Source organism: Echeneis naucrates, chromosome 22, assembly GCF_900963305.1.
Source record: "Echeneis naucrates chromosome 22, fEcheNa1.1, whole genome shotgun sequence".
NCBI lineage: Eukaryota > Metazoa > Chordata > Actinopteri > Carangiformes > Echeneidae > Echeneis > Echeneis naucrates.
This window is the reverse complement of record NC_042532.1, coordinates 1,527,775-1,599,863: the sequence shown is the minus strand read 5'-3', so window position 1 is coordinate 1,599,863 and position 72,089 is coordinate 1,527,775. Positions and strand designations below refer to the sequence as shown.

Below are 72,089 nucleotides of genomic sequence, written 5' to 3'. Positions count from 1 at the left end.
CATAGTTCCTTACTGTCCTAGCAGGCCACTCCGCTCTCTAGATGGAGGTTTACTTGTGGTTCCTAGAGTCTCCAAGAGTAAATCTGGAGGCAGATCGTTCAGTTATCAGGCTCCTCTTCTATGGAACCAACTTCCAGCATCGGTCCGGGGGGCGGACTCTTTAGTAACTTTCAAGACCAGGCTTAAAACTTTCCTGTATGACAGAGCGTACAGTTAAAAAGTCCTCTACTCTTTAGGTATGCTGCTATAGGCCTAGGCTGCTGGGGGAAGGACTGAGCTTCTCTCTCTCTCTCTCTCTCTCTCTCTCTCGCTCTCTGTCTCTCCCTGTCACCCTCTCTCCCTCTTTCTCTCTAACTCCCTCCTTGCATGCGCTGATAAAAACCATCCTTCTTAAAAAAAAAAAAAAAAAAAAAAAAACAGTTTCACCCAGTTCTAAGCATTTATACTGCATTTACTAACCATGTTCTGCCAAAGTCTCTGTCTCTCCCAGTTCCTCTCCTCTCTCTCCCTGTCCTCATCCTGCAGGTGGTGACTCATCTCCATCCCATGTTCCTGCAACACCTGCTGGTCCCATATAGCATGAATTCTGTATTACAGCTCAACTCCATGAACTTCATGCAACAACATGTTCCTGCCTACACCCCCACCCTCCAATCCCTGCCTGCCTGTCTCTCTCTCTCTCTCTCTCTCTCTCTCAACCCAACCGGTCGAGGCAGATGGCCGCCCCCCCTGAGCCTGGTTCTGCTCGAGGTTTCTGCCTCTTAAAGGAAGTTTTTCCTTGCCACTGTTGCCAAGTGCTTGCTCATCGGGGGATCTGTTGGGTCTCTTTAAATAAATTTATAAAGAGTTTGGTCTAGACCTGCTCTATATGTAAAGTGCCTTGATGTAACTTTGTTATGATTTGGCGCTATACAAATAAATCTGATTTGATTTGATTTGATTTACCGTGTAGTCTGCCTGTGAGTCATCTTCCGCCCCTGCTCTCGCTGACCCTTGGGGTATTTTCTTTAAGTGACTTGTAGCTTGTGCTGGTTGTGACAAAGCTGTTGCGCCTTGCCACTACTACCTTGGATTGCTAGTCCATGGCAGCACCTGTGGGGTCTTTGCCTCCTGTCAGCTGTCTATCCAAGCTGTCACTAGCTATGCTAGTTTCGGAATTTAGAGAAACACAAAACTTGTGCGACAAAAAAATGGACCAGACTCAATGAACACCCTCCTAGCAACACATTTTCACACTGCTCTATGCTCCCTACAGATGATATCCAACTAGGCCAGTGAGCGGTGATAGCCATCATGTCTTCGGGGTCATCAGGTGGGAACCTCCTTTCACCGGTGTTTCGTCTAGTTAGGCCCACAACACCTCCAGAAGGCTAGACCGTGAACACTGGCGTCCCAGCGTCACCCCCCTAATGCCAGCCATCACCACTCCTCACACAAATAATAATGTATCAAGCAAAACAATCACTATTACCCACTGATATCCAAATGCTGTTCCAAAAGAGAGAGAGCAACTATAATCTAAGAGAAGTTCATATATTAAAGAAAAAGCTCCATAAGACCAATTCTAAATATAATTTTATTACAGTCAAAGGAGTTACATTGAATACATTTAAACTAATGTTTCAAACTTGATACACTAAATAGATATATCCTCTAATAACTGACATGATATGAGATGTGAGGTTATGTTTTGGCTGTTTATTTTGATGTAATTTGAATCTGTAAATATTAGGGTGGAATATAATAAAGAAATTATTTTGTATATGGACACACAAAGAATGGGTAGGACGAGACAAGTTTTTTTAAAACTTTGTCTTATTCCTTTTTTGGACATGGAAATATAAGATACTTATCAGGTTAATGATGATTCAGATACAGACGGATTTATTCCCTTTTTTTTCCTTTTGCCTATTCTGTTATTTATTGTAAAATGTTCGAAATAAATAAAACAATAAAATAAATAATTTTTTATTGATGCCAAATTAGTGATATTCTCATCAGCCTAATTTATGCTCCGTACTAATCAGCTAATGTTAGCATGCAAATTCAACAAACTAAGTCGGCGAGCATTACACATGCTAAACGCTGAACGTTTCTGCGTCTTTGTGAGCATATTAGCAGGTTAGGTGTAGCCCAATAACGTGGCTGCAGCCTGAGTCTTTTGAAAGTAGATCAAACTCCCTGGTTGATTGAAAAAGTTGTTCTAACCTTTTGTTTTACTTGTTTCACATCTTTAGTCGGAACTTTTGGGTTTGGGGCAGGGAAACATATCAGGTGATAAGAAAGTGTTTGGAAGCAGACTCTATACATAGCACATGATAACACCAGTCTCCTCTGGACATACTGACCAACAATAAACAGCATTTACAACACCAGCATTATTGAGTAATCGAGCTGAAAATGAAAAGAAGAAGCAAGATGTTGCATTCAGGTGGAGAGGAAAGGCTGTTGTGTAGTTTGTTGTGTGTACGAGCACATCAGCATAAAAAAGCTTTGCATATGATCTGAGCACTTTCCAAGACACTCAACAGAGCAAGAGGGAGTTGAGAGGGAAGTAAAAAGCCTTTGCTATTTTGCAAGTATGAGATGATCGCACCGCGTCAACAGCACCTCACACAACAACCTCACTGCCCCCCCCCACTGCCATCCTGCTGTTGTTCATCTTATAATCCTCCTCAGAATCCTTGTACACAAAAAACACGCAGTGTTGGAAGTGTTCAGACTTCTGCACTTTCACCATAATTTATGGTGTTATATTTTATTTTCAATTGATAACACTGGCATTTTTAGTTTTCAACTAATTATCCATAATGACAAAATGTCTTTAAATTCAGTACTTTGTAGAAGCCACTTTGGCAGCAGTTACAGCTCTTGATCTTCTTGGGTGAGTCTTATCCAGATCTGTCTCAGTCTTCCTGTTATATCCTCTCAGGATAGATCTGATGGAATCATCTCTGAGTGGCCGTCTTAAGCTCTCTCCACAGATATTCTCAGTCTGGACTCCCATTTAGTTGTATTTACATCATTGACAAGCTGAAAGGTAGGTTAGGGTATCCCTAGTATCTGGTCTGAAGGACTCTGGAGACCTCATAAACTGAGGTTGCTCTGTTGAGATGGTATTATCCAGGTTATGAGTAGCTCCTGCTGTTCTTCCAACATCGCGAACAGCACCACCACCAGCCCCTGTTTTCTCTGAGAACTCAAGCAGGCTGTCATGTTTCCTCTTTACTACAAAGACCTGATTGATAAGATAGAACCGGGCTGGTTGCCCTTTACCAGTTTCCTCAATCCCTGCAGAACACATATGGAGCTTTTTTGGAGTCCTTGCTTGATTATTAGTTACACCCCTAAACATGGTATCCCTTTCTTCCATTACTCAGTTTGGTCAGAGCAAGAACAACACTTCTAAGGGTTCCAAGCTTCCAAGGTTCCTGTGCACCCTGTTTGATTGTGGAGGTTTAAACAGAGTTCCATGGACTTTGTGGTTTTGTGCAGAGCTTTTTTTAATTATGTGGAATCAGTGCAATTTAACACACTAGAAGTCCATTCATTATCCAGATGCCACAAAAATCTGAATAATTTCCCTAGTTTGCCCAGATCCCCGAATTTGCTCACTAATTGACCTTTGAAATAAATAACAAAATGTTCATTTATATTCCAAATTTAAAGGTACATAACATTTCCCTTCATGTTTACAGAGATTTAGCTTTAGATACTGATGTTTCATTTTGGAGATTGAACTATGCAGTCATATGTATTTATTATTTTTTTTATATATATATTATTTTTATTACCACCAATTTCAGGGCTTTTATATGTGCACCTTCCTGAATGGATTGTGTCATATTTAAGATATCCCTTAATTTGTAGCCCTCAATGTAAATTGCTCTGAATTATAAATTAATTGTGGGATGAATTAACAATATCATGACATAACACAATTTTTGCCTTGGATTATCTCTTTGGTTTAAGAGGTTTGGGGTGATCAAAACCCTTTAAAATGTATAGCATGCCATTCACCCTTTATTTTAAGGTATATATAAACATAATACAAAGCACCTTGTTTTCTATTTAATGATTTATTTTAGGCTTTTCATCAAAATTATTGCTATTAATGAATTTATTTATTGCTTTCGCTGTTCTCGATGTCAAGCTTTCATATAATGAAACTCATTTGAATTTTTTACCTGATTTGAATTTTAAACCTGATTCAATTCATTAAAATAGAGGAATTTGATGTAGCTTTTTGGACATTAGTATGAAATACCAACAAAAAATATATGGCGGGAATAGCATCTGATATGATAGAACATTTCTAAATTAAGAGATAATTAGTGTTGCTATTTAAACACTAATTATTTTGGGGAACTGATGTCTCCAAATTATTATGGCAATGATTTGCTTCTTTGCATTTATGCAAATTATGGCCTGATTAATGCATCACTTACTTATTAACAAGTAACACAAATATATATTTCATGTTATCTAGCAAAATCTAGGAAACTTTTGATGAGTAAAAACAACACATCAATATCAATACAAATTATATTACACCATAAGGTTGAAAACAAGTGGAGGTTGGGTTGGGTTAACACTGACTTTTTATCTGTTTTCTGTTCATTGTGTCTCTGTGGAATTTTTTCCTTGTATTAGTAGTCACGTGGCTATCACTTCTGTGTTGACTGTCTCCAAATATACACAGGCACTCACAAAACTGTGCATGTGTGCATGTTCAGAGACTCAAAATAACTCTTAGCTCATTAATGTAAACACATTCCTTAGCACAGGTTATACAGAGCTGCACCACTGACTCCATAATCCACTGGGATTGGACTGGGTCTTTTACAGAGCATGCTATTTCACCCGCACAACAGGTGTCTCTTGTCACTCTCCGTGTGAAAGCAAACACAGACAAATTCCCAAAAGCTGCTGTGTGATAGGGTGCACTACTAACAGATTAAAGAACCCTGAACGAAATTTTTAGAAGCTGCCGACCAAAAAAAAATTGCCTTTAAGACGAGAGAAGTGGATACAGGCAGTAAGACGAGAGGCCCTGTCGTTGGCTACACATCAGCCTTGAAGACCGGGCAGTCAGAGTTGGATGGTTTGTGGTTTCATCTTTTAACCTAATAGTTATTAAAAGCCTGCATAAGTTAGGCTACATCCACACGACTACATTATCGTTTTAAAATAGCTTTTTATAACCCAGACATTTCAAATCTGCCCTACTTTATGGGGTTAAAATGCAGTTGGTGTATGTATATTAGCCTTGGTTAGCTTAAACTCCTACAGTTAGTCTTGGTAAGCTTCAACAAATACAGTTAGCCTTGGTTAGGTCCAGCTTCTACAGTTAGCCTGGCCAATTCACCAACCTTAACTTAGAGTTAAAAAGAATGAATGTGCATAGCTTTATTATCTTTTTATTATCTTTATAAAATTTAATATTACATCCATAGTGTTACAAAATATTCTAATAAAAGCTTGGCATGAGAAAAGTATCCAGTGTGTGCTAATTGCTTGTTATCTATCTTCCTTTTTGTTAGAAATATATATTCACACAACAATGAGAAATTACAGATTGTTGGATTGTTTTTGTAAGTGAATGGATCCAAGTTGTGTTCCATTATAAATCAGCCGACTCTGACTGCCCGGTCTTCAAGGCTGATGTGTAGCTGACAACAGCGCCTCTTGGCTTGCTGCCAATATATAGCATTAATAGGCAATTTTTTTTTCTGTTCAGCAGCTTCTAAAAACTTAGATCAGTGTTATTTACCCTGTTAGTAGTGCACCCTACCACACAGCAGCTTTTGGGCATTTGTTTGTGTTTGCTGGCACACAGAGAGTGACAAGAGACACCTTCACACAATACAAAGTCAATGGAGGGCTCTTGATTGTTTTCCCTTCCGGTGTGGGTAGGGCTTAAAGCTTAAATGTGCTCTGTCTGTATGGATGACTTGACGATGACAAAATCGAAGATAAAGAGAAATGTTGATTGTCTAAAAAAGGAAATCAACTGTTCATTATTAAGTGAAAATTTAGCAGCTAAATGGTAGCATAAATAACTTTCCCATGGATTTGGTTGGGAAAGAAAGCCTAAAGAGATGGAATATATAATATTGTATACATTAAACACAGATGTATATCATGATGTCACTTCCTTGCAAATTTCAAAGCACTGACTTTCAAATGACCAGACCCATGAGCCAATTGGTTGAACACAACCATCAGGTCCACAAACACATGATTGCTTAATTGTAGACACACCAATTAGGTTTAAGCGCTATGAAAAGGCAGCAGGTGAGTTCACCTGTCTTCAACCAAAATGGAACGAGTAAGACGAGAAAGAGTAAGAATGAGGTGGAGGTAGAGGAAGGATAAGACCTGATGCAGGAATACATGCTTTAAGGAGAGGACTGAATTTGTGAAATGAAATTCGGGCAACATTAGTTGACTATGTGGTGAACCACGGGCTGACGCTGAGGGAGGCTGGGAGTGCTTTGCACTCAGTTTGCAATTTTGTAACACACACTTTGTAAAAGTGTAGGTACAATGCACTGCACAGCACTCTTTTTGCGGAACTGTAAACACAATTCACTGCTTTACACTCAATTCCCAAATAATCAACACACGCCTAGCAAATCTATACACATGTATGGCTTTTATTTACACTATTTAGTTTTTTTATAACTGTCTAGCACACTGTCAGAAGTGAAAACTGTTTTAGATAATTAGTTCACTTTGCAATCAGCCTAAGCACTATAAATAAGACAAAGGTAAGCTGTCCGTGTGGCATACAATGAAGGGAGCAGGAAAAGTGAGAAAAGTGAGAATTAGAGGAGGCCGATGAAGAGGGTCTGGAGGTGAAGAAGCAAGAGGGAGAGGACGACAAGGACAATAAGGTGAAGTTAGAAGAAGAGGACAAAGAAGAACAAGAGGATGAGGAGGGGAAAGAGGAGGGGTAAGAAGAAAAAGAAATAGAATTACTGATGACATCAGAGCTACAATAGTGGACCATGTAATCAATCATGGACTGACCCTGAGGGAAGCTGTCCAATGGGTACACTGTAGCAAGCATCATAAGGACATTTTGAAATGAGAATTGGTTACTACAGTCACTTTGCACTAAGTTTTGTAGCACTGCCATACTCGAATAAAAGACACAATGCCATACATGTAAAAATATTGAAATACTGAAAAAATGAAGAATGTTCACTGCAGACCAAGAGACTCATATAGTTAATATGGTGATTGCAAATAATTCCATAAGGCTACGAGACATACAGCAGCGCATAATTGTGGATGACACCACCTGACAAAACATACACAATGTGAGCATTTCTGTATTATCAGAAACAGAATCCAAATGAGTGAGTCCCTTTTGAAAGAAACAGTGAACGTGTAAAACAACTGCAATGTGACTATGTGCAGGTAAGCTATAGTATCATTGGTACTGAATCTGGAAGTGCATACTGTAGTGTTGCATGCAGTGCATGGGCCTGCTGTGCTGCATTTTTTTTATCTTTTGCAGAGAGTGATGGAGCTAGAGGCAGATGCCATGGGTCATGAGCTGCTTTTTGTGGATGAGGCAGGTTTTAACCTCACTAAAACACCATGCCATAATCGAGGTCCCAGTCAAAATGGTGTTGTTCAACATCATGCAACCCTAGGCCCATATAACACTGCACACATTGTTACATTCCTGGACACCTTACATGACATGCTCGCTAATGTTCAGAGACCAGAGAAGACCAGATACGTCATCATAAGGGACAATGTGTCAGGTTTTGAGTTAATTCTGGTGTTTAGTGTTCTGTCCACGTAACTTCCTGTTTTATTTTGTAGTCCTGGTTCCTTCGTGTTCCCCGTTATGTTACTTCCTGGTTGTGTCCCACGTTGATTGCCATCCCTGCCCTAATGTGGATCACCTGCGTCTTGTTTAGCACTGTGTATTTCAGTCCTGTTTTCAGCCTAGTCCTTGTCGGATCATTGTCATTTTGTCCTTGCCCTGTCCAAGCGCTGTCCATGCCCTGTCGTTTTGTTCCTGCCTTGTCCGTTCGTTATTAAAGTGTTTTCTTCATCACCTACCTGGTTTTCCGGCTCCTGCATTTGGGTCCTCCCTGCAACGCGCTCGCACCGCGTTTTCCCGTCCCAGAGCAGTCGGAGACAGGCGGGGTGGTCGAAGCTGGGAGAGCAGTCCAAGGAGGTGGAGGTACCGACTGGAAGCAGGTAGAGGATGAGCCGGGGACAGATGGATAGGTCAGAGCCAGGAGAGCAGACAGAAGCAGAGGACGCTGAGGCAGAACTTGTGGTCAGGACGAAAGGCAGGCAGGTACACCGGGTAGCAGGCGTGGACAGCAGGTCAGGAACAGGCAGGATCGGTAAAGGGAGATCTGACAGGTAAACACTGGAAAGTTTTGCATGGCAAGAAACAATCTGGCAGTATATATCCCTGGGTTGATTTTGGGTGATGGGCTGTAGGTGTGCTGATGGGTGAGTAAGAGTAGGTGTGGTGTGAGTAGTGGAAAGGTACTGAGTCCAGGGTGAGAGACAGGGACAATAGTTTAAAAAAAAATGTGCTTAAGCCATCAGAAAAAAACTGTAATCAGCTACTTAGTATGTACCATATCAGCGCTATTGATACTGGTTCCTGTGACATTTTACAACAGGTTACATGCATTTCTTGGCACATGGGATTCAGAACCATGAGAGAGCGAGAGCGAGGAGGAAGGAGGAAAGGGGCCTATTTTTGTACCAGAACAAGAAAGCGCAATCACAAACATGGTTCTGGCCAATAATGCAATGAGGTTCAGAGAAACATCATTTGGTGACAATGCCATTTTCAATAATGTTGATTGGGTCTCTCTATCAACACTGGCACTCATCCTGAAAAAAAAATTTGCTTCTAATGAAACAACTGTATCAAGTGCCTTTTGAGTGGAATCCGGAGAGGGTCAAGCAGCTGTGGCATGAGTATGTGGAGTTATGTATTGCTAACTTAAGCACTGTGATGTTGCACACTGCACATGTAACCTAAATTTACTGTGTATTATGAGCCACGCTGAACTGCACAATCTTATCTTTCACTGCATTATAGAAGATTTTACAGATGGATTCTTACAAAATCCCACAATTTTACATTGATACATTGATGAGGCAGGGTTTTACCTCATGAAATCAAGGAGAGGCAGAAATATGTGTTGGTCTTGTGTATTTGGTGGATTTTCTGTATTGTATCTTTGCAATTTCTGTTTGTTTCACTTACAGTACTCAAATCATTGAGAAGTAGTATTGCCGAAAGTGTTTTAGGTTAGGCACAGCAGTGTGTAGTAGCAGCAGTGGTTCAGAAAGAATTGTCATATGAAATGTGTTTTTTCAATTGGTAACAAATATAATGTTTAGAAAGTGTATAGTTTTTAACTAGAGTGTTTCATTTTGGAAAAGATCTGAGGTGTTCTGCTAATTATCTGTATGGTTGTGCTAATTGTGTATTGTGTTAGGGTTAGAAAATTGGGCCCTCGATTCAAAGTTGTGCTTAAGCAAATGAGAAAAAATGGAAAAAGGAATTTAGGTACTTTAAGCAAGTATTTCCATTTTGTTCTACTTTGAACTGTGCTACACCACATTTGCTTTAGTAAATGATCTGAGTATTTCTGCCACTCACCAAACATACTGCATGTTATTTTTTCTCAAATTTCACTTAGTATTGTACAATGTCGTGTCCTATGCATTAGACTTCTTGCCAGGGATATAATTTCTGGTTAAAGATCAAATTAGGTTATTTGCTTGTGTGAGTGGGTTTCCTGGATCCTGTGGTCAGGTGTGTAGAAACAGTTAACCACCCTCTTCCTGTTCAGTAGAGTGCCTGATATGTGGGCTGATAGTGCTTATGTGAAATGAGAACTTTTACATCTGAGACCAAACACTATCCTCTGCCCAAGGGTATTAGCATATTTTAATCCACTTAATTACAACTATATTATTATTATCAGAATGGAGGATATCATCTGTCTATAAGAAACAACAAAATCTTGATTGAATCAACATCACATCACTGCGGTAAGTGTGGCGCGTCATTTCCTGTCACTGGTCATTGTGCTGTGTGTTACCTCATGTTGCTACCTCTGCTATTCACCTTGATTAACACTAGAACCGCCAATGGGTAAAATTTACCCGCAGCCGTCTTTTAATTGTATTGTTTTAATTGTTTTTTTGTTTTTTGTTTTACTTGAGACTTGGCAAGGGCAGTTGCACTCCTCCTCTCTCCTCTCTATCCTGTCTGGCTTGTCTCTGTCGCTACCTCAACTTTTGGCAAGTCCTATCTCACCTCAGCTGTGAATCCTCCAAACTCCAAAACTTCAAACATGGAATTGATCAACTGGTCTCTCAGCGCTATTGACACCATAATTTTGACAAGAAAATCAGGAGGGGGAGCCTCCTGACAGAACCCACCCAATAGGCTATGTCCTCAGTTCCTGGGGAAGCTGGCATGCAATGTGCTTGGTGCCACTCTCCATAGAGGATATTGAGGACCTCTACTTATTTGGATTCACAGTTGGAGGACTCCTTCTTCCCTCTCCTCGCACACTGCAAAAATGGCAAGACGTTGGCTGCCACCTAATCTGGATCTCCACATCTGCTCGTCATGATTAACGAGGTTGGCAAAGTGGTGCAACAACAGATTGTGTTAATTATTGAACTTAAACACAAAACGGAAACCATATCGGAGAAGTTGTTTGCTTTTTGTCACACCGTGGTGAGGTTGTCTTGTCTGGGCTCATTGTGTCTCGTCATTTCCTGTTTTATTTTGAAATGCCTAACTCTCCTCTCGTTTCAGAACACTTGCCCTTCCTCATGTCTCCGGTGTGTCCTCCTGATTACCGATTGTCTCCACCTGTTCCCCATTTTCCCCCACAGTTCAAATAGCCTGTCTTTCCCTTGTCTTGTGCCAGTGTGTCGTCATTTCATGTCTCACACCAGCGTACGTCCAAGCCACAGTCCTCGTCTCCTTGCGTAAGCCTTGATCCTCTACGGAGTGAATCGTGACCAGGAGGCAGAGCCGCATTTTAAAACACCCCTCTGCACCCCAGTCAGAGCGGTTACCTGCTGAGAATAGAGTCTCTGTCTATGTTTAGGTCTATACAAACTGGGTCTGTCCCCCAACCACCTAAATTTTGAAAAGTTACTCAACCTAAATTAAGCAGAAGAGAAGGTAAAAACAAAAACTTAACCAAAACAGCCACAAATGCGGTCTGAAATGATACTGCAATTAAATGTGGACTGCTGAATATTTGATCACTATCATCAAAACCTCTGCTAGTTAATGATCTCATAGCTGATCATCGGAGTGATTTATTTTTTTATAGCAGAAATCTGGCTGCAGCAGGATGAGTATGTCAGTATGAATGAAGCTACACCCCCAACTCATGATCATTTTCATATCCCTCCTACGATAGATTAAGGAGGGGGGGTGGCTGCAATATTTCAATCAAGCTTATTAATCAACCCTAGACCAAAACCTGGATGTAGGTCTTTCAAAAGCCTCACTCTTGATCTTTCCCACTCAGACTTTCAAAGATAAAAAAACAGTTAGTTACAGTAGACCGTCCACCTAGTCTGTACTCAGAATTCCTATCAGAGTTGTCTGAGTTTATGTAAAATCATTATACTGGGAGATTTCAATATTCATGTAGATGTAGAAAGCGACAGCCTTAGTTCTCGGTCTCTTTCCCTACTAGACTCAATTGGCTTTTCCCAGCATGCGAATGAATCCACTCACTGCTTCAATCAAAACCTTGGTCTTGTTTTCATATATGGCATTGAAATTGACAAGTTAATTTTTCCTCAAAACTCTCTTTTAACTGATCATTACCTCATTACATTTGAGTTTACTTTAATTGACTGCATACCATTGAGGAATAAATTCAGCGATAGAAGAAGTTCATCTGAAGATGCTGTGGTTAAATTTAAAGAGAATATTCGGTCATCATTTTGCAGCAATGCCATGTCTAAATTCAATTGAGGAGCCCTCCAGAGCAGCCCATGCACCTGGGCCACACCCTGCTCACCCCAAAGGAACGGCAGCACTGTAAAGGGGAGGGGAGGTGTTTCTACTGTGGGCAGTTGGGGCATTTCCTGGCTGGGTGTCCACTAAAAGATCAGGCTCATTAGTAAAAAGGGGATTACTGATGAACCAAACCATCACCCCTTCCAGTCCTGCGGTTTCCCTGGACATGGCCATCTTCATGGACTCAGGGGCAGATAGATGGAAGTTTCATCGACAAGGGCCTGGTCAGCTCAGTGTAGAGCCTCTCCTACGTCCCCTTGTGGCCAAAGGACTGGGTGGCTGCCTGCTATGCCAGAGTCACTGCATGTTGCCCGTGGGCCTACACATTAGGTCATTCTGAGAACATTGTGTTCCATCTCATTGACTTACCTGAATTACCTCTTATACAAGGCTACCCCTGGCTGAAGAAACAGAATCCACAAATTGACTGGTCCACAGAGCTCATTCTGGTATGGAGTCCCTATTGTCCTACGGCCTAGATAGTGTTCTACAGTGGGGCCACAGAAACTACAGTTATTGGGTTGCTCCTCTTCATGCTCTCACATCCTCAAGCACCAGGTTCGGGTTAGGGTTAGGGCTTCTGACTGTGGTGTTGGCACTGCAGGAGTGGAGGCACTGGCCAGAGGGAGCTATGCAGCCCTTTCTAGTATGGACCGACCACAAGAACCTCAAGTACATCCAGGGTGCCAAGAGATTAAACTCCTGTCAGGCCAGGTGGGCTCTTTCTTTCACTCGATTCAATTTCATCCTGTCCTTTAGCCCTGCCTCCAGGAACCCCAAACCAATTGCCAATTTGAGACTGAAGCCATCCCCCCCAGCCCCCCAACCATCCTACCCCCTACCTGTGTGATTGGGACGGTCACCTGGGGTATTGAGAGTGAAGTCAAATGGGCACTGGAGAGTACAGGCCCCTGACAACTTCCCCCAGAACCATTTCTTTGACCCAACTGGCCTATGCTCCTGTGTATTACGGTGGGGCCACAGCTCCAACCTGAGCAAGATGCTGAATCTCCTTGGATAGCGCTTCAGGTGGCCAACCATGAACCAGGATGCAGGAGAAATTGATGTGGCTCGTCTCAGGCCAGCGGTGGCTTGGGTTACAGCGCCCCCTCCCTTTGTCATGACATCTCTGTTCTCATCTGTCTCTGGACTTCATTACAGAGGACCACAGTTCACTTCCTGTCCCTGGAGCGAGTTTTGCAAGCTCATCGGAGCCACGGCCAGCCTCTCCTCTGACTATCATCCGGAGTCTAACAGCCAGGCAGAGCACTACAATCAGGGGCTGATATCAGCCAACCCAGCACTCTGGTCTGGATTGAGTATGCACATAATTCTCTACCTGAATCTGCCACAAAACTCTCTCCGCCCCAATGGCCGCCAGTACCTGGTTGATTGGGAGGGCTACGGGCCAGAGGAGAGGTTGTGGGTTTCTTCTCAGGACAGTCCGGACCCTACCCTTGTTGCTGACTTCCATCGTCCACCATCCTGAGCTTCCTGGGCTGTCCAGTGCTGTCCCTAGAATGGGGGATATTGTCACACCCCACCCTGCTTCCGAGGCTATGTCAGGAACATATGATTCTGTATGAAGTTCTTAGAAATATAGGAGCAACAGATGTTGGAGGAACATGGGATAGTGATGATTCGACACCTGCAGGATGAGGACAGGGAGTGAGAGAGAGAGAGGGAACTGCTATGACTGAGGCGCAGAGGAGCGTGTTAAACTGCGGCTCTGTCTCCTGGTCTCAACTCAGGGTTATCAGGATTTTAGCTTTCTAATCAACTCTGTCATATTCCTAGATATGAGAACAGCACCACCCACAGTGGGATTGACACCATCTCTCCTAATCAGAACAGGTCTCCCTTAGAAAGCCTTCCAGTTGTCTGCAAGTGATCCCAATGCGCTCAATCAGGCAGAGTATCTGGAAGGCAGAGGAGGGAGAATATTAGCACAGGTAAACAGCAAGGTAAGGCACAGAGGGACAGGGAAGCAGACATGACCTAGGAAGCAGGGCGGGATGTAACATCTTTCAGTTATCCGGCTCTTCTGGTATGGAACCAACTTCCAGTACCGTCCGGGGGGCAGACTCTTCAGCAATTTTCAAGACCAGGCTTAAAACCTTCCTGCACAGTTTATAGTTAAAAAGTTAAAGGTCACTTAATCCTTAGCTATGCTTCTATAGGCCTAGACTGTTGGGGGAAGGACTGAGCACCTTTCTCTCTCTCTCTCCATCTCTCCCTACCCCTTGCATGCACTGACATACCACTAACCATGATTCCTCAAAGTCCCTTTTTCTCCCAGTTCCTCTCCCCTCTCTCCCTGTCCTCATCCAGCACGTGGTGAATCATTGGTACCGCATGTTCCTGCAACGCCTGCTGCTCCCACATCCTCATGAATTCCATACAGCATAATTTCTATGAACTTAATGTAGCATCATATGTTCCTGCTTGCACCTGTATTGACTATACCCTCCTTCTGCTCTCATCTCTCCCTACTCTACCCAACTTTGCTCCCACGTTTCTCTCTCCTTCTCTCTCTCTCTCCCTCTCTCTACTCAATCAGTTGAGGCAGATGGCCGCGCCTGGCTCTGTCTGAGGATGCTGCCTCTTAAAGGAAGTTTTCCCTTGCCACTGTTGCCAAGTGCTTGCTCTTGGGGGGATCTGTTGGGTCTCTTTAAATAATTTTAATAGTTTAATAATTATTTTATTTGATTTAAAAAAATGATTTGGTTAAACATTTAAAATTAAAGATTATTAAAATTAAATTAAAGAAAAAAAAAAAGCACCATTAAAAAAAAATAAATAAATCGCATTTCCAGGGAACATGGTGTTTTGGTAAAGTTATATGTAATGGTAATTATATGTAATGTAATGGTTATGGATCATCGTCTGAAAAATACATAACCACATGCTTAAGCACAGAGGACAGAATGATTCTAAAAAGTTCAGCATGTAAATTATTCATTCATCTTCTACTGCTTATCCGTTTCAGGGTTGCGGCAGGTGCCGGAGCCAGTCCTAGCTCACTCTGGGCCAGGGCGGGGTACACCCTGGACAGGTCACCAGTCTATCGCAGGGCCAATGCACAGTGACAGACAAAGTCGAACAGCCATTCACATGCAGACCTACGGATAAGCAAGCACACAGTGGAGTGGGGCAAGGCAAATAGGCCCCATGCCCACCCAGCACCCCCCTACTTTACATTCACCGCCAATCACACACACCTCGGACCCCACCCACCATCCCCCAGAGGAGCCCCACTGGCTGAAGAGATTCACCCGGGAGCCCCCTTGGTGCCCTGGCAGGCGAATCCAGGCAAAGTGCCCGAAGGGGGAAGAACCGCAGGGGCAAAGAGCCATGGTGCCCCCTACGCACACGTGCCAAGGAGACCGCGGGAAGAGGAAATCCCGCAATCACCAGGAGGAGCCCACAACCCTCTCGACAAAGGAAAGAGGAAGCGGCCAGAGCTGGACCAATACGGGACCCCAAGTATTCTCTGTCCTATTCATTTGGCCTGTATCTTCTGTATCTTACATTCACCCATCAGATCTCAGACCCTACCCTTCTAGCCTCCAGTCTGCATGGAAACCCCCCCTTGCATGCGCCGATAAGAACCATCCTTCTTAAAAAACATAGTTTCACCCAGTTCTAAGCATTTATACTGCATTTACTAACCATGTTCTGCCAAAGTCTCTGTCTCTCCCAGATCCTCTCCTCTTTCTCCATGTCGTCATCCTGCAGGTGGTGACTCATCGCCATCCCATGTTCCTGCAACACCTGCTGGTCCCATATTTCATGAATTCTGTACTACAGCTCAACTTCATGCAGCAACATGTTCCTGCCTACACCTCTCCCACTCTCAACACAACCGGTCGAGGCAGATGGCCGCCGGCCACTGGAGTCTGGTTCTGCTCGAGGTTTCTGCCTCTTAAAGGAAGTTTTTCCTTGCCACTGTTGCCAAGTGCTTGCTCACCGGGGGATCTGTTGGGTCTCTTTCCTCTTGGCTTTTTTCTGTCCCGTTGCCTGCTCCACACTCTTGACTGAGCAAGACTACACCCTGGACCCTCACCAAGAGCTGTGCTGTTCAGCACAGCATTTCAACCTGGGATCCCTGTTTTTTCTGCCCATGTCTGCAATCTACGTTATGGCCTCACTTAATTTAACTTCATCCATACACCATTATTGAACTCGACAATAGCACCAGAACATCAGATTTTACATTGATGCGCCAATATTTACAGTGGAGGTTCAATATGGTCAGTGGTGCAGGAAAAGCTGTGCAGCTCAGATTATGAATATATAATGCAATGATTAACACCCTGCAAACATGCTCAGGTATCCTTGCAACTTAAACTGGTTTACAGGAATTAGGGTTTAAAGGTTTGCATTGGTTGTACCGGTTATCTCATTTCATCTCATTGACATTACTGATTTTGTCCTGTGTGGTTTATTTCTATATTTTCCCTCCCTTTTTCTCCCTTCTCCTGTGCCATTGTTTAGTGATTGTTTTTGAGTGTCTCCTCCAACCACCATTCTCTTATTTCCCATGGTATGTTAATCAGGTATTTTTGTCATGTGTGTGCGTGAGAAGGGCCAGGTTGGCTTACAGACGGCCTCTGTAATAGCAGGTGTTGCAACAACAAAGTAGAACAGCTTGCTTTCCTTTACTCAACTTTAGCTTTGCCCTCTGGAGGCCAACATTAAGACAGCAAATGCAAACACACACATAAACACGCAGACACACACCAGAGTCCACGCACATGGCATCACGTAAACATACAGACATCCTCATTATTTCACTATCACACTGTCTCTTCCTTATTTCTCTTTGTAGTATGTTTTCATTCTCTTTTATCTCTTTAGTTCCTTCTTTTCATCTAATATTTTCTTTATATCTGTCTTCAGTTAATTTTTTTAGGAACATATGTGTTACGTTATGTTTTTTCCCCCTGTTTCTATATAGTACAATCAAGATGCCACAAGCAATGTCATGTAACTGAATTTTAATTATTCTATATGATGTTAATTATTAAGTGTTTTATTTCATAACAATTCAAATATATTTATTTGAATACTGTAAAGCTTTCTTGTTTTTATTTATGTACATACATACATACATACACTGAAAACTACTGTAAAAATTCCAAAACAAGCTGAAAATGTTTCTAAATATAAATATAGTGTATAGTGTCAAATATACTTGCACCAGTTGCAGGTTTATTTTGCATTGTACCGCTTTTCCGTTTCAGGGTTGTGGGGTGTCCTGGAGCCAACACCCTGGATAGGTTGCCAGTCCATCTGTTTATATATTATATTTTTTATTTTTATTTTTATTTTTTTTAAGATGGAGAAATGTGAATATATATCGTGATAATGAATTAAGATTTTGGGCCTAGCAGAGAATCACAGGCAGTGATTTTACAAGCAGGAGATTAACCATTCAAATCCCAAAACCCACAGGTAACCAGGGGAGGGCCTGATGTGGCTGCTCCTCTGAAAACATGTTAAAAGCCTGGCAGCAGTGTTTAGTGTCAGCAGAGATCGTGGGATGTTGAATAAATTATGCTGCAATAGTCCAAAGGTGATCATCACATGGATGAGACATTTGTACACATGCAGATGACAGGACTTTCAGTCACCTGAAAAGACAACAGGGATTGGTGTGTTTTACTATTATTAGATAAAGCCCATGACTAGAAGAGATTAATGCTAATACTAAAATCAGTGTTATAATTTTTTTTGGTCCATCATCTAATATCTCCTTTCTACAATGGTAAGTTTTGTGCTGTCTGCATAGAGAAAAATGTCAATATGTCTACATATGAGGAGGGTGCATCTTCGAGAGAGATCATTTAGACAGTTTTCTGATCAAATCAAATCAAATTTCTTTATACAGTACCCAAATCAAACTTATTTCAAAGCACGGAACATATAGAGCTGGTCGAGGCTAAACTCTTTACACATTTTTAACTCCTTATTAGACTATTTGGCTGATAAAGATGCAGTGGTCCACTGTTTCAAATGCTGATCTAAGACTGCATATGAAAGTAAACATAGAATCCAGGGCCTTGTACCACAATACAGGATTAATAAACCCAGGAAATGTTCCATTTATCCAGCTTCATTAACCTAACATCCTCACTCGTATTTGCCAGTGCTACGAAACTGGTTATCAACTCAGTAAGTCAACCAGGTTTTACTTGTCAGGTTTCAGCACTTGAATGTAAAAGTGGTGGAGCTATCAGCAGCTGACTAATAGGAAACATGTCTCCAAACAAGTCTCCAGCAGAGTATCTTACTTCATTAAGGAAAATATTCTAGCAAGTTTGAGGAATGTAAAAACCTAAAAAAGGCGGAAACAAATCTGCTTTTACACACTTTAATGGACTGCAGCTTCTAAACAATGGAAGGGAAAAAATTAGGACAGTGTAATTATGTAAACTATGTACTATCTAATATGTAATGTAGAAGCTTTTGATATCTGTCTGGCCCATCATGTAGGCACGTATCTCTGATTTCTCTTCAATGAACAGCGTAGATCATGGGGTCCACATTATATATAGATGAATTTGTCACATGGGTTAATGATAATCTGTCCTCTGATCACCATCAGTGTGATTGTGTACTGCTGCGCATCACTGCTGCAATTTCAGATACCTGATCTTTATTAGTACATACATTGATGAACAGGCCACGAATATGAAAAATAAAGGCAACCCTGAAGTGATTTAAACCTGCATTCAAGCTTATGACCATCAGGGGGTAACTCCACAGGTTGTAAAAAGAAGTCTGATTGTATTGCAGTCTATGGAAAAATTACCTTACTTATTAAAACATATTTCCAATGAGTTTGTGTACTCAGTCTTAAATTTCAAGTCTTCAATACAATGTGATGTTCACTTTTTAAATGAAAAAATAGACCATAAAGCAGGGGATGTATTAGGGCATGGCTCCTGTGTGACTTACAGACTGTATCACCCAATCAGGATAGAGTACAGAGCAGGTCAGATCTGCTCTCACTTCTCCTCAGCCCCACCTTCTCCTAAATATATGGTTTCTCAACATACAACAACAATAATGTGACATATCTAACAAACTGAACTCACAAACCAAAACTGTTCTACAATATAACAAAATATGAATGAACGGGGAAAGACAAAATCAACTGCTGTTAAATCAAAAGGCTTTTCAGAATATTTATTACATTTCATATCTGTGGATCATACACGTTTTTTTAACACAGACACAACATCCAGCATGTGTTACAAAGACTAATTAAACATTTGTGTCAGAAGCTCTAAATTGACTCTTTCTCCAGTGAAGTAGAATTTCCTCCACAGAGGTGAAGTTGTGGCCATTCTTAGAATCAATAGTCCGTTTATAAATATGTTATTGATAAAGGAGTTAAGCCGCATATATATTTCATGGCAATGGAAGGGAGTGTCTCCCTCAGGCCACAGGGCTTTACTCCGTATCATTCATTTATAATTAATCTGTCCCACTTGGGACTTGGTGAATTAAAATCCTGCAACAGACAAGAGCGTGTTCTATTCCTATTATGTAGCAGCTCACGAACTTGGGAGGTCCTTTTCATCTTTGCTATTAAAGGAAGAAGAAGAAAGAAGGGAGACTGTAAAAGAGGAGGGAGAGAAATTTCAAAAGCAGCTTACCATATATACTGTAACTGTTTTCCAATAACTTCATTTAATTAACACATTTAATTTGTAACCTGTAAATGTGTATGTACAAATAGACCAGTAATGTTAGTATTAAGAAAATATATATGATTTCACATTAAATGGTACTATAGCTGCAGAACACAGAAACTATATTAATCTATTTATATTTTATGTTAATATTTTATTTATTTTATTTATATTATTTACTATTACATGTATATGGTTTTTGTCCATGCTTCATAATACAGTTTAAAGAACACAAGTATGAACATTAGATGTTGTGTTTTAGTCTTAACCACATACAGTATTTAATGAACAATGACAAAAATGATATAAATATCAATATGTAGGTTAGAATTCAAGAGTTGGCTGTCCAAAGTGAAATCTATGTGTAATAAAATGAATGAATGATTAAATTAATTGCTGCATTATATTTGGATGTTCAAATATAAGGGATGAATAATGTAGTATTATAAACTTTTTAACCTGATAAAACCAGCTCCAATAACAAGCACACAAAATACAGAATGATGGCCAGTTTAACATGAGCATCACAATTAATTATATTTTTATAAGATAATTGCTGTTGCAACTTATTTTATTGTGAATTTTTTATGCTTTATTTATATTTATAGAAGGAACTTCAGAAATACTAGTGCTGATACCGTTTTCAGCTGATTTGATCACTTACTATGAAATATATCAAACATCATGTGAATGTTGTAAATGTGAAATTAAATGAAAAGGAAGCTGTACAGTCCTTAGCATAAGACACGCCACACGCCAAAATTTGTGTAATGCTTTCACCTCATCCCTTTATTTATCCATTTATATTTGTTAGATATGTATGTAAGTGTGTTCTGCCTTTTTAAAACATACAGAGAAGAGACTCAGTCACTCTCAGTCACTGGTCAGGACATAGTTTGCTGCCATCACCTGCCTGATTCTTTGTGTTCTCCAAAAATATGAAGTTCTGAGCAGAATTCAAGTTTTCTTTAATATAACAGTGATTACTCATCAAGATATTTTTGTTGGGGAGTCCCTCATCTCTTGGCTAGATCTGCGGAAAATCATCTTTTGAAACCTCTAGGTGGTCCAAATTTTATCTCCTAACTCAGGTGATATGGCATTTAGATAAAATGACATGTTTCGAGCGGTAACACACAGAGAAACACAGATTGGTTCAAGCCTTCCATTGTGCTTGGTTAATCAGGGGTGGACTGACTTTGCTGTCACTTTCCCCGAAAAACAAAAGACTTTCTCTGGATGTGAGGGAGCTATATCAGTGCAGCATCTCCCCAGCAGTACCAGGGCAGCTAGGCAGGTGAGAAGAAAAGCCTGATCACTGCTGGATGGCTGCAGGCATGGAGAAAGACATTGCTGACAAATGCATTAATTACTTTATCAACTTCATTTCCCAATTAACCTTACATGCCACCTTCCAGGTAAGCCAGCTGGGGCTGCACCGGCTACTCCTCATCAACTGAGAAAAAAAAAAAAAAAAGTCAGAGAAAAGATGAGTTGAGGAAATGTGAAGAATGTTAATTACAATAGTTTCATCTGCTCTTTAAAAAAGCAAAAGAAAGAAAGAAATACCAGATAACAGTCATTATTGAGTTTCCACGAATCACAGTTGTGATTACCAAACAAAATATGTAGTTTGATGTGTGGTTTCACTCACACAGTGATTAGCATTTTCAGATCATCCGCAATATGGCCGTGTCAGCAATTGACCAGTCTTTCCTTTCTCCATCCACTTGATTCCTTGACCACACAGTTTCATCGCTAGCTCTTTTTTTCATCACCTCAGAGACAAAACCAGGAGAGAAGTCCAATTAAGACAAATGTGATTAGGGCTTCAATGGGTGACCAAGAAGAATTACCAGGGCTTTGTCATTAGTCAACATTGAGAGTGGGAGCTCAGTCTTTTCAAGTTACTGTATTACCAAACAGATGCTAATAATGCACAGGTTCTTTTTAGCTCATACATTTTTGATAATAGATATTTTAGTTATGAAGTTTTATTATTTTGATCCCAAGGGAAAAATGAATACAATTATATAAATATATACTTTTTTAAGGATATTTTAATAATAATGAAAAAAAAAAGCATTTCTGTCTTCTTATGTCTTTATTGTGGTTGGAGTGAGGAGGAGAGAGAAAAGAATGGGGAATGAAATGTGTGTGTGTGGTATAAGTATGAGAAAATATAAGTATATAATACAAGATTATATAAAACTTGAGAGTAAAGAAAAAAGTACAAAGAAATAGATCATATTTAAATTTCAATAATATAGGAGAGCAAAACCATACAAATATTTAAAATCCACCAAACAAAATAATTTTTGGGTTATATTTAAATATAATTACAATAAAAAAAGTTAAAATGCATGGCTTTTTTATGGTTGGTCTGGTAAATATTTGCACTGAGTGTGATCAGCTGTAGCGGCTGTTCCTTTTCCCTGTCTGTCTTTGCAGCAGGACTGCAAAGACACAGGACACTCCAGCAACATTTATGCAATAATTTTTCTTTTTTCAACAGACAGCAGACATAGCTCTCTCGCATTTTCCAACAAAGCGACTTGTAATACCAACAATTACAGGTTAGCGTGAAGACAAACTCTTTGTCCCTGTTGATACCTTAAGCATGAAATGAAGGCAGACTTCTACTCTAGATACATTCAGACCTTCATCGACATAACACTGAAGTCAGTTGTCTTTTTCTTTTGCCTTTGAGTGTCTGCGTCTGCCAGGATGACTGTGGAGGCAGGAGATGAAAGGTTAATACAAGCATGTGGATCTACTATTAAAACCCTCCAAACAAACACACATGCATCTGTACGTGCACATGCATCCCCTCATTAAAACTATGACTGGGAAATCTGGGAGTGAAGTGTTAATCAGATATTTAATTACCATCCCCATCACGCATTGTTGTAGTTGAGTGTTCAGAAGCTCTGGGGGGGGCGGGCAAATACAAAGCAGCTGTGTCTGGTACTGGAACTACGTTTGAGGAATGGCATGGATTGAAACTGGGGTTACAATTTAGAGAGAGAGACTTACTGCTAGGACTGGAATTCAGACCGGCACTGGGATTAGAGGTGAACATAAAACAGATCCATGAACAGGGACTGAAGCGAGATGACACCCTGGATTGGATTTACGTTTACTCACGTGGCAGATGCTTTTATACAAGGAACTCATACATCTGATGAGAAGAAACGGGCAGGAATTTAATGTTGGACCAGAGTAAAACCCAGAGAGTTCAGAAAACCGAGATTTGACATAACTGCTGCATGCAGGACAGTCCCTGAACAGTGGATCACACCTGAAGCTACACCGCAAATTGTGAGACTGTTTATGGGACTAGCTTCAGAGATAAGACAAGAAAAGAGGCTACACTCAGGATTGGCTGAATCTGTAACTGTAGACTGAAATTAGATGAGATCAGGGAAAAGAGGGTGGGGAGGCAGAGGGATGAGACAACATCAATTTATCCTCCGATAAACACTTAGAAATCAAAAATTCACTTGAACAGATGTGCAGACTGATGCATGATACATGAACTCACAGGCATTGCAGCTGTGTCACTTCATTTAGGCAGATGATATAACAGGTAGAGAAAAGCACACCAAGTTTGTTCTCCTGTTGCACTATATACTTCAATATAGGTTAATAGATTATGATATAACATATTGTACAAATCATGGTTTGACATATTGGTATTTGCAAGGTTGATAGAAAGAAATCACATGTGAACATGTGTAAGAGAAGAACAAGAAAAAAGTTTGATATGTCCTGTGACCCAACCCAGGATAAGCGGATACAGAGGTCATCAAGTCATCAAACCCCATCTTAAAAAGCCAAAGACCCATATCGAACCTTCCCGTCATTTTTAAAATCATTGAAAAAGCAGTAGCAAACCAATTACATGACCATCTGCATAGGAACAGTTTGCTTGAAGAGTTTCAGTCAGGATTTAGAGCCCAACATAGCACAGAAGCAGTGCTGGTTAAAGTCTCCAATCATATTCTACTGGCTTCAGACAATGGATCAGCCTCAATACCTCTCCTCTTAGATTTCAGTGCTGCATTCGACACCATAGATCATAATATTTTACTACAGAGACTGGAACATGAAATTGGAATTAAAGGAACTGCACTAAGGTGGTTCAAATCCTACTTATCAGGTAGACATCAGTTTGTTCATGTTAACAATAGCTCCTCCTTACGCACTATAACCAATTATGGAGTCCTACAGGACTCGGTACTTGGACCAATCCTGTTCACTCTATATCTGCTTCATTTAGGTAACATTATCAGGCAACACAGCATCAATTTTCACTGTTATGTAGATGACACTCAGCTGTACTTATCAATGAAGCCAAATGAAGTCAGACTGCAGACATGCCAATGATAATAAATGTAACGTTTCACTATAGACGTTTGAAAAATCCAGCTCCCTGTGCAGGTGAACACCCAAATAAGTGTTAACCACATTGCTGTCTTTCCCTTGAAGGCTGACCATTTCCTTCGTTTTGGAAGAATATGTGATTTTAGTTTTCTCTGAAAGGGAAATGAGTTCCAACATAACAGTTCTGAGCCTCAAAAATGTGTTGTTCACCTGTCAAACATTCATGTGCAGGATTGAATAAACCAAACTGGAAAATTTGATGAATTCTCTGTTGTTGCATCATCTGCTCTGTAGAGTCTCAACAACTAAGGAATCTGTATGTGGATAAGTGACTCTTACAGCTTCAGTTTTAATGAGGACAGTACTTACTAATTCACCAAAACATTTCATAGTCTAATCACTGCTGTATTATAACACATGGATTAGACTCAACGGGGACAGGAGGAAGCTGGTCCTTTGCCAGCAGAATATTGAGCACCTTATTTGTTACACAAAACAAGCCCCCACCCATGCCCTGTCATTTTGGAGGACTTATGAGCTTATTTTCTATCTATGATTTCCCTCAGATGTGGACAAAGTGTGATTCCCAAACTGTATTTTAGGAGAAAAGAACACCCCCACCCCCCACCAATTGCATTTTTCAGCAGGTGGAGGAAAAAGTGCCATGTTTGAGAATCCAAATGTCCTCTTCACAGTTGTTCCTCTCTGTTTGCTTTTCCTCCTCTTCGTTCTGCTTTTCTTGTGGACTGCCTATCCTGCCACCTCTTAGCTTCTTTTCCTTCTCTCTCTTTTTTTGATGTGTTTGCCTTCACGGCTTCTGAGCACTCCATTATTCCATCTGGCCACAACAGAAAAGCCAGCGCTGTGAGAAATAACATTTCCATAAGTACAAATTAAGCCCAACCTTCTCACATATGCACAGACATACAGACGGACACAAGCTGCATCCCCCTATATATTGACTGACAAGGGTGCTAATGGGGATAAAGGGGAGTTTTTTGTTGGCTCTGGCTCTGAGTATGTAAGTTGTCAAGGCTGTTAAATCTACATAAACATCTATGACCTCGGAAATTAATAATACAATAACACAGACTACATATTATTATTAATTCATCTTCTACTATTTTTCCATTTCCAGGTCTCAGGGTTGTTCCCAGCTCACACCCTGACACAGACAAAGACAAACACAGACAATTTAGAATCACGGTGATCTCCAGACAGAAGGGCCCCAGGCTGGGAACTGAACCGGCAACCTTTTACTTGTGGGGCAACAGTGCTAATCACTATGCTGCCATGCCGCCCATTGTTTTTGTTATTATTATGGTTGTTGTTGTTATTATTATTATCTTCAAAATTGGGGTTAGGGTTAGCTTTCATACCTGTGCTCCCGTTCCATCAGTAATTTCTTTGGTGAATGATAGCGTCCTCCACTCACAGCATGCTTCCAAAATAAAAAATGTTAGCAGTTCATTTGGTTTGAAGGAAAAGGAACAGTGAGCAGAGAGACATAAAGTGACAATTAAAGCAATCCATCCTGGCCTCTGGATTGATGAAGCCACCCCTTCCTCGTCCTCCTCCTTGCGTGTTTGATATTAAAAAAAATATGTAATTCATTTCCATCGGGGTTGTTAGACCCATTTTTGTCACATGGACCTTAAGTCTGCTGTCTTTCCGTTCACCTGGAGGTATGTTCAGAACCCTCAAACAGTGCAATGATTCTAATAAAGATGTGTATATAGTATTGCTGTGTCTTTTCTTCTGTCTATCTGTCGGTGTCATTCGTGACACAAACAACTCTCCATTTTGTCTAGGTGAACTGGGATCATTCAATCAATGCCTGTTTGTAAGCAAGTCTTAGACAGCTAACTGGATTGTGATATATTGAGATATTCCACCTAGTGTGTGAACAGTCGATACTGCCATTCCTGAGCAGCCACACAATTAAAGCCAAGCCTAATACTGCAAGGTGACATTGCAATATCATATTTGTGTATAGGTGCGTGTTCTTTTTTTGCCTGCATAAGTTCTGTGACTGAAGCCAAATGCTTCCATATTTCTCTGTCTCTGCTTTTCCTTTACACAAAAACACACACACACATGTTTCTTGTTATACAAAATGATGGTCCTACACTCAGCTGAAAATCAGTGGAAATACAGAGGGGGGTGAAATACGGGGGTAGGTGAAAGCACACTGTATGTGTAGAATGTGATGACTCTTCAAATCTGCTGATGCATCTTCAGAAGTGCCTTTTAACCCTAAAGGATTTCATTCTTCCCATCTGTTTGGCCACTTTAAATCCTTGTGTTCCCGCACTTTAGCCCAGGAGTCTAGCTTGAACAAAGTAATGTCAATATTAGGTTATTATCATTACTTTGCCAGCTCCAAAATCTTTTAATTGACTTTATTGACTAACCCTAACCCTAACCTTCATGCAGTGTATTTGATATGTCACTGTGACAGACTTAAATACACAACTTACACAAAGTTGGCCATGTTATGACATGACATGTAAGTCTTAACCCCTGAACCCTCAGTAGTCAGAACCTCCTGGAGCGTTAGTGTTGCAGGATCTTTTGTTAAAAAAAGAGAGGGGGAAGTAAACTCATAAAGCAGCGGTTCAAAATAGACAAAAGTATGAACTGGTAAGCAACCTCAATGGGTGAGTCACCCAGCACCTATGACTGATCTAATATGGCACATTTCAGGCCTGGAAGTGCTTTTTTAGTGAACACCCCGTTTTTTTTTTTTTTTTAACTCATCTAGTTTCTACAAAAAAAAAAAAAAAAAATGAATTGGAGGAGTCAGCTCAATGGAACCTGATAGCTAACTGATCATTAGTTTCAGATTTCATTAGAGTAACCAACCACTGTGGCTCAATGTAGCTAGAACTTCAATAGAGGGTTGTCCTGAGGGCAGAGCCAGAGGTAAGCTTCTGTTTAAAGTAGCCTTCATATTATTTGAGAAGAAGAAGACGGATGCAATCAGTATATCTCATAGCAACTTGAAAAGTGTGAATTTTTCTGTTTGCGAGGTTCACAGTTTGGCAAATTAGTTGTGCTCATGGAGTCCAACAAGAGTCCAATCAAGCTCGATTAAATCTCTCTAGAGTCCCCTCTTAGCCTGATAAAACCGACTTCTGTTTTTATGCAGCCTGGATATGGAATGAGTTGCAAACCACCTTAAATTTTACAACCACTCTGATAAAATCAAGTACAAAAGAATAATGTTGCTGCTTGACAAAATGTTCTCTGTAATCTCAGGTGTGTTGTGTTCTGGATGTTGTACGTTTGTCCTATATGCTTTGCTTCTTTACCAGTGTCACCCTTTTTCAGAATGTATTGTATGAGTATGTCAAATTTAGTTTTATGTGAAACAGCCGCCCCCCCCAAAAAAAAAAAAAAAAAATGAATAAGTAAAAGCAAAAATAAAAATAAAACAAAATTTTAAATATGTGAAAAAGCGGAAATCAAGGTTTTCCTTTTTTCTTTTCTTTTTTTTTTTTTTTTTTAAGAACTTTATCCAAGAAGTCAGCAGTTGTGTCATCTTAACCCTGAGAGACTGGTCCTCGGACTAAGATACTGGCCCTGACAGGGTGGCCCTCAAACTTAGTGCCATGCCTTGTCAGTTTCCCTTGTATTCTCAGTCGTTTGTTTGTTTCCCCCTTTCTGTTTTCTGTTTCTTTCTTGTTTGCTTCTCTAGAGCTGGGGCAGCAGGAGCCTGCTCTGTCAGCTGTGTCACCTGCTGTTCATCACACACCTACATCTGATCAAGCCATCAAGTCATCCTTCTTCCCTGCGCTATATAAACCAGCTCAGTCTTTCATCCTTGCCAGATTGCGCTGGGTGGACTGTTTTCCACTTGTGACTTCAGCATGGCCTTGCAGCACTCCTGTTTGAATATTGTTGCACTTACCACTTACCACAACTTAAAGGGTGGCCTTCAGACTTAGAAACTGGCCTTCAAATTGAGAGACTGGCCTATAGACTAAAAAACTGTCCCTGAAGCTTAGAAGATTTCCCTCAGACTTAGAGATGGGCCTTTAGATTTAGAAGCTGGCCCTCAGGCTGAGAAGCTTTCCTTCAGACTTAGAGATGGGCCTTTAGATTTAGAAGCTGGCCCTTGGGCTTAGAAACTGGCCCTCAGGCTTAGAAGCTTTCCCTCAGACTTAGAGATAGGTCTTCAGTAGTCCACCCAGTGCAAAACAAAACCACCTCCCTAGTGCTTTAGCTGTGCAGTGCTGGCACAGGTCTCAAACTGCTTGCAGAGATGTTTGCCTGTCAGTGGCAACTTTACAGTTGACCTCTGCATGTTCAATCAGAGAAGATCAGAAGATGGAAGCAGACAATTATGATCAATTCAATTATGAGGCCATGAGGCAGAAGGGGGTGTAACATAGAAACAAACATTGTATGAGAGCTAGCCTGAAGCAGCTTCATGTGAGCAAAATGTTTTTGTTCATCAATGTGCTTGTGAGTGTTTATGTGTGTATGTGTAACAAGCAGCCCTGCTGAAAATGAGGAACAAAAAAGCCTTGAGAGGCCAGGGGGAAATCTTGGGCCCATGTGAGCCCTCTTGTGGCTAGGGCCCAGCTGTGATGTACTGGGCAACTGCCAGCTAGAGGACAGATCTGTCCCCAGCCACACAAGCGCATGAACACACACACACACAAATATGAGGCTGACACAATGTTAAAATGGTATTCACATATAGGCTAACATGTGTGCCCATGTGTCTCACACACAGAGATCATTTTCAGTGATATAACTGTTTGTTTGTTTCACAGGGGTATATCCTCTTTGAGCGTGATGGAGGGCAGTTGTGGTCTGAGGAAAATCCTCTCAGTGCGTCTCTCTGTAGGAGAAAAATCTAATCAAATGAAATCCTTTGTTTCCCTCAAACAACAAACCCAAGAGCCATATTCAACAATCACTCACTCCAATGGCTCACACAATTGCCAAAGCGATAACATCCCAGTGGAAAAAAAGAGTGAGACTACATAAAATATTTCCCTATGATATGAGATGACAGGATGGAAACATCAGACGGAGACGGGTGTGTAGGTCTCTTAAAATTTTACCCCATTTTATTATCATTTCAGCTTAAGTCATCATAGGTTTTTTTCCCTGTCTTAATTGTGAGATATTTTCATGTAAAAATTGAATCGTGACACTGGGATTGTGTATGGAGTTGGAGGATGCAGAGGTTGAGAGCTTCAGGTCAACTTTGAATGTTGACACTTAATTCGAAAACATCAAATGTTTTCAAATTAAATTCTGTGACGCAGCCCAAATCATTACAATAACTGAAGCCCTTAGATGTCCATGTTTTCACATACATGTGTCTTTTCAGGTATGTACAGTTTAGTGATGTAGCTGGAGTTGAGTTCACTGGAATGTGCTGGTTTCAGTGACATAATTGTAACACTGCCTCTCTTCTGTTGTGTCTATTAGTGCCTGTCTTCCACAGTCTTGCTCTGATTTACATGGAGCTGTCACACACTCTCACACACAAATCTTCTCTTGCCATGACCCAGTGACATTTAATGTGCTGTATAAAGACAAATAATGAAAATAAATAAAAATTGAGGGACAAGAAGTCCAGAACAATGCTACCACATCTCTCTCACTTTGTGTCGTTGTCTCTCAGTCACATACAAATATGTTCTCACTCATATTCAGTCCAGTTAAAATATTTACATGTCTCTATTTCTTTTGATAACTGAAATAGAAACACCTGAGAACCCCTCACTCTGAATATTTGATGAAACCATTGCAAAGCAACCGGGTTACAGAATATTAGCCCTCTAGTTAATATTCGTGTCATTTTCATTAATGGTAGCATTTGGCATAATTGTATACTCTTATTTGTTAACATGCTTGCTGGATAAACCACTCTAAAGCTTACAATTTGTATCACACGTCAGCATTGAAGCAAGTAATGTACAAAAGTATTAGATTATCATAAAAATATGTGAACAGTGCCAAGTTTATATGTTTCTGTGCCCCTGGTCACTAAGATCCCAATTTCCCATGATAATGTGAAGAAAACTAAAATAATTGCTAGTGAGCCATCAAAGAACACCCAGAGAAAGACAAAAACATGAATGCTACAAAATAAAAATAGCCATTTTTTTTCCTAAATAATGCGAAAGAGAATTTCTACAGAACCACCACTGCGGAAGTCCAAAAACATAAAACACAAAAGTTAAAGTGGCATGTTGGTCATCATCAGCCATTTTTAAAACAGAAAAACAAAACTCACAATCTCAAAGTTTGAGACAGACAAGGTTAAAAACTGAGATTTTTTTTTTTTTCAATCCATTGTTCTCCAAAATTAAATAAGCAAGAAATGACAATAAATGCTACTACAGAATTAGAATCAGAAATACTTTATTAATCCTCAAATGAAATCCTGCTCTAGGTTAGAATTAGAAATGGAAATATTACAAGAACATGTACACAAAATCAACAACTTTTCTCCAAAATAATGAAAACACTTAAACAGACAGGTATCATGAGGTAAGTGTGGAAGCTTAGGCCAGCAGGTCATCATTACAAGCTGCTGTGAGCTGCAAGAGAAGAAAAGTCAAACTGAACATGGTTAGCACCACCACCACTGAACTGGCAACCACGTTGGCTTTTCTGACAGGCAGTAAAAAAATCATCACCACACACTGCTGCAGTACCAGATGACAGGTTAGTCAGCCAGGTATGATCCTTGTGTCCTTGCTGCTTTGGGCCCTTCAGGGGTCAGTTTGTAATAGGGCTATGGCTTTGAATTCAACTATGATCATGGTGGAAACATCTAATCTTTGAGCTTGAAATTTGGTCTCAAGCTTTCCATGCAGTCACACCTCATCTATTTTTGTCAACACTTTGCAGCTTTTTTATTTGTTTCACTTTCAATAAAACTAGAAGCAAACCGATGCATGGACATGCAATTTACACACTAATTTGCCAACCCAATAGTGGGTTATATCTCACCCCTAAAGCTGAATTAAAACCAAATCTGTGCATTCCCAAAACAATAAATAATTTTTGTTCCTAGTGGTGCTGATGGGGCTTCTGATTGCTGACAGAGTGTCATAGTTTAGCTTCAACTTTATTTACCACTAGATGACTGTCAGGGTTCCATTCACACCAACAGTGGACACCATCCAAATGTGATAATGATGTTGCCAAGAGCCTCAAAGAACAACAGGGATGGACAGAGAATTTGCCACATCCCTCGGTTCTTGTTCTCTTTGTAAAGTGCCAGGCCTGTTTGCAAGGATTATAGATCTTGCTCTGTGTGTGTGTGTGTGTGTGTGTGTGTGTGAGTTTATCTGTGTGTGTTTCTGAATGGAGTCATGACTGAGAACTCAGCTTATGGCAGAGAGTCTGATTAGCAAAGAGAAAAATAGCTGAGTGGCCTTCGGTGTCTGTAGGGGTAGATGGCTTGACCCCACTTTGCCTTTATGGCATCAAGGCTGAAAGGGGACAATGGCATGCACAAATACAAACACACACAAGAAGAACTTGTTTGTGACTCTGTGTGTATCTGTGTATGTGTGTATGCCTTCCCTTTTAGAACATATCTCCCAGTTGTCGCATGAGACAAGCGCTCCCTGTCACCAAGGATGAAATATTTATAATGAGAGCAATGAGGGGTGGTCCTGAATTATTTAACATGAAGGGAGGGAGGGGGACAAGATGACACTAAACAATCTCCACAGTGTGGCATTGCTCTTCGCACAAACACACACATACAGATACACTCAAACACTTTGCTCATGTTCCCACTGGAGCAAGTGGACAGCGCTCACAACCTCCAGGTTGTGCAGACAGCAGCAACAAAACCATATGTTTCATCCAGCATGAGTATATGTGTGTGTGTGTGCGTGTGTGTGCGCGTTGCATGTCTAGGTTAACTGGTGAATGCGAGCGTGATTGGTTGTTTGTCTCTGTTTGTCTGTGTGTTGTTCCTGTGATGGACTGGCGACCTGTCCAGGGTGTACCCCGCCCTTCGCCCAATGTGAGCTGGGATTGGCTCCAGCAGCCCCGCGAACCAGAAATGGATAAAGCGGTTGAAGATGAATGAATGGATGAATTAATTAATTGAAAAGTCATTATTTACAAGTGAAATTGAAAAAGGTTCAGTAAATTGCATATACATACTATTGGGGTATCCAGCATTTCTTTGCTATTACAGTTATTATTAAATTATGTCATTTTTGCTTAATGTCCCTTTTAGAGTCACAAGGCTTTTCCATTTTAGTTCATACTTGTGTTTGTGTTTTTCCTCATGAACTTGTCACTGTAATCAAGTCCTAGTTAATGATATATGTTGAACAATTTGGACTTTATTTAGCAGAAAAGGCACAGTAACTTGTTAAAAAGGAAAAAAAAAAGCAGACATTGAATTTTTCCACATTTTCTAGAAAAAAACACTCTTAAACATAATAACAAAAAAGAGTTCAATACAGAAAGTTGTACACATGCGTTCTCCTTGTTCTAGAGCAGATTTGAAGTTTCAGTCCTCTAATGCTGTAAATATCTTATTGCCCATGTCTTTTTGTCTTTATTCAGTCACTGCAATAAACTCAGACCAATTTTTCCTCACTCTGACATCATAAAAATACAGCATTGATCCCAGAATTTGGCTGTAAAAGCAGTTCACTTAGCAAAGATGGAGGATGAGAAATGGTGAATAAACACAAAAACTAAAGTAGCAAAGCTCCAACAAAATACCAAAAAAGAAAGAATGTTAAATGAGTTCTTGCTTTGAAAGAATTGTCCAGCTGCCTTCCTTGAGAACTGTTGAAAAATGTTGTTGGCGGTCATTGAATTTTATAAAATCACATCGTTATCACATATATCCAAGTAATTTCTGAATCAAATTATTTAATATTACAAACAATATGTAGCATTTCAGCCCAGCAAATTTCAACAGATCAGTGTGTTGCCTTTGTGAGAACAATATTTTCTTCTTCAGAACTCAATTTATTTGTTGTATAGAAACCAAAACACATGAATGAACAAGATATTCATTTATCTTCTATGGCTTACCGTTTCTGGGTTGCAGTGGGTTGCTGCAGCCTATCTCAGCTCACATTGGCCAAGGGCAGGGTACACCCTGGACAGGTTGAACAACAACCAACAACCAGTCACACTAACACTCAGACTTACAGGCAATTTAGTCACCTATTAATCTAGACATGCAAGTCTTATGATGGTGGGAGGAAACCAGTACCTGTGATTAGTAAATAATCACATTCGTAAATAAACTCCAAACTCCAGTGTTTTGTCCCACTTCAACCATCTCTTGTTGCTGGAAATGTCTCAAATTTCACCATTGAAATGCCATTTTCTTTTGACTTCATGTTGCAGAGATCCTTTTATAGGAAGTATGAAATGGGAGCAGACTGTAAACCAATTTAGACATTGTCTTTTTGTCAGAAAAACCAAGATGGCTCAGAAGGCAAATCAGAGTGAGACATTGATTTAATTCAATATATAAAGAAGACTAGTTTGTTTACATTTTTTTAAATAGTTGTCGATATACAAGAATTAACTGGAGGATTTTCTTCCCTGTCCTCCCTCTGTGGTTGCACCCAACACAACTACCAGCCACAGATGGACGTTGCACTCGCCCTCCTCACGTTTTCTCACGTTAAATTGGTCTAGCTGAAGTGTACGCTTGGAGACGACTGGCGAGAGCTCTTTGGGGGATCCTGGACCAGTCGATGAGGCCACCCGGGACTGGTCAGGTTTAGCGGAGAGAGAGGGAGAGAATGAGTTGGGTGGCAAGAGAGTGTGTGTATAAGCGTGTGTGTGTACATCCTATTATCTGCGTCTCTTCAGCATTTTGCGAAGGAACCAGATGGGGTCCATTCACACCACTCTGAGTTCTGGAGGCTCCCTGCAGCCACTTCTTGTTATCTTTTGTCACCAATCAAGTGCCATTTTCTCCCTCCTCCACTCTTCCCCTTTCTCTCCTCATTCCTTTTTCTGTGTTCCCTCCCTCTCTCCAACTCCATTTGGGGCCACCAGCGGGCAGAGTTGACATTTGTAGTTCTACCTCAGTCAGTGCCTTTTTTCAATGCCTAATGTCTGAGGTTTTTTAGAGGGTCCGACTGAATTTTCCTGTATGTAAGCATAACCTGTTTAAATTTCATATGAATGTTACCTGACAGAGAACTTGATGTCCAAGAACTAAAGCCATTAAAGTGCCATGAGATTTCCCTGTATGACGTGTGGACTTCATATGTAACGACAGAGAGTACAGAGATCCTGCAGGACTGCACTGTGAAATGAGGTCAGTGCTGAACTCCGTCATCTCTGAAGCTGCAATTGTCTCTTCTTCCGCCCATCACAGACTTCGGTCAAGAGCCTGATACCGTACTATCTCAAGAGGTATTAACAAGAAATCTGATATGGATGCTTCTGATCTCCAGAAAGTATATCTCTTAGGAATTGACCATTCTCTGTCTGTTAAACAAGTTTAAATGTTGCCCTTGATCAACAATGCTCCACAACTAAATATATATTTTTTTTTTGACATTTCCTGTAGCATATGCTCTAACGTCCATGCTCCCCAGAGGAAAATATTCTTGTCCAGAACATTCCTCTATGGCAAAAATATTATCTCTGCCCACAAGCAGTATGTCCATATTACATTAATATATATTTCAATATTTTCTTGATTGTCAACTGCCTATACCAATGCTAAAACTAGTGTAGCAGGTGATTGCATGGTGTGTGTGTTACTGTTGCTGCTGTTGCTACCAGTTCCATTTGCCCACATAGAGTTTCAAGGATACAACATCCAATTTTCACATCATTTCAAAATTATTTGGATTTATTATTGACAGAAAATATGTTTCCTTGTGGGGCTTACTGTGTCCCTAGCAGAGGTCACAGAGGTGAATGGATAAGTGTACACAGGAAATGACACATTTGGTCTTAGACCTAGAATTAACACCTCCTTTTTAGTACCAAATAGGTATATATTCACCACCACCTGGCCCGAGCCATACTTTAGTTAGCATGTACCTATATTGAAATACTAAACCAAGATTGCACACTGACCTTCATGCTCCTGTAAGAAACCCTTGAGATGGCCTTTGGAGGACTTGAGCAGCAGCCTTTCTTCCTGCACCTGCAGGACAATTAAATCCTCTGCCTGAAAAGACATTGGCAATCATGTCTTGAACAATGGCTTTGGCAGCCAACTTTCAAAATGTCACTTTAGTGCTGAGCTACATTCTGCCTGGTTTGCTCATTGAATACTTGTTCTTGATTGAAAGCTTTTATAAAATGTCTTTCTTTTTAGAGCACATATATGTACCATGATAATGGATGGTTGACCATTAAAAACATAGAGGAACAATTAAGCAAGAGTAAAACTAAACCGTGACTGTGTTGTGCCTGTATTTAGGACTTTAATGTGCATTAAAGATTAGTTTTATTTATGAAAGGACCACATTCCTTCTGCTTTTACATTATTGTGTATGCATCCTGCTGTGACGGTATGAGTGTTTTTGTGATGAATGAAAGCCACAGAAGTGAAAAGAAATACCTTGACATCTGATCTAAAGAGAAGGGTGGCATTCACACATCTGTGTGAAGACAATGAGTGAGTATGACACTTTCCCTCTGCTGTATAAATACAGTCATATTGTAGTGTGTACAAGCAAGTGAGACGATGCCTGCTGTATGTGTATATAGACTGAATGTGGGTGTTTTGATTGACTCTACCAACTAATCAGAGCTCATTGTTTTACATGATAAGGAACAAAGTCTGAGTGATTGCTATGATTATGGTTAAACCAGAGGAGAAACAGAACCCATCGTGGCCATGCCTGCAGGAAGCGGACGATCATCAGTGGCATTAACATCATCACTAGCATCATCTTCTCCTTCCTCGCTTTCATAATAATCATCACCCCTACAAATGTCACGGCCATATCTTTTTAACCCCATCCACTGTCTTCACTATCATTGTGTTTCATCATTGTTGATCCCACCAGATCACAATGAAACCACAGAGGGCATTTAGAGGTGACCATACAGCTAATTATTCATTATTATTAATAATCTCAGTGCATAACCAGCAGTTTTCAATAAGAATTAACCAACCATGTGGGTTCAGCTGCTAAAGAATGCAGAGCACTCGGAAATATGGCTGAATCGAAAAGTCCCTTAAGTGCCCTGGACTATGGCCCCCGATCAGAAAGAAGAGGAAGGGAGGTTGAGGACTTATGCTGAGCACACACTTCACAAGCGGACAAAAATTGAGGTTTTGTTTTTCATCTTTGGCCATCAGAACCCTTTTACCACTCTGAAGATGGTTCTGCAGACCCCTGGATGGCAGGACAAGAGGGATGAGTCAGCCCTGGAGAACCTTGTGTTGCAGGCCTGGGCAGCATTCAGGCATTTGGGAGGAAAACCCAGTGAAATGACGGTACCCTGTGTGGCCTCCTTGAGCCTAGACTGAAGGGGTCCACAAGAAAGAGCCAAAACATATGAGGGAATAATAGTGGCTTTTGTAAAGACAGTGACATTATGGAGTTGGGATGGAGAGTCATGCTTGAGATTTGAGCCAAGGCAAAAGATACATCTAAATATATCGCTATTCTGGTTTTGAAGTAGGACAGACTGTAATCCATCTTTAAACTGCAGGCACGTTACAGAGTCCAAGGGGCATCACTAAATACTCATAAGGGCCAATTGATGGATTGGACTCATCAATAGCAGGAAATCAGACATTTCACGATGTCCATCTTTGAATGATAACTGGCAAGTTCTGGCGTACTGGGGCAGTCTGCTGTCTACCACTGGCACTAATTGACTCAGTCAAGCCTTCTATAGCTTATTCATGGTCTTCAGATAGCCAATAGCCCATGAGGCAGTGTCAGCCCCTGAACCTACTAAGACTTGGACATCCCTTTACTTGTACAGTGATTTGAAAGTGTTCAAAAATAGAGGAAAAACTAAAAACTAAAAACAAAATGCTGTTCCAATCTGACGTAGCCCAAGCCTTGGTGTGACCTGAGAAAAACAATAACTCATTCAATCATTCCACTTCTACTACTTTTTCCCACTCGCGGGGGTTGCTGGAGCCAGCTAAAATTGGGTGAGGGCGGGGTACACCCTGGACAGGTCGTCAATCCATCACAGTACAGACACACATAGAGACAGGCAGACAACAACCACTCACACTCACACTCAGACCTACAGGCAATTTAGAGTCACCAATTAACCCAAACATGCATGTCTTTGGACGGTGGGAGGAAACCGGAGTACCCAAAGGAAACCCATGCAGGCACGAGGAGAACACACTCCGCACAGAAATGCCCCAGGCCCGGGAAGTGAACCTGCTTCCAACTTGTTCTGGGGCAACAGCGCTAACCACTATGCCGCCATGCTGCATAATTCATGTTGTAATAACTATGTGTGAACGAGGTAGTTTAAGGAACAAAAATGCGAGGTGAGAACTGATAGTTGTGCTGCAGGATGCCTTCAACATTGACCCTGAACACAATCCCTTTATATAAACATGATTATCAGTAGGCCCCTCCTGCTTCATGTTTCTCCCACCTCCTGAAGAGGCTCCTCTTCGCATCAATGACATTGAAGAATCCTTTTTCCTTTATTTCTGATGATTTATCATTTTTGCTTGTCCCACATGTGGTTAGATTCCGACAACATCACTTTGATCAGGTAGAGTTTGCACACAGCTGTGAAAGGAATACTCTGCTAAGGAAAATAGCACAGAGTCTGTGTTCACTTCTAATCACTATTACTGACCATTTGGAGAAAATGACTTATTCTTTAGAGGTCTTCTCATTGGCAACACAAGAAGCAGTCTCCAAGAACAAATCCAGAAACGACATGGCACACTTAGAGATGAGCAAGTTGAGAAAAACGACACTGGAGACATTTAAATACTTGTGAGTTGATCTGTGAGGGCTGGATAGTTTTGAACAGCCATGCTTTTGTCAAAACAGATTAAAGGTCAGGGAACACTTTTCAAAAGGGTAAGAACATGAATGTGGCACATGCTGTATTGTGTTACAAATACATTAAGTGTGTGTTAAACTGGTTGATGCAAGGCTGGGCTAGTTGTGCTGGTCGGGTTTGTGCGTCCAAGCCTGGCATCCTGTTTATCCAGAGAGGTGTTAACCAAGTGAGAAAAGCGGCGCCCAATAAGATGACTGGCTCGCCTCCACCTCCTCTCACCAATGCCACACTCTCCTACATCTGATGTGTCAAAAAAAAAAAAAAAAAAGCGGCTAGAGCGGCTAGACAGGGTCACCAGGGAGTACAGGCAGACACTGAGGATTAACACAGCACTACTATTCATGTGTGTGTTAATGTGCGGATACCTTGATTCACTGCACTCAGTATGTTTGTGTGTGTGTCTTCTCATACTTTGCCCCTTCTGACCCCTGATTATTGCTTTGCCTGTTGGTTTAACCTGCTGAACTGTGTTTTATTAAATTAATGCGTCAAATAGTGTCTACAAAACCAAAAAGTTCCAGTTTGACAAATTAGGCATTTTTGGAATAAGCAGCAGGCTGTGGATTAGTTCACTCACAAATCAATGGGTGGGTGGCTCAACATTTTGACCCGTAGATAAGACTAGAAAGGATCTAAATTAATTTACACAGAATATTTCTTTTAAACTTAACATTTTTAGATGTTATATTTAGAATTCTAAATCTGAGGCCAATTCAAGTTAAAAGTTTGCTCTTATTTGAAAATTATTTGAAAAATGCTTTCAGCTTTTTCCCTATTTGGGATCACCAGAGCAAATCAGCTCTGTGACATGATTAATTGCACCAAAATGCTAATGCTAGATGCCCTTCCTGCTGCTACCCTCCCAATTTATCTGGGCTTGGGACCAGCAAATCTAGTTTACTTTGCATGCAGAGGCCATGGGCTGAAAACCTTAGCCACAAAGCTCTACAACTGAGCTATATCCCTGGGCAAAAATATTTCAACCCTCGTATTTTGACTTTAGTTTCAGAACCACTGAAGTGTTTTCCCTTTGATCAAATTTTTCAATTTAACAAATCTTTATGTTTTTATAAGAATGTAAGGATGAGCGCGATCAGAAACTATAAGTTCTGTATGTTCTATAACTATAAGTATAAAAGTGGGCACAGACTCCTGCACTCTAACAAATGATGATGACTCTACAAATTATTCCAATTGTAATCTAAAGGAAAATGGCATTGCTTCTCATTTCATTTCTTAGCTTAGTAAATATTTTCCAATTGATTCTCAGTCACTAGTTTCAAGTCTTCTTCAATTTAACAATGTTCTTTTTTAAATGATGGCCCCACTCAGAGGGAACTAGACCATAAAAAAGGAGATACATTCATTTTATTTAGTGTTAGAGTAAAAATTCTAAAAAAAAAGGAGGGAGAAGGGTGTAGATACCCAGACAAAGAGCAGCAAGATAGAGAAAGGCACAAGAAAGACATATGTCACACAACTGTGAAGAGAGATCTGATGTTGCTTTTATGTGTAGGTTTTAGTGCGGTTTGTGTTTTTGTGTTTAGTATAGTACCCAGCCCTGTATATCTGTACAGTGCCCTAGTAGTTATGCTATAGGTTTTGTATGATCCAGTGTTTTAACAATCAGGCTGTATAAGCCACAGTCTATTTATTTTTTCTAACTCTTACTCATGTCTGGCTTTCAGTCCTCCAGATTTATCCAATCATTCATTGTCTGAATAGCTAAAATTTACAAAGTCATGGAGGTCTGTAGTCAAACAGCAGACATTGGGTATAGGTGGGGTACACCCTTAGCCAGCAGTCTCATAGAGTTTACCTATAAATCACCATATGGAGTGAGCAGTTCCTGCTGTGAGGCAGCAAGGTTGACTACTAAACCACTGTGTCACCCTCTCCAAGTTAATGGTATTAATTGTGGTATGAAATCTGTGGAGTGGCCCTTTAATAGTCCAACTCCACAATTATCCTGTTTGCACTGTACTGTACATTCCTCCCTTCTCCCTCACTCCACTTCGCTGCTTGTCACTAGACACCAGCCTTTACCAAGGGCACAGTGGCAACGAGATCCACAGCCAACGCCCCTCAACCCCCCATCCCCTGCTCCACGGCCCGGAGCCCAGACAAGTGTTCAGGGGCAGAGTTGATCGATAAAGAGAAGCTGGGATATGCCATTACAGGTGAAGGCCATCCCCTTGTGCCATCCTATTCGCTACTCACCGCAGCTCTTTGCCCATTCAGCAATATCTGCACAGACTGGGGAGGGCGTAAAATGAGAAGGGTCACTTATAGTTTGAGGCGTTTTTTGAGGTCCTGGAAGGATTTAGGGATCATTGGTCTACCACACCCTGCCTTGACATTGTCTGTGGCTTGATTAAATGATATTGCATATAAAACTCATTAATCCTAAATTCCTCACAACCACACCCCAATCCACTGCCAACGCAGTTTCATTGTGTGAACCTGAAGTTTCTTGCTAGATTAAGAAAAAAAAATCTATCATCTTCAGGTCAAGGGAGGTGCACTTGTAAAGTCTGTTCATCTTTTTGTATGCTCTGCCCACTCAAACACCCTCCTTCCTTCTCCATTACCATGCCAAGGCTGAACACCAAAAATTCCCCTCTTTTTCTTAATACCCTTCGCACCTCAAACAAACGCAGGCTCTAGCGCTTGTCAAACGTCCCTGTGTCCTTTCAAGTTCTACTCAGAAAAGTGGTAATGATGGATGATGTGGGTGGCAATAGTTATTGCCATTAAGGCAAATAATAGCTCCTAATGCCAGCACTAATGGGCAAAAAATAGATTCTCCTTTTACTGAGAAGAAGGAGAGCAGTTAAGAGCACTTGTGTAGAGTCCCCATGTGGTAGAGAGCCCAGACTGACTGCTGCTGTTTTAAGGCTGAAGCATTGCTGTAAGCTGTGAAACAGACTGATTTGAGTATTTTCCTGATTTGCGATCAACAATGTTCATTAAGCCTTTAACAAGCAGTAATGGAGCTGGGACAAATAATAATTGTTAGATGTTCCTGACAATGTTGTTGAAACTCAGGAATGCTGTGTGCAAGGCACAGAAAGTGACAGGTCCTGAATGAAGGCTTGTCTTGTTAACTCATGAGAACCTGAAGAATGTCCGACATGTTTTCTGTCAAAGTAAGAAAACATTTTAAGACACCTCATTCACATTTCTCAAAAATGTCAGAAACTTGGGTGAAAGAAGACAATGAAAGATTAAAAGTTCTCAGAAACGGTTTCATCAAATTCCATCCTTTTTTGTTTGAAAGAAAGAAAGAAAGTAGGTGATGAAGATGGTAACTGGATCAGGGAACTTTTATTTGTATTTATTTATTTATTTATTTTGTGTGTGTGTGTGTGTGTGTGTGTGTTTGTGTGTGTAGAAAATTCTTTGTTGCTATGATTTTGAGGAAATTGCTCCATGTTTGATTATGGATAATTTTTAGTCTTATTATTCCTAGGAGGGATTCTGGTATTGGACCTGGTGTCATACACCATACTGTCATCACGAAACATATATACATATAAAAATCTAAAAGGTGCTGACAAACTGCATTATGCTGCAATTTGAAAACCTTCACACTGAATGCGTTGCTGTCCTTCTAATGTGTGACTTCCAAATCTCAGCATGCCGCTTTCAAATTTCTCTCCTTCATGAAACTGGCTGGCTGTTCTTGCCCAACCTGCATGCCTGCCCTTGTCCTTGACTGGCTGGTGACAGAGGACATGTGGCAGACCAGGTCAGCTTTCAGGGGCTAGTGGCTGGAACTTGAACTTCTATCATCCTTTAGTAGCAGGAGAGCCCCTCGGGGAGGCTCGTATTGAAGGGGGCCTCTTTTTCCTCTTCCCTCCCCTTTAACAAAAGAGGGGGTTGAAGGTGGGGGGTTGGTTGGTGGAGCATGTATATGTATATGTGGTGGTGGTGGTGGGGGATGTGGGGGCGGTCTGGTCAGTCTGACATATAAAGTTGCCTAATTAACGACAGAAAAAAATCAATGCCAAAGGCTGCAGGGTCAATCAGTGCTGAAGGAATAGGCCAAGGACATAAACACTGACGGATCACAGAAAGTTGTCTCATCATTCCCTCTAATCCAGACAAGTAAATGATGATGTAAAATAAACCATTTTAACTGCAACAAAGTCAAGCAACACATCTTGTCAGATCTTTTTCTTTCCCTATTTGATGTCGCCACAGTAAGTCAGCAGAGGTTGTATCTGTGACTTGCATGATTTGATTTGGCAACAGTTTTTCGATTAGATGCTCTTCCTGACCCAACCCTCTCATTTATCCAAGCTTGGGACCAGCACAAGAATACAGATGGTTTGTGGGCACCTTGTTGCTGGGATTGGAACCCAGGGCCTCCTATATGCAAAGCATGTAATTATACCACTGAGCTACATCCCCAGGCAGCACATCCTCACATATATTTAGCTGATTTTCCCTTTGTCTCATTCCATTGTGAAACAATTTGGTGAAGGTCGGGCATTCTGTGTCTGTATATCTGAAAATGGTGGCTTGTTTCATCTTCCGCATTGGCTTCACTTCTCAATTTCACATCAGTTTTAAATAAAATGTGAAGTTCTCTGTCTTCACACAGTCACAGACATACGTGTTAAATGACTTTGTAGGTATGGATGATTGTAGGTGTATATTGGCCCTGCAACAGACAGGTGACCCCTCCAGGATGTACCCAGGCCTTGCCCACTGTCAGAAATAATGCCATTCAATGAAATAGTTCACGTAGGTATAATAATATAATAGTAAATAAAACAACAGTATTGTATTTATGCCACAAGATAGTTCGTACTTCAGATTAATAGCTGAGAAATTGATGTTGCAGAAATAGAGTTTTACATTATGAGATTATTATTTTAGAATTCAGAATTCTTTTATTCTTTTTCAGTTATCTTCAAACAGAATTGCTTTAAAACATGATGTTTATTGGCTCACTTTGCTCTCCAGTGACTGAATTGTATCCACATGATCCAACCTGTATCACCTCTATCTTTGTTGTGACCATTGTTCCTGCTTGGACCCTGCAATAAAGTGAACCTTCCACAGAAAAGCTTTCTTTATTTCCACACGGCTATCACAATTCCACCTGTCTTTCTCTCCCTCATCATCATTTACATTTTCAAATCTGCATTTTTCATATAGATCCAACCTTACTCTAATTTTAATATCACTGTTATTTCCCATGACACCTTTTGTTTTATTATACATTATGAATTTTTCCCTCTCTCCCTCTCTCTCTCTTTCTCCTCCGTCTCACTCTCTCCTGCCCCTCTCCCCCAACAGTTTCCCTCTTCTTTTTCTCTTCTAATCCCTGTGCCCACACCACGCTTATGAGCTGAAATATTTTATCAGGTGGAACCCTCAGTCAAACTTATCATTTTAATCTTATTTCAATAAAAAAAATAATCTCTCTTCTTGGCTGTTTGACAGCAGCTAATGGTTTTTCGTTATCGTAAAGGAAACTTTGAGGGCTGAGATAGACTGGCAAAAAAATGCAAAAAACCTCTGGATGATTCATAAAACATGCACTATGAAAAAGTAACATATGAGGCAAGAGGACAAAAGCCTGCCGAGTAAATACATGCATGCATGTAGATTTACATATTCCTGCGGCCTTTGAAACTGGTAGCAATGGCTTTTAGGGAAGCTTGTTTTATGATGTATTGTTTGCTCTTGGTGCTTGTTTGCATGTACTCAAAGTCACCACTCAGTGCTATTGCATGTGTTCGTTTTTGTCCTCTACTTTCATCAAAATGTCATGAACTTCATTATTTTGAGTCACGGTGAGTAAGCACATCCACATGTCACATGACAGATGGATTTCCCACCATCTCATCAGCAGTGTTAGTGGAGCTGAGCAAAGTCTCAGGTAATTTTTTTTTTTTTTTAACCTACTGACTTCAAAGTCTTTTGTTATTACGTTCTATATATATATATTTATAAAATCTTGAACATCTCAGCAAGGAAAACAAATGAATTATGATCCATGTACACAGTCACAGTTAGGAGAGCTCAACCCCAATTAGACCTCAAAATGCTCGGGCCTTGTGGATGGGCTTTGTCGTCTGGCACTGTGTGGAGATGGGTCCATGACGGCTCCCTGGTAGCCTCTGTGGGTCCGACCCTGTCTGGTGTGTGATGGCTCGCCACTTCCTCTCTCCCATCTGGAGGGGGCTGGGGCTTCTAGCAATATATGGGAGATCACACCCCACAGTCTCCTTGGTCTGTGTCCGCCATTGCCAGGTTTCCTAGGTGGGTCTCTTCGGCGGGTGGGGTGCCTCCAGAGATATCCGGTGGGCGTGGGGTGGGTTTCTGGGTGTGAGATGTCCATGGAAGAGTGAAGTAAGGCATGGCTAACACAGGGGCACTGCAAAGAAGAGACTTTACTGAGTTAAATGCATGTCCACGCTCATTGTCCCATACAAAATGAGTAGAATAGCTGCAAATTGTTTTTAAGGGAACTACTATCACTGAAATGTTCTTGCAGAAACAGCAATAGTAGCCAGCCATGCCTAGAAAACATCTGAGGTCACTCCTAATGTTTGGTGGTGGGTAAGAGAGCATGGCCTAAACTTTTGCACCTCCTGGATGAACCGGGCCCTGGCCTACCTGTTTTGCGTGTTAACTGTGGCCTTACCAAAACTGGAACACTGGAACAATGGTTCTCCCGTGTCTCCAAGTACACTACTATATTGTGAAAATATTAATTAGGATTTGGCACATCACCCAACACAAGCTGAGTGATGTGCTGAAAGGTGGCAGGGATGATCTCATTACCAAAGGCTGTAAGAGTATACTGTGCAAAATGGTCAGGGTGACAAAGGCAAAGATGTCAGCAGCTCTTGGTGTCAATGGAACTTGACAGTCCCCCTTCCGGAGATCAAGCTTTGTGATGTAACTATTTGAAACAGTATTCTCAATACAAGTCTCCATTAGAGAAAGTAGAGAGAAAGTCGGACACAGCAACTGCCTTAACCTTGCAAAAGCCAGGGCGAAAATTTGATGTGCCATCTGGCTTTGGAGATAACAGGTAAGGAGAGCTCCAGTGGCTGTTAATGTATTTAGCCATGTGACAGAATTTTTGCATGCTTTGTAGTAACATTGAGACAATCTTATACTCTTATGATGACCTGGTGATCCTGCTGTATTAACCCAAATAAATAACCACCTGGAGATAGAGGAGATTATACCTGGTTGTAAATTCCTGACATGGGTCGTCATCTGTTTTATTGTACCCCAATTGCTTTTTCATCTGTTGAAGAAGTTCTGTGATGAATCAATCAAAGTGGCAGAGGACTATAAGAATGGGGTGAAGCATTTGGTCAGGGGACACAGCTCTGAACTGCTTACTGCCATGTGGTTCTGTGTGTTGCTTCCTCTCTATATAGTGAATAAACACTCGATGCATGCTACCTTTCCTGTCTGTCAGACTTATCTAGTAGGTATTGTGCTTCCTTCATCTTCATTCGCTTTTCACTATTGCAATGATAGATGTGTTATTTAATGGGCTTAGCATTTCAAACATCAATATCTTGCACAAGGTTGTTAGTTTGAGAGGTCACATCATTGGACAGAGAATCAGAATCAGAATACTTTATTCATCCCCAAGGGGAAATTGTTTTGCTATAGGTGCTCCTTGCAAGCATAGAAGAGATAGGATATTTGAAAATATATAAAAAATAAAATATATATAAAAGGAGTATTTACAGTAATAAAATGAATATATGCAGTAAGGTGTGAACAGAGGAGGATGGGAACTGATCAGGCCAATCACGTCATTACACTGTGTGTTGCAAAGTTGGAGGAGGTGCGAGACAACATTGGACAGAAACCCAGAATTGGACAACCTGCCACTCTGTTGACTCTCAGAAGCTAAAAAAAACACAATCAGGCACATGTCCCCCATACAAGCCATGAAAGCAGATAGAACATCTTGACACGACTGGACTTAACTCAAATGCACGACTTAAGAAACAAAGTATCAAACAATCCTTTAATGAAAAGTATAAACAGAGACATTCCTCTGTGTGAGAGATTTTCAAACTACTAAAACAACCAAAAATCACTCACTTGGAGGAAAAACTACTAAGCTGGAAAAAACAAAATCAAGACAAAGTATCAAAGAAATACAAAACCTGGCTGGACATGAAACTTGGAAGGGTAGTAAATGTTTGTTCTGTGACATGAAGACAAGATGAACTGGCACCGGCCAGAGGCAGACATGGACACATACACACATACACAAGGTAATGGGAAACAGGTGATACAATTAAGGCCGGGCAGACAATCAGACCAGCAGGAACCATGGGACTGTCCTTGACCGGTTTAACCCAAATGCACGACTCAAGAAACAAAGTATTAAAATAAACAATCCTTTAATGAAAAGGATAAACAGAAAATCTCCCACACAGAGGAATGTCTCTAACTACAAAAATACCCAAAATTCTCTCACTAGGAGGAAAATATCTAACTACAAAAAACAGAAAATCACTCACTGGGAGGAAAAACTACTAAGCTGGAAAAAACTAAAGCAAACAAAAGCAACTATGAATTATATATACACACACACAAGGTAATGGGAAACAGGTGAGACAATCAGGGCTGGGAAGACAATCAGACCAGAGGAAAACACACAAGGGGAAGAGCAAGTAAACTGAAACTATAGGAAAGTAGGATTTCAAAATAAAACAGGAAGAGACAACAAGACAAAAAACTACATGACTGTTGGGACAACAGTCCTTGGAGTTATAGCCTGCTCCCCCAAAAGTGCTTCGATGGAATTAAAGGATTTAAACATGTTTAATGAGACAACCTCTTTTTTATTCCTACATTATGGGGTGTGAATTATATAGTTTTTCTCTGCCACTTTTCTGTCCACCACATAGGGACCGGATAAACAGGCAGGGACAACACACCTCCGGCCCAGGATAGCAGGCAGGTCAGGACCAAGCCCCCAGGGTACCCAGCAACCCCCAAAACACAGGGAGCCCCAGGCCACCCCCAAGCTCCATCCCATTCAAAGATCTGCAGGAAAACACGGGATCAGCAATCCCCTGGTTGGAGGAGGAGGTTGGAGGGCTGGAGGCAGCCCACATAGAGACAAGGGAACCAAAGGACTCCAGGCCCGTTGGGCAAACCCCAAACAGCATGAGCTAAGTCCGGGGGCATGGAGCCCCCCCAGACAGACATCTGGCCAGCCCCCAGCAAGGGCCCTGCCACAAGTCCGACGCCTGAACCAGGCAAGCCGCAGCCCACCACAGCGACCAGGCCCATTGGCCCCGGACCGATCAACAGATCTTACTCCCAATTGGAGGTAGGACCAGAAATTGTTAGATCTGTTGGAAGCAGTATTAAACTAATTTTAGACGATAGTTTAGGCAAGAAACTCTAAATAGAATTGGCTCAAGTCAAAACATGCCTAAATTATAGATTGGAGCTGAAGATATTCCAGAAATGTGTTTTTGTTCATACTATATTCAGCTGGGTTTTCATTAAATCGTATAAATTTGTTGTCTTAGATGATATGCTTTAAATGTTTTATCCCTTTATCAACCATGCTAAAAAAAATGTTGATTTTTTTTTTTTTTTTTATTTTGCAGGAAGTCAGGATTGCTACAGACAGGTGTGAGCCTACAAGAGGTGTTGCCAATGCTAATACACTTGAATTAGCTGTGACTCTTGATATTAGGGCTGATAAAGAGCAGATCAGAGATTTGGATTTCTTTGCAAATTGTTTGTTCAATATTGAGCCGCACTTGGTCTAACAAGTTTGACTTAATCCAATTTAGTATATAATGTACTCTATTGGCCAAGTAGTAAGTTTTGTAATTCCAAACTGCAATGGTCTTTGTAAAGTCTTTAAGCTTATATGTGGTGATGGGGAAGCTTTCCAGCGTTCCACATCAATCTGTCAGTTTACCTGTTACCTGTACCCTGCCCCCTGCCTGTTTCCCGGTCTGGAGATTTTTGCCTAGCCCCTTGGATTTGTCTGCCTGCCTGGTTTCTGACCCCTGCTTGTTTTGTTGGACTGATTACTGTACTTACCCTGCATTTCACTGGATTTTTGGCACAGGTCATGGAGGAGGGAGTTCATGCTCGTAAAATCACTGTGGGTGTGCGCAAACTCATCAGCAAAAATGCTGGCCTGTTGGAGTGTGGTCACTTTTTGCTCAATTTTATGTTGACTACTATACGCTCTGGAATACGGTTCTTGAATTCCTCCACCACCATCAGCTCCCCTCATGTCATCAGCCTTACAGGGTGCACACCATCGGCCAAATAACATGGCTTTCTCCTGAGCAAAGGGCATGTATTTCTGACCAGATGTTTTATTTAAAGTTTCTAAACTGTTGTTGGCCAGCCTCTGGCACAAACTTTTATGCCTCCAAGGTGGCATTTTTAACTTGTTCATTGGAAAGACAATCTTTACTGCTTACAGCTTTACCACTCAGCTTACACTGCAACAAGATTTCCCACACCTCTTTCAGCCAATGCTGTGCAGCAGCTTATGCTGTAAATTGCACCCAAGTAAGATTCCACTATTGACACACCAAACGCATGTCCTGACAGGCTTTTGTTGAGTGTACAGATGTGGAACGGATGTTTTGTTGTGAGTTAGTTTTCTGTTTTCTTCATCAAGATATTTATTAATTTATTTATTTTGCTTTCTTCATCAGGCAAAACAGTGGCGCAAAATGTGTTAATGTGGGAGCAAGGAGGATCATGTGGGAAAGGGGTGGGGCGGGCAAAAGGGTCACTCAATTTGCCCCGAAGGCGGTTTGGGAGGAATAAGTATAACCAGGCCCTGGTGGGAGTGTGCGGGGACCGAAGACATCATTCACATCACTCCATAATCATCACAGCCATGCTAGGATGCCTCCTTAATTTACATAATACCACCCTGACACTTTTACTCCTGCTATCCATCACGAGTGGGATGAGGAGATGAGGCCCTCTTCTCCTCTGTTCTCCATCTCCCTCTGTCTGTCTTTTCTCCCTCTGATTGTGTCTTGTGTTTATCTGTCCAAGCACATAAGATTGATTCCCAACTGGTCCCCCTCAGCCCACCCTGCACCTCCCCTTATGTTGAACAGATATAAATTTTCAGAGAATGATGAAGCACCTTCTCAGCTAATAATAAACAGAACACACATATTCAAAAACAGAGAAGAAATTCAGGGAAGAGGAGAGGCATCTGTCTGTGTTTGGTTGATGAGGAGTGATGGATGTTGTGAAGAAAGTTGAATTAAAATTCTTCTCTTCACTGGTGTTAGAACGGCATCATCACACTGAGCTCTGCACCAGGTCACACACTGTGGGGTAATCCAATGATAAAATGTAGCATTCACTACATGTACGCTTAATTAATCCTCATGTTGTGTTTTTTTTTTTTTTCTTGCTAAACAACTTACTGGTCAAAAATGTGCATTCCAGTAGGACTCATCATAACAACTGTAATAATACATATATTTTTTACAACCAGTTCTTTTTTTTTTTTCAAGAAACTTGTGAAGTTCTTGTGAACATGATGAATTCTAACTTTATTTCTTATTTATGGCATGTATGCCTCATTGATCTGAACTTACACATCTTGATTCTGAGTTCTAAAAACATAATTTGTGAATTATAATTGACAGTAAAAAATATACTGTTTATCACAGACTACTTTGGGTTCCTGTCCAAGTTACCAAGGAGATTTTTTAAAACTTTGAAAATTTCTATACAGTGACATAATCATGAGTGCTATTTTAAAACTTTACAAGGTGACGGTATTTAGTGTTGTATTTATATGTTGCCTAATCAATTCATGCAGCAATAGATATCTTGATATTAAAATATCTTTAAAAGTGCTTGTTCGTGTGAATTCTGTGTTACTTTGGAAGTACACATTTGACCCATGATTCAGTGATATGTGTTGTCCTTGTGCTGTTGGTATATTCTTATTACTTGCAAAGAAGTCATTTTTTATTTTAAAATATCTTGCAAATACATATTTATTAATGGGGGAAGAGACTATTGTCATTGACAGTGTTGCAGAATTTGAAATTTAAAATCACAATATGTTGCGGCACGGCTTTTAACTTGTGCAGTGTTAAATCAGAGTGGTGTCGGGAAGCGGTGTGTTGTGTCTGAGAGCATGCAGGGCCATGTCTGGTTCACAGAGGACATTACCATAAGTACCATTACTGTCAGAAAGCATGAGATCTGTATCAGTGAAATATACTACTGCTGCACAGAATCTGCCTTGACTTACAACGCCTCTGCCCTACTACTGACATTTCTAGCACCCGCACCCACAATGGAGTTTTCTCTCAGAAGTAATGTGGCAATATGTTGAATACCAGAGCATGGTATCAATTCAGTTACAACCAATAGGAATGAATGAAGCGGTTCAACCCTGCGCTCTGGTCTCATCCTGCCTTACAGAAAGCCAAATGTATTGTCCTTAGTTAAATTGTATTCATATACCAGCAAGTTTAAGCAAATTTAGAGTGTACATAACTTACAACGTTTCTCAACATAATACCACATGAATGCAGCACAGACAAATGAAAAGCAAATGTAGGTGCATGGCCAAGTGAAGCATCCTTGTCAGGAAAATCTCCTACTCTCAGCTACTTTCTCCTCCGCTCAGCGAAGAAGAAACACAGTTAGGCAGTGAATGCTACAGAAACAACATGGTACATTCAACAGCTGCCAACAGTATTTTCCACTGGACGTATTAAACAGAATGTTCATCTCTCATTTAGGAGGCTTCACTGGTCCTGGTTAAATGACCCAGGTATTATGACTAGTAAGGAGCTTCTGTGGGGTCATCAAGGCAGGGATGTCACTTGTTTGTTATTGCTCTAGGTCAGTGTAAGAACAGTCATTGGAAGCTAACTTCAATTGACAGTTGTTCAATTGAATCTACTTTACAAACAATCTGGATATAGAGAAGAGGTCTGTTTACAACAGAATGTGATGTCATATAAGATAAGATACTTCTTTATTCATCCCACTGTGGGGAAATTTACAGTATTACAGCAGCATCAGTAAAAAAGAAGAAATAGAATTAGACAATAGATGACAGTATAAACAATATAAACAAGTATTATAGATAATATAAAAATAGTATGTACAGTATTACTATGGAGACAAAATATGTACAATCCAGTAAGTTTAAAGAGTGCTGTGTGTGGTATGCTGGTTCTGCAACTGCTGGTTGTGAAGTTTGACAGCTGCAGGAAGGAAGGACCTGCAATATCGTTCCTTCACACACTTTGGGTGAAGCAGTCTGTCGCTGAAGGAGCTCCCCAGTGTTGTTGAGAAGTCCTGCAGGGGGTGGGAGTCATTTTCCAACATGGATGATAGCTTAGCTATCACCCTCCTCTCTCCCACCACCCCCACTGAGTCAAGGGGGTATCCCAGGACAAAGCAGGCCTTCTTGACCAGTTTGTCAAGTCTCTTGCTATGCAGTCATTGAAAGTGATAACTCAAGTCAATCAAGCTTTTGCCTGCCACCAAGACTCTTACAATATAGAGACATCTGGTAGTTAAGAATGATTAATTTTATGTCCCCTAATCTTAGCAATAACCAATGGGGTTTCTTATGATTCGCTAACGGGAGCATTTGCCATCTGTAGCCGTACCTCCTGAATCGGCACATGTTTTTTTTCCTGTCCAAGTTCGGCCATGCCAATTATTTGTACCAGCTTGTGTGTCATTTCAGACCTAGAAACTTTGCTCTGCATAGAAGAGGGATATAGCTGTGGTAGCATAGACCGATTGTGGGTGGTGTATACCTGTTGTGGTGGTGCGGGATGAATGGTATTTCCCATTTAATGTGAATGACAGCAGGAGATGTTTATAAAAAAAATCAGTTGGTATTTACTTATTAGCACAGAAAGAGCTTTGTGACATGATCAGTAAAACTGTTCAGGTTGTCAGGAGGGGGCAGAGCCTGGACTGCAGTGCAACTGTGTCAGTGGTCCCAGATCCCTGTGTCAATCTCTGTGTTACTGTAAAAGCCGCAGTAATTTCAAAGGGAACACAACATGTGTTGATGCACACATCAAGTAGACTTTGCAGCAAAGAAAAACTCTGGATTGTGCTTGCTGAGACCGCTTGCTTTGCTGACTACTCACTGTTTTAATCCATGTAGAATGTATGTGTAGTACCATGACCTCTTTTTGATTTGATTGCTGCTACTGTCAGAAAGATTCTACTAATGGATGTAATTGTGCGCACACTGTTGTATTGTTTCTTGTTGCCCATGTCCTACTCTGTGGCGTCTCCTGCTTTGTGGGTGAACAGGCCTGACCACACTTGAACCTTTCGCTGACGCATTAACTGTCTCTTGAATGTTTTAGCTAAATATATATATATTTATATATTTATATATATATTATATATATATATATTTATAAATAAATATATAAATATATATATATATATACTTGCATTACATATATGCGTGTATGTGTTATACTTCTGTACAGTAAATCAGAGTAATCAGAGTAACTTCAGAATTGTGCAATAAATCTAAAATTAGATAATCTATCTAAGTTTATAAAAACCCTGTGGGGGTATGTTTATCCATGTTGAGATGGGTATCTTCCCTGGGTGGTGGAGGAATATTTTAGAACCAGTTTTATAACAACAAATCTGCTCTGATTTAATTACCCTCTGCTACGGCCTTCACCGTATATCGGGGGTTTTTCTGTCTCTCTCTCTCTCTGTGGTTGTGTGAGCAGATCACCTGACGGATCCTGCGAGAAGTGGGGGGATACCAACGTCATCAGGAATTCCCCGGGAGCGGGGAAAAGGGCCACAGTCCTACCTCGTACCTTCACTGCGCCGGCTGTAGCGAACAGCTGATCAGCTGGGCCCGCCTGTTGTCTCCACCCCCAACTATAAAAGAACTGTCAACCCTTTGTTCTGGGCGAGCTGGGTTTCCCCATTCTCTGACTCGCCATCACGCTGTGAACATTTGCTGTTGTCCCGAACCCTGCATCCCTGTTTCGGGGTTTTGTGTGTTAACTAGGAATTACCTTCGTAGACATTTTGTTAGGTGCTGTTAGTTGGTTTCGTCTTTTCATTTTGTGCTGTTTTGACTGTGGCCCTTTTGTTTTCTCCGTGGCCACCTTCTTTTGTTAACTGCATACCTTTATTAATAAATACCTTTTTATTTTACCTCTTACCATCGGGTTTCTATGTTACTTCTGTTTCCCTAAACGAGCTGGTCGTAACACCCTCAGTATTTGCTGATTTCCTGTGCCCATATTTAATTTATATTAAACATATAAAAATTTCCTTCTTGCCCTGGAGGCAGTCTGTCTGTGTGTTTCTGCCCTGAAGTTTAGGTCTTCTACCAGATGCTTGGTTAACTCAAGGTTTCTGTGATTGCTGTTCCTAGACTACGCTCTTCTGCACAGAGATCTCAGATGAAGTTTCTGGTATTTGCTAAAACTATTGTCATAGTTTTGGGATCACAGCCCTGAGCCTACATCTTTGCTAGCTCTTCTCTCAGACCTTGGTATCTCTCAACTTCTAATGTTCCTTCTTTCTGATGCTTTTGTCATATGCAGCTATACAGCTATACTACATCAACAACTACAACAATTCATTGCTTGGCTTATGTTATGATCTGGATTTTCTTATTCTGGCAGTTTTAGGGTTTTTTGTGTTTTGGTTGTGTCTTTTTCTTTTTTTTTCCCCTTCAGTGCAGGAGTGTGGCAGAGGTGGGGCTGGCATACTTTCCCTGAATGGCAATGAGGCACACCTGGTGATAATCCACTAATAATCTCCATATAAACCAGCCACTCCAGTGCCACATAATTCTGTTTTACTTGGTAGAGCCTTTCTGAGATGACAATTTTTGCTACCTTCTGTGTGATGGGTATTTGCATTTTTATTTTTTCGTTGTCGTTGCAGAGCTGAACCCTATATTCCTGCATGCTTACCCTCTTCGTCGGTAACCTTCTCCTGAGCGAGTATACCTGAAAGAGGACGAATTTAGTTCCCAGCCAGTGTTTAAAGGGGGAGCGACGTCACAGTATCAGGACTCAGAACAGAGGAACCAAAAAGCATGAACACAGAGACAGTATTGAGTCCGACAGGCTTTAATCAGTCTCAAAAACAGGCAGGGGTCAGTAACCAGGCAGACAGGTAGAATAATGCAGACTGAATCCAGGTGTGAGGCAGAAGCTTCAGACCGGAAAGGCAGGCAGGCAGACCAGGCAAAATAATTCAGGGGCTAGGCAGAATCTCTAAGACTGGGTAAACAGGCAGGGTTCCGGGATCAGACAGGCAGGCAGGCAGGTAGGTAGGTAGAAAACACTGGAATGCTAGGCAATCTGGCAGAGGGCAAGGGAAATGTATGTATAGGTAGACTGATGGGGAATAAGCCCCCGGTGAGGAGTGGGTGGGGAAAACCGGGTGCAGGGAATGAAGGTGATTGCCAGGCCGGTGGGTATGACAGGAGAAAGTGATCAGTTAGATGTCACTGTGACACATGGCCCCGTTGCCAATCAGAGATGAGAGCCTGCCACCTCTTGGCGAGTTTGCACCTTGGTGCGAACTGCAAAGGAAGAGTGAAAATGCAGACTGTGGATGGGTTCCTTTATTTCCAGGAAACAAAGGAACAGAGGTAACCTCGTGGTCAGGCCTCTGTTTGAATATAGGCCTTTCTTTGTCTGACCTCGTGGTCAGAGCTAGCGTCTATAGTCTCATCATCTAAACCATCACCCTGTCTATTAGACCCAGTACCAACTAGCCTCTTTAAAGAGATTTTCTACTTAATTGAGCCGTTCATTTTAGATCTGATTAATTTGACATTATCTTTGTGTTATGTACCTCAGACTCTTAAAACCGCAGTCATCAAACCCCAACTTAAAAACCAAATCTTGACCCAGATGCTTTGGTCAATTATAGACCCATATCAACATTAATTTCTAAAATCACTGAAAAAGCAGTAGCAAACCAATTACATGACAATTTGCATAGGAATGGTTCACTTGAAGAGTTTCAGTAAGGGTTTAGAGCCCATCATAGCACAGAAACAGCACTGGTTAAAGTCTCCAATGATATTCTAATGGCTTCAGACAATGGATCAGCCTCCGTACTTCTCTTATCTCAGTGCTGCATTCAACACCATACATCATAACATTTTACTCCAGAGACTGGAACATGAAATTGGCAATAAAGGAATCCTATTCATCAGTTTGTTCTTCATCTTCATGAATTCTGTACTACAGTTCAACTCCATGAACTACATGCAGCAACATGTTCCTGCCTATACCCCCCCCATGCCTATCTCGCTCTCTCTCTCTCCCTTTTTCTACCCAACCGGTCGAGTCAGATGGCCGCACCCCCTAAGCCTGGTTCTGCTTGAGGTTTCCGCCTCTTAAAGGAGGTTTTTCCTTGCCACTGTCTCCAAGAGCTGGTTCATCGGGGGATCTGTTGGGTCTCTTTAAGTCATTTTATAAAGAGTTTGGTCTAGACCTGCTCTTTATGTAAAGTGCCTTGATGTAACTTTGTGATGATTTTGCGCTATACAAATAAATTGATTTGAATTGATTTGATTTTGTTTGTTCCCATTGTCAACTGTTTCTTCTCCCTTTCCGCATTGAACCATCTCAGCACCATTCTTTCTATGCCTCTTTTTCCTTCTATTTTTGTGCTGATATCTTTAGCTTTGTAGTCTTATGCTAACTTCCATTTTGTTGCAACATGCCATGTTGAAGGAACCCTCTTTTGTCAGTCCTTCACTGTTCAGTCACGCCATTGCCTCATGCAACGCTGAATTTTTTGTAATCAGGGTGGCTTTTTATTATTTGCTCCACCGGAGTGAATGCCGTGTCACCCATGTCAGTCCTTTTTCCTAGTTTAGCCACCATGAAGCCTTGTCTTGCTTCACTCAGGTGTTCTTGTATGTGAGCAGTAAAGATAAGAGTCACGTGAGTGACGTCTTCAATGGCCAAGATGGCAATAGAGTGACGTTGGCTACGCACTCGTCAGAGCCAAGATGGCGAGGGAGTGACGTCAACTATGCACCTGTTGGAGAATGAATGTGGGTGAGGGGAAGAAAAGAGAAGGCTAAAGAGCTCGCAGACGACGTCACCACAGTTGATTATTACAATATCACGACACAATAGCTGAGCCGCCCAGACATATGCCTCTTACTTTTGTTGCCCCACTCAGGGCCAGTGAGGGAGTCTGAGGGTCCACAACGCGTTCTTCAGCTCGGTCGAGCGGTCCGTGTTGCTCCTCAGACAACGGCGACGTGATGAGTTTCTCAGCGCCAGCGGGGAAGGTCACGGAAGACGATGTTCTTTGTTTGGTTCGGATAACAAAGTTGGCGTGCTGGTCTTCTTTGCAGCACGTGGAATCAGCTGATCGCGCGGCGGTCCGCGCTGGGTTGGAGGACAAGAAAAAAAGGAAAACAAACCAACAAAACAAACAAACAAACAAAAAAAAAAAAAACGGCAGTCTAGTCCCGCAAGTTGAAGACTGTGCAAGCAGGTGATCTCACGTGCTGCAAAGACCAGCACGCCAACTTTAGGGTCCTAAGATTGTCTTATGGGTCATTTTTGACCCATGTATTATAAAAGTATTTACATGACAGAAAAAAGTTCAAAGGCCACATACACAAACTCTCTCTAACACACAAACAACAAAGAAACTGGATTCCTCTTGATGTACGAATTCAACTTGAATTTGCACCTGCACCAGCACCTCTGACCTGCAGCTAACCCCTCACATAACACGATCCAAGATCCCAGACAAAACAAAAAAGCATAATGTAAAACAAATTCAGTGGAGAGCATATAAAGATACCCCTGATCGAAGAACCCCAACTTGTTTCCTTGCTGAAGCCATGAGTGGACATTTCACTGTCCAGCAGGTCCTGGCCCAGATTTGTTCAGAGGATCAGGATGAGCAAGAACACTATGATGTGGAAGAAGAGGTATCTGAAGAAGAAGATGAGGAGGAATACAACACAAACCATGAAGCCTCTTCAGATGAAGAAATGACCCAAGCTGACAGAGAGACATTTTTATCCAAGAACAGTAAAATAACATGGTCCTCATCAAACACGGACAGCACCCCAGCGCCAGCACAAAGCATCATTAGGATGACCCCAGGGCCAACAAGATATGCAGGTGCCCATACCAAGGACATCTCCTCCACTTTCCTACTGTCCATCACACCAGTAATTGAAAAGATCATACTGGAAATGACGAATTTGGAGGGTTCCCGTAAATATGGAGACAACTGGCAAAATATGGATCAGACTGACTTGCGTGGCTACATAGGGCTTTTAATCTTAGCAGGTGTCTATAGGTCTTGTGGTGAGGCTACATCTAGTCTCTGCGATGCAGAGAGTGTAAGGGAAATTTTTCTGTGTAAATGCTGTGAATGATTGGTTTTCCTCCAGAAATGCAGTACTCTGACAAACTCAGAAAGTACTAAAGGTCAGCTTTTGACATAATAAAATTTGTGTCCTCAGGAATCCAGGTAATTCTGGCACTCGTGTTACTCGGGGTACGGAAGTCAAGCCCCATTATTATTGACCAATCTCGAATAAAGATGTATAGGTTCTGCATCAAGTTAATTTCCAGTTAAGTGTTGAGCTTTATTTATTGTTCATTCTTTGTTCATTGCCCTGTCGTTGTTTTATACTAGGCTGGATTTTGTCCCAGCAAATCCTAGAGAATTAGCTCCTGATTTGCAGGTTTGCTCGTCACCCCTTTCACTTTCTGTTTGCTGACGACACTCTTCTTTAGAGTGTGGGGCTGTTCTAAACAATGAACAAGAGGATTTGCAATTAGACTCGAACTCATCTGCCTTGGGAGTTTTTTTTTTGTTTTTTTATCCATCAAATAAAATCATCCCAGATGAGGGCAGGGTTGGGGATCTGTGGCCTCATTTATGCAGTTATTTAGTTAGTTATTTATACATATACATTTATACAAAACCAGACCTAAAACTTGTGTATGTCATTTCTATGCAAAGGTTGCGATCTATAAAAAGAGACTTGACGTAAAATGTGTGCACCCCTATGGAAACTTTTACCCATGCATGTCAGATTGGAGGAAAAGGAGAATTGGTGACCCAGATGGTGTGGTGGTGAACTGAAGTCAGATTGAAGAAACTAAGAGTGGGAAGAACGATTATGTTTTTATTATTGCCCTTCACACATTTATTTTCTACCTGTATCATGCGTTAGAGCCATCTCATCAGAATGATTTAATTCAACTGTGTTATTTTGCATTGGACTGAGTAATTGTTTTGGAAACATTAACAATTGTTACACACTGACAATACAATACACTTTCCTGTTCTCAGTTTGTCAGCTCCACTTGATGCTTTTCATAACAATGCAGGCATAAAGAACACACACTTCAGTCTAAAGAAAATTTTTAGTGGTGGGGTTTAGCACAAACTGATTATTCAAGCGGTTATCAATCAGTTTGATTATTATAAACCTATAAATACAGCGGTGAGCCCTGTGCGTAATGCTGCACCATGGCACACTGCTGGTATACACTGCTACTATGTTAATGACAGAATTAGGAGGGAGAAGGTCTTCAGTGACTTATTGGCCCATGATGATGACTGGCTTATGAGCTGTTTTAGATTCCTTAGAGCTGCTCTTGGATCTATGAGCTGAACTGGATCCAGCATTAGAGAGGGGAACCAGATGCAGAGGAAACCATCTTCAATGGGGTTAGTGAGGTCAGTGGTTTAGCGCACCACCGGCGCTTCAGGAGGCCAGTGACACACATAGAATGCGTCGGAGGGCAGGCTTCTTTCCCATCCTGCCAAAGTATGCCGCATTATTGTGGCGTGTTACACAATGTGACACAGAGGCAGAGCCCCCTTCGAGATAAGCGGGATATGAACAGGGTACAAGACTCTGTCAGGATGTCATGCAACGTTTATAAAGACAACTAAAGGTTCATTTTTGCACATTGTCCTTTAATATTTCTGCTATTTCAACCATTACCTTTCTCATTTGCTTCAACTCCTCTTTCAGGTTGCTGATTGCTTGTATTGTCTCCCTTTGCAGCTGCAGGGCAGTATCAGTGAGGATCCAACCGCTCAGCGTAACAGAATGATGCCAGTTATGGACATGATTTGTGTGTGCATCAGTGTCAGGTCAAGAGCACTGGGTCCCCCTCCCCGCCAGTTGCAGTCGTCAGGGGCACTGCACTGCTTTGCTCCCTTTGGTTTTTGATTCCAGTGCTGTGACCTCCAAACAGGATGGTTTTTCGAGCTTCCACCTCAGACAAGCGTCTCCACTTAAGCCTCAGAAAAATCTATTTTTTTTACCTTTTCTACCCGTATCCATCATCGGTTCCAATAAGACATAACGCTTGTATCTGAGTCTTATTTTATATTCATAAGGTGCTTTGCATTGACCATTTATGGTTGAAAATGGGCGTATACAGGGCATGACATTACACCAACACAGCTGAGTACACTTGTAGTGAAGTCTGTGATTTATAAAGCAAAGTTTGCTTTAAGTGTGCATACGCAGGTTTTATAAATCCGAATATTATCTGGTGTATGCAAAATTTGGCTTTTGGGTGTAGTAAACTTTTAGTAACGATCCTACGCACAGTTTTATAAATGAGGCCCCTGGTGATGTGGAATTCAGCAGCATTCCTCTTGGCTATAATCCTCCCAGTCAATTAGATACAGTAGGTCCTGCTCACAGCAGCACCCTTCCACCAGCTGACAGGCTGAGTAGGCTCCATCTATTGGAGAAATGACTATTACAGAGTTGGTCTGATGATAATGCTATCATCATCTCGGGCTTAGGAGAGATCCTACTTGATAGATAAAAGTTAGCTGGACACAGGAAAAAAGGGTGCTGACAGTAGTGTAGAGATAGATTGTGATAAGTAGAAGCAGAGAACTGATATGACATATGTAGTCAACCTATCAATGTCTGATAGGTTGACAGTTCTTTGGTGGAGTAGGTGGGAACAGTTGGTGGCAATAGGAGGAAGTAGGCAGAAATAAACAGGATGAGTGGAGGTATGTAGAGATAAAATGGATGCAGATGTGGTAGGGAATTCAGTGTGATAAATGAGAGAGCGAGTATATTGAGTGTAAAGTGGAATGACAGGGATGGGAGACAGAGTGAGGGACCTTCACAGGAAGAGAGAGAGGAAGTCCAGTCACAGCCAAGCCCCTAATAACCCTCTCACCATCACCCAACTCTGCCCTTCCATGTTAACATACTGTGAACTGAGTACAAGTGACAAAATCAATCCATCACGGCTGCCCACCGACTGGCACAGAGAGGGACAGAGGAGCTAACAGAAATTGATGACATCCTTGCTCGAATTTTACACCGTTTCGGCCACGGCGGCAATTGAAACAGACAGAGATTTATAGTCCAGCCAGGGACCGCAGCTATCCTTGATTGCCTCCTTTTTTTTTTCTTTTTTCTTTCCCTCTTCCCTTCTTTCTCCACAACGAAGCCCCTCAATTTGCATATTTATTCCCAAGATCATCAAGAGTGAGGGGATGGATCAGAGTGACAATCTTATTTCACCTTTGGGGGAAGATAGCAGTGGTGGTGTTGGTGGAGAGTGGGAGGTTACATCCCACACTTGAAAACAGTGCTGCACTTTCCGTCTATTTTCAGACTCACTTTGATATTGGTTTTAAAATCCAATGGTACATATGAGATTTAATGAGATGCAGCTGCATTTACATCCATACAGATGACCGCTCAGTACCCACTGAGGTTAAAGTACTAAAATGGGGGCCACTCTTAATCTTATTATTTCCTATAAGCCTTCGTAGCAAAACTGTGTACAGACTGGGCTCATACTGGGATTTAAATTCTACTCAGCCACTTCCAGATCAGACATCAAAGGTGAGAAGTTAGTTCCTTAATTTGAAAAACTAAAATGTGAATCACTTTCATATGTTTTTCAACACTGAATGACAGGAATTTGAAAGGGGATCTAATTAAATAAATTAAGCTAAAATGATCAAAATCCTCCACTTGAGTTGTTGTTGTCAGTGTAAATATGCATTACCAAAGCCAGCTTTGAAACAGTCATGAGGGCACTTATACTTTTACTAACCCAACTGATCTTTATTGTGTTTGAAAAATGCTGAGTTCTGTACATAATTTTGCCAGTATGTGTGTGTATTTATTTATTTTTTATATATATATATATATATATTTTTTTTTTTTTTGTTAGTAGATGTCATACTGACTAGGGTGTCTGGGCAAGTGGGGGCAGTGTAGATGGGGGGCATCAGGGTGGGGTGACTCTCCCCGCTCAGTCATGCTTTGAAGGTTTTACGAGTGCTTATGGAAAGTATAAATTTCACAGGCAGTGCCAAGCTGCAACCAAACGGTGCTTGACGGCGGCATCAGTGTAACGGCCACAGCAGTTAGTCTGACAGCAAATTGATTAGAATAATTCAAATGTGATGAATAACTTTCATCATGTAACCACATAGTCCAGTGAGTGCGCCATTCGTTAGGACCACTAGGGTTTATGATAGGAAAGTGCACTGGAGAGAGACAGCAGAGCAAGGAAACGCACCAAACATCTTTGTCGCAAATGATAATAGCCCCACACACTCTGTATGGCAATTGTCATGAAAAAATGCCGCTGTAAGCCCTGCACTTCTCAGCTCTGAATTTCTCTTGGCATTCCAGTAAATGGTACTGACATCAGTGCTGTTTAACAGTGGAAAAGTACAGGTGATTGTGCAGCTTAAATATCATGACAATCATGTCATTGTACATATTTGTTGAAGAATTTCCAAGCCGAAGCAAAAGATCACTGCACTGACGTCACTCAGAAGAGATTCTCTTCTGATAGATTTATTCAATCCATCACCAAAAGTCAAAAGAACCACAACGAGATACGATTAGATGATGGGTTCAGGTGAGCTGGGCTTGAGATAGTGACTGTAAAGTTGTGACACCAGAGAGTTCCAAAAGTCTTAACAGCTAGTTTTAAGGCTTGGACTCAGTTTCTGAAAACAGCTTTTGAACATTTCTCTATGGACTGAAACCTTTCATACATCACAGTATAAGAGGAATAAATAAAGAACCTAGACTTGTAATCAAAGACAACATGGGGTCTACCTTTTTTACTGTATGAGCCTTAAACAGTCAGCTATAATCTGTGTGAAAGTGGCCAGACAACATAGAAAGAAGTCATCTGCCAGTTGTTAAGACTGACCAAAGTCTCTGTCAGACTGTTATTCAATCATGATTCAACTCTAAACTGGTCCATGTAACACCAGTTTGCTCTGGCAGACTCCTGTGCATGTCACATCAGTGAGATGCATACAAACAAAAACATAAATAACATCGCTCATAACAAAAAGACAAATATTACAAATTGATTCATGAACAGTCAATCAAAACACTAACACCATATATTCCAGATAGCACTCAAGAGGCAAATGGCATTAGCATAACTTGTAATACCAATGACTTTCGGTCTTTTAAAAGTTAGTGTTATAATATAACCATCATTGTTGCCTGCAGCGCATGAACCACAAACAGAGATCTGATTGCATTTTAAATTCTTTACTCAAAGTCATTAAATACATTATGACAGTAACAACATTCAGAATGACTGATGTAATCTTCCTTTTGTTTCTTCAGTGCAGAGGCAGATAAAAGATAGTAAGCATCCAGGAATTTCAAAAGGCATGAAAGTACCATGCAACCTGCTAAACAACCAGTTGGAAAGTTTGCTTGAACAACGAAGAATTAACTTCAGGACATGAAATACTTTAGGTCTGCAAATGATCAAAACAGTAAGCCTTAGGGGGGAACCCCTGGTCTTCTTGCCTCAAGGTTTAAGATGAACACCATGTTTCCCGTCACCACTCTACTCTGATTATCTAAAGGTAAAATGAATATTGAAGAAAGACCCTTGATACCTTTCAGACACTTGATAATAAGCTCTTATTACATGGCTTTCCAACAGAACTAGACCACTTTCTACCTCCACAGCTACACATTTTTATTTCCTATCATCACCTGTTTGAACAACATGCACAAAATCTACAACTGGAGAGCTTCCACTCAACAGATAGAAACTTAAGTACACAGTGGGAAACCAACTGGTGAGCTGGCTACCGGTGAATACTGGTGAGCAGGGGCTCAATTCAGCCACTGGTTATTAACATTTAATCAAGCGGATCTCCAACCAGTCGGAAAACTGTGAATCACATGAAAGGACATCAGGGTGACAGTGACAGGTGTTGCCTTGAGTACACCTGACAAATAGTTGAGGATCAGTCCACAGGAACACCAGAAAGTGCATACTAAAATTATTCACTCTGCCGCTCCACATATCCAAAAAGAGAGAGAAATAGGGTTTATTGAAGGACACTTTCACTTTGTTAAATACTCCACTTCTACATGTATACTTGTGGTAGTTGTTATGACTGTGGGACAAGAGCTGCATTTGAAGTAACTTTAAAAGTAATAATCACTGACATTTTCATATGAATAAATGTCACCAGTTATTGCTTCAAAAGTTACTACAAATGCAATTTGTTGTTGTAACGCAGCAGGGAGTCAACCTATAGCCAGTTCAGGAAACTTCTACATCTATTGTAAATGGTGTAAAAAGTTAGAATCTGCAGGGTCCTTCCTGAAAAATAAAAAAGTGCATGGGCTGGTGATTAATTTAATGCTTTCTGTTGATTTGGAGTCAGAAGACAAGGAACTGTAACGCAGTTCGCAGATTGAAGTTTATGGACAGATAAAGAGTGGGATTTTTTTTGTGAGGACAGTGACTTCAAAACTTTCAGCCTTCACCCTTAAGACCTGGACTCCAATGGTATCAGGACCAGGAATTCAGCAGCAGTTCCTTTTAGTTGCGGCAGCACAGCTGTTCAGTGTTTAGCGCTGTTTTCTCACAACAAGAAATTCTGGGTTTAGTTCCTAGGCCTGTGGGGTTTTGCATGCTCTCCCCATGCTTGCATGGGTTTTCTTCGGGGTACTCATATTCCTCCCACAGTCCAGGACATGTATGTCTAGGTTGATTGCTTACTAAAAATTGCCTGTAGGTCTGAGTGTGAGTGTGAAGGGTTGTTTGTCTCTGTCTCCATGTGTTGGCCCTGCCATGGGCTTGCAACCGGTCCATGGTGTATCTCGCCCTCACCCAATATGTGCTGTGCTTGGCTCCACCGTGACCTGGAAAAGGATATGCGGTAGAAGATGAATGAATGAATGTAGTTGTGAGGTATTGCCTCCATGGATCAGACTTGTTGGTCCAGCGCATACCCAGCTCATCCCACAGATGCTGGATGGACATCTGGGGAATTCGGAGAAAATCAACACCCTGAACTGGTTGTTGTTCCTCAAACTATCCTTGAACCATTGTTGTATTGTGAAAGGGAGCTTTATTCTGCTTGAAGAAGACACTGACATTAGGGTATACAGTTTCCATACAGGTCTGGACTTGGTCTTAACCAATTTTAGGTCAGTTGTACCGGTCAACATAACTACCACATGAATGAAGGACCCAAGATTTCCCAGCAGAACAATGTCCAAAGTGTCACACTGCCTCCACCGGCTAGTCTTCTTCTCATAAGGCGTCCTCATGCTGTGCCTTCCTCAAGTAAGAAACATTCCGATGCTCATATATCCATCTTAGGATCTTATGGTGGTGGACACTGGTCAGCATGGGCACAATAACTGGTCTGCAGCTTCTCAGCCCCTTATTCAACAAACTGTAATGCTCTTTGTGTTGACACCTGTCTATCCAAACCAGCATAAACTTCTTCAGCAGTTCAAGGAACAGTCGTTCTTCTGTTGGATCAGACCACCAGATAGTAAATAATTAATATTACTTGTCTTCACCCTTCATTGGTCACAATGTTGTGGCTGCTTGGTCTACATCCACTAGAGGGGTTCCCCCTTTTGAAGTCTGTATTTTCAAGCTGAATGACTGAAAGGACTGAGGGGCAGAAACAGACTTTCTTCAAGGAAGAGGGCCACTTTTTTGTTGTTTTCTATCTCTTTAATTGTCTTCTGAGTGGAAGGCTCTGCTTTTATGACGTGAATATTGCCTTTAAATGCAGATAAAACATAAGGAAATGTTTGTGTTTTGATCCCAACATCTCACACACATGGAGTCACACCTTCTTTCACAATGCCACTCAAACATCACACACATCTGCATCCTGTGCAATTTGTCAGCACCACATCCGATGCCACTATTGGCTGTTGCCAGGCAACCTCTGTCTTACAGACTATTTCCCATGATAAATTAGCTGGGCTGTTACTATGCCAACAGAATTTGTTTCTTAATTAAACTGATTCGGATCACAATTGGCTGGATGGGGAAAGAGAGACAGAGAAAGGCATGCTCTAACAGACAGAAAGTGAGGGAGGGAGAGGGAGGACACGACACACACACACACACACAAACACGTAAGTGAGATGAGGCAGCAAGAATCCACGGAGGAATGACTGTTATTAGATCGGGTGAGATATTAAAATGGTCAGGCTTTGTAGACAAGAGCAACAAAAGAAGAAAGGTAGAAACAAAAAATTCACAGAAAAGCAGAAAAAGAAAAAGAATTAAGTTAAAGCACAAAGAGCACAAAGGAAAAACATCAGCCATCTGGAATTAACAAGGCCTTGACGCCTTAAGAGGTGATTCATTTTTTTCTACCTCCCCTCTTAAGAGATATGCATTTTCCTTGACAGCAACTGTGTTTTTCTTCCTCCTCTTTTCCACCTTTATTCAAATGAGGTCAAGCTGTGCAGGTGCTGAGGCAACATTAGAAACATTAGAAATCAAGACCCTTTTATACTTTCACAACTGAAGGAAAAAGGTCAAACTTGACTCATACTTCCAATATCTGTCAAAAGTGACCACCTAATTCCAAGCAATTCCATTGTGTAACATAACATACGCCACCAGGCTTTGACTGGTAAACGAAGAAAAGAAAGAATGGCAGAACAATTTGGCCATCAGTGCAAGACCAAACGGAGGGGAGCGGCGAGCATGAAATCTCCTAATTTGGAGAATCACGGCGTCAGATGCCTGCCTGCTCGTGGCATTCTTGCGGTGTTACGTATCCCGTATAACGGCTCTTATTTCCATAACATCCTGACAAAACCATTTTGTCCTGCCTGATTGGGCCTATTTGCATCAGACACCTCTTCTGCATATAGATTGATGGGTTTAATCAGCAAATCAGGGAGAACTCTAAGACATCAATCAATGTCACAACACTCTGTCTTGGTTTCAGTGTTTTTTCTTTGTGGTCACTCTATTTCTTTTTCTCTCCTCCAGCCCTCCTTATGTTCCGCTTGTATTCATCTGGGAATGTCAGAAAGCCATAGGGACAACTGTGGAGGGAAATGAGGGAGTCCTGCTTTCACTGATCACGACTCTGTTGTGAGAGCTGAAGCTACTCATGACGAGGCCAACACACAGACACAAACTACCACTCACACTCGCATTCAGACCTACGGGCAATTTAGAGTCACCAGTTAACCTAGACATGAATGTCTTTGGACGGTGGAGTACCTGGAGGAAACCCACACAGACACAGGGAGAACATGCAAACTCCGCAAAGAAAGGACCCAAGCCGGGAACCAAACCAACAACCTTCTTTTTGTGGGGCGATAGCGATAACCAATACACCACCATGCTGCCCAGAAGAAAAAAAATAATAATAATAATTAAAAACAATGGAAAGTCATGGTCATTACTAAAATCCTCATCCTCATTTTTATACTCTGTTCATCTATGCTGTCCAATTGTCACATCAACTCTTGTGACAGGTGATCTTTTCTATCTCAGGGACATTTGCACTGCTTATCTTACCTCTCCTGAGATTGCAGAAAGGTTTTTTTAGGTGCAAGAAATATTAAGAATCATGTTAGTTTTTTTTTTTTATTCTGGATGCATGTTTCATTTATTGTATTATTTTTACTTTTCCTAGTTGTACAAGTGCAGCAGAGTAAGAACAATTTAAGACAAGTTGCAGTTACAAAACTTCTTTACCACTGTAAGGGTGTTTGTGGTCTATAGGCAGATAAAAGCAAGTCTTGAAAATTAAAAAAAAGGAATTAATTCATGTCATTCTAAACTGCACCATCAATTATAGCTATTCAATGCCCCCCCAAAATATTTTGTTCCTCATATATCTAAGAAAGAACTTAGATATATGAGTTATTCCCAATCATATGATTGAAGTGAACTGGTGCTGGATTGCTGGATGAGAAGAAGTGATATGTTCATTTCAGGTGGCTCTCTTCAGGATGCAGACTTCACTGCCCTGGCTCCAAGACACAGAGGAGGAGGAAGACCTTTGTCCTTAGAGCTGTCCAGCTCCTCAACACCTAACACCTCAGAAACTCTCCCCTCAACACCCCACCCCTTAAGTAACGCAGCACTGCAGCACCTTGTTTACACTAGTTGGACACTTTTGACAGATCATAACGTAGGCAATTTTAAATTCTAAATTATCATTCCTTAATATATATAGTCAAGGCAAATAGCTGCCCCCCAAGCTTGGTTCTGCCCCAGGTTTCTTAAGGGAAGTTTTTCCTTGCCACTGTTGCCAAGTGCTTGCTCATGGATCTGTTGGGTGAGACAGTGCCTGGGGACTGACAAGATTACACCACAAAAACTTTTTCCAAAATTAAGATGTAGGTTTATTGTTAACCATCAACATTCTTTTTTTTGCCTTCTTCTTCATAATACAAACTCAAAGTCTCTGTCCAGTGGAAGGGAACTCATAATAGCAATAGTCCTCTTGCTGTCTTTCTCTGAGTCACTCCATGCTTCTCCTCATGCTGTTTCTCCTGCCTATGCTATCTATCTCCCAGCTCCCCCTAATCAGGTGGCTTAAAAACTTGCAGCTGTCCACTATGTGAGGCATGCTCAGAGCTGCAGTCTTTTAGCCATTTTGGGAGGCAGCTGGTAGGAAATGTACCACTCCTCTAGGACCTCTCCCCTGGTGATGCCACAAGAGTTTGGTCTAGACCTGCTCTATCTGTAAAGTGCATTGATGTAACTTTGTTATGATTTGGCACTATATAAATAAATCTGATTTGATTTGATTTGATCTGTACTTATCATGAAGTAGGCCCTTTAATTTATTAAAAATTATCATTTGTCACTGGAAACATAGCTGTGCATGTCATTGTAATTATTGTATTGTGATGCATGTTTATGCCACACCAAATGCCTTCAATTGCTCCTCTGGGATGATTATAGTGCTTGACTTTTTTCTTACTCTCCACTTTTCCCGTCAAAAATCAAGGCATAATTATTAGCCTACTTGGTCCCTTTTTGTTTTATTTTAAACATGCATATTATTGATCCCATTCATTCAGACTGCAATTTTTAGTTCACTACTGAGCTGTCATCCATCAAATGCAATTTTTTTTTCAAATCAAATGTTTCTAACCAAAAATAATGAAGTCTGAACAGGTTGATGAGTGAGTGCAGTATTTTAGAAAGATGTGTAACTCCTAATGTGTATCTGATAATACTTTCTCATAACTTTACTATAAACTTGTCACCCAAAGTCTGTGCTTCTATGCAATTAAATTAAAATCAAATAAGTTGAATTTCATAGTCATATTATCAACTGTTAGATGATTTGAAATCCCACAAACATAATGTTTCCCAATGATATCGTCAAATGTCATCAAGACAGCGTGGTGAAAACATTAGTTCTGATTAAAACAAGATATTCCACTAAAATAGAGGTATAATTCAACTAAAGGCTTGTGGCTGCAGTAGATACAGTAGAGGAAGTACTGTAGCAAATTTCTATATATTTAAAAACAACTGAATACACCTCCGTCTACACTGCTCTGCGGTTGGAGACATGGAAGGTAAGAAATCAATACATGTGCAATGGAGGGGTTGGGGGCGAGGCAGGTCATCTAAAAGAACCCCATTCTTAAATGCATATGTAGTTATGCACTTCTGAGCATCAGACAGAAACACGCACACATATTCTTCCCCCACCTCTGTTATCTATACCCCATGTATGTGCAGCTGACACATAGCTGTGCAAACTCACACTGGTCTTGTATTTATGTGTGCATCTGTGTCTGTGTGTGTTTATATGTGTTTTTGTGTGTGTTTGTGTGTAGATGCAGGAAAATGAAACCTAACAATGAGCAGGCTGGACAGCCAGGCCCTGGGGGCAGCATGCTGGCCTGGAAGAGTGGCCTGCACCACAACATCCACGTCAATAAGATGAGGCAGCTCATTAAAAATCTCTGTGATATAGATTGATGTGTCTGCGCTGTGCACTGTACCACAATTTACCGTAGGTCTATTCTGGGTAACTGTGACAGGGTTGAGAGGAGAGGGACCTCACAGACACTGTGGCAATCTTTGGCTTGTGACCAATGAGCTACACCACACTAATGGTTGTAGCTAATATTCTAGTGCTTGATTTGAGTGCAGTCTGCAGTATTGTATCAACTCTGTGGTCCATAAGAGGGCAAACTTAAACACCGGAGTCCACCAACTAACAGTGGTTGTATTATTTACTGTTGTAGAAAAGTTTTTAATCTACACGGACATATAGTGACTTTATTTCATGTTGTACATGCTGTATATGTTGACCCTTCACTCTCACTCACTTGTGTTGATGCTTTGACCTGTTTAGACCCACATTAAGGCTTTTCAGTCTTTTTCATCCATTTGTGCCAGCTGAAAGTTGGCTTTACAAGTAGCTGACAGCTAAGCCTCTGAATGAGACACTTGTTGGTTGTGACATCACCCAGTAGAGCCAATGGGTGTCTGGTGTAGTAAAATGACAGTACACAGTGCTAGCTAGTAAACACAGACTTAAAACAGTAATGAGGGACGTTGAATGAGATTGAGAGAGCTTATCAGTGTGGCATCAGAAATAATGTGAACCTTGTATGGGACAGTTGTGGTGAAGAGGAAGTTTAGCCAGAAAAGCTTGGCTCTGTATTTACCAGTTGATCTTTGTTCCAACCCTTTCCACATCCATGACATTAGTGACCGAAGGAATGAGATTGCAGGAAAAAAGTGCTGGAATGTGCTTCATAAATCCGAACACAACTCAGAGTAGAGCTGCTGCTCCTCCAGGAGCCACTAGTTCAACCAACTGATGCCTCCTTGGCACCTTCCTCTGGAGGCTTTCTAGGAATGTCCAACTGAGAGGGGACCTTTGGGGTAGATCAAATAGTAATATTCGCCTCGTCTTTCCTCTCATCCTCATCCATATTACCTTCTCCCACAACACAGGCACAGAAAGTTTGCTTTTAACTGAACTGGTCCTGCTCTACATTTCCACTGCAGCTAGGGAAATCTTTGAAGGTACAGGGTTGATCGACCATGATTTCTCTGGCAGCCTTTTACATAGCATCAGATACCACCCCTAAACTGTTTGATATTCCACAGGTGACAAAAAAAACTCTTCTGGTTTTTTTTTATGATTTCCAAACAAATTTTGGTGCATTAACGTCACCGTCCGGTTAGTGCCACTGCTAATTAAGCTTATGAGCTGCAAACTAGCAACATACATTCTGTTCACTAAAATGTCTTGTGTCATCATGCATTTAGTTTAGAGAAAGATGTTTCAAAAACTGAAAGCCAGCTATGTCCATAATCAAATCATAGTATACCTATTACACTTATATTTACTTATTTACTTTGCATTCTTTTATCTAAAGTGAGTTACAATAACAAAAATCATTGCAGTAATGGCCTTGGTGGCTAAGCATTACGTAACCATCTATTAAATAAGTCCAGGAGATCATATAGGAAAGTACAAAAAAATGCCAGTTTAGGGTGTTTTAGGGTGTAGCCGAGGAGGTCCTCTTGAAATATATCAGTTTTCAGCAGATTATTCTAGTAACAGGGGAACATCTTTACACTGATAGACTTCACTCTGATTGGTTTGAAGGGGTGGCAATATTTAATGACATTCCTTGGAGGAAGACCATGGTGGAGAAGGAGGAAAGGGCTGAATGATTGTGTTCAAGTCGATCTTCCAGACCCAAAAGTCCCTCTTGAATTTGATTTAGGTCAACATGAGTAGCAGAGAGACACATCCTTTTGGGTTGATTAAAAACCATAAAAATAAAGAAAAATATATTTATTTAATATAATAATTATTATATATACTGTATATATATATATATATATATATATATATATATTTATTTTTTTTAATTTGAACTTTCAGCATGGCAGCATTGTAGTTAGTGCTTTTGCCCCATAATAAGAAAGTTGCAGGTTTGGTTCCCAGGCCTGGGGCCTTTCTTTGTGTAGTTTGCATGTTCTCCCCGTGCCTGCGTGGGTTTCCTCCAGGTACTTGTCTTGGTCTTGCCTCTGCAGTCTGTTTATTTTAGTGATTTATTTCCTGCAACTGAGAGCCAATGTACCAACTGTAGGGGGTTTTAGCTGGCGCTGCCCCTGTAGCTGTTAGTGGACCACAGACCATGTGCCATGGCACAGACTGTGTTGATCTAATTACAGCACCTTCAGTGTGAACCCACCATTAGGCTACAACTTGTCACCGTTCAGTTTAACTTATTGCACTGTTCGTTTTATACAAGTGTGAATGGTGTGATGAACACTGTAGTCTCCAGACTTCTGTGTTCTTGTGAGGTTGTGAGGCATTATTAAGTGAAAATGTACATTCTTCTCTCAGTCACAGGTTAGAATCTGAAGCGCTCTTGTTCTCCTGAAGACATTGTGTGTGTTTCTCTACCTGAAATAGTAATATCACTATTAATGGGCACAGCAGGCAGCGAGAAAGAGTTGCATGTGTTCTCTGAGTTTGTAACAATGTGCATATGGCTTACAAAACACATTAGATTAACAAAAGCAGTGGTTTGAAATGTAACAGTGTGTACCAGCTTTTTACACTCCACACATTCAGTTATG

General features: G+C 41.0%; 1 protein-coding gene across 1 annotated transcript; it reads left to right on the top strand.

Moving 5' to 3' along the window:
• The first annotated feature begins 15,235 nt into the window (after positions 1-15,235).
• On the top strand, positions 15,236-69,455 carry LOC115036142 (proline-rich protein 2-like). Its single transcript, XM_029494282.1, has 3 exons — positions 15,236-15,550; positions 47,070-47,497; positions 69,311-69,455. The coding sequence occupies exons 1-3, from the start codon at positions 15,236-15,238 to the stop codon at positions 69,453-69,455; spliced, it is 888 nt and encodes a 295-aa protein (XP_029350142.1).
• Positions 69,456-72,089: the final 2,634 nt, after the last annotated feature.

Excerpts from the sequence above, each read along its gene's own strand:
- LOC115036142 (XM_029494282.1), top strand. The coding sequence starts at position 15,236 with ATGCCCACCCAGCACCCCCCTACTTTACATTCACCGCCAATCACACAC. Across the intron at positions 15,551-47,069 it reads GGACCAATACGGGACCCCAA|GGACCGGATAAACAGGCAGG; the intron begins GTATTCTCTGTC and ends TCCACCACATAG. Across the intron at positions 47,498-69,310 it reads GATCTTACTCCCAATTGGAG|ATGCAGGAAAATGAAACCTA; the intron begins GTAGGACCAGAA and ends GTTTGTGTGTAG.